The 72,089-nt window shown below is 36.5% G+C and overlaps 1 protein-coding gene and 1 pseudogene across 1 annotated transcript; one reads left to right on the forward strand and one right to left on the reverse strand.

Annotated features, from left to right (window-relative positions):
- LOC127170219 (olfactory receptor 24-like) overlaps window positions 1–268 on the forward strand; it is a 1,241-nt pseudogene extending 973 nt beyond the window's left edge.
- Window positions 269–12,941: 12,673 nt separating this feature from the next.
- npy8br (neuropeptide Y receptor Y8b) lies at window positions 12,942–37,085 on the reverse strand. Its single transcript, XM_051117883.1, has 2 exons — window positions 36,971–37,085; window positions 12,942–19,524 (listed from the first exon to the last, which is right to left on the reverse strand). The coding sequence occupies exon 2, from the start codon at window positions 19,338–19,340 to the stop codon at window positions 18,207–18,209; it is 1,134 nt and encodes a 377-aa protein (XP_050973840.1). The 5' UTR covers window positions 19,341–19,524; window positions 36,971–37,085; the 3' UTR covers window positions 12,942–18,206.
- Between the last annotated feature and the right edge of the window lie 35,004 nt (window positions 37,086–72,089).

The raw sequence follows: 72,089 nt of genomic DNA on the forward strand, positions 1-72,089 counted from the left end.
GAGTCGTTATAAAGCACTGGCCACATGCTCTGAACACCTCATATTAGTGGCCCTTTTCTTCATTCCAATTTTTGTTATCTTCAATCTTGGATTTTTTGGAATCGTTATAAATCCAAATGTAAGAACAGTGTTCTTGTCTCTGTCATCCCTCCTTCCCCCCTGCGTGAATCCCATCCTCTACTCGCTAAAAACTAAAGAGATTCGAAGCCGCATTCATTCTTTGTTAATCCAGAGACTGTCTGTTCATCCTCTAAATAATAAACATTAATGTAGAAGTGCTGTGCAAAGTGCTGAGACTATTTCTAATGTTAACTTAAAAAAATAATAATAATTCTTTCATTGTGCATCTTTATACAGCCTTTGTTTGCTGGTTGCTTCCAAACCTACTTTAAATAATGTAAATCTCCATGTTAGTCCTTTCCCCAGAAGCTTTATTTTATGATTTATTATCACACTAACTGCACTTCTTTTCTCCTGTATCTGTCTCTGATGAAAATCAATAGCCACTTGGTCTCCAAAGTGCATATGTAAGTGTGTGTGTGTGTGTGTACAGTGACAAGAAAAAAAAAAGCCAAACAGAAGCTTTTTCACTTGTCTCTTTAGCAATAGAATGCATGGATATAATATATGTGAGAAAAACATATATAAGTGTGAGCCAAATGTAATGTTTTTATACACTTTGAACAATGTATTAAATACATTTATATTAAACGCATTTAGTAAAACTGAAGATTGCGTTTTCAATGTCAAATTTTAACTTTAAATATAATACCAAATACATACTACAGTTATACATTATTATCAAGTACTTTACATGTGCTTTAATATGTTAGTCAGCACACCAAAATAAGTTAACTTCTTTAAAGCAAAACAAATGATTAAAAAGGGTACCTAAAAGGATAGTTCAACCAAAAATAAAAATGAATAAATCATGGGGTAACTTTCATTAAACTATCCCTTTAGGTGTGTTTGGAAACATAAAAGTGTTGTTTCTTTATTTAATTAACATCATATGCAAGTACATTTTTTACAGTCAACAGAATTAAGCACACTTCTTTTTTTTTTTAACAAGGATGATCTTGTGGATCAACATCTATAGACGTCAGTGCAGCATCTAATAAGGTACAGTAAGAACACACTGCACTTTGTTTGATGTTCTTGTTTGTTGTTCTTGTTATATCTTTGTTTTTGCGTCTGGGGATTTTACCAAGGCCATTGGTTTGCGTCTCCATGCTGCTCGACTCTCCCCAGTCCTCAGTGCTGTTCGAACTCTACCCTCTAGTCATTGCTGCCTTTCTGTGGGGAAAAATTGGATGGCAAGCATCATCTTAGTTTACTGCAATAACAAAGCAACCGTCCACTGCATAAATAAAGGCCGTTCTCATTCCCTCTATCTCATGCCACTACTGAAATCCCTAATTTGGATTTCAGCATGTGATCAATTTATTATAACCATTAAACACATTCCTGAATCCAAAAGTCAAATCACTGATTCTCTCTTTTGTTTTATGTTTCAGAAATTCAGAGCGCTGGTTCTAAAGGCGGACACATCGCCAACCCCAGTACCTCACTATTCGCAACTCATATTCCCATAATTCATCCCTTAAAACCCCTCCTTGATGCATCACTCAATTCTATCCTTCAAGCAGTGTCACCCAGAACCATCTATTCTTACCTAACAGCTTGGAGATGTTTCAAAGCATTCCTCCTTTCTTATAACCATTTCCTAATTTTTCTCTCCTGTCAATCGCTTCATTCATTTTCTACATTATTTTTAGGAACCTCCAAGCTGGGTCTATTAAAGGTTATTTAAGCAGCATTCAATTTTTTCACAACTTTATTTCCGTCTCCCCATCCTCCAAAATAAATAATTCTCAAACCTCTCTCCTGATTAAAAGAATTCAGTGTTCTCAACCATCAAGACCGGATGCCAGACAGCCTATAACTTTGGACATTCTTACAAACTGCATCCACAGCCTCCACACAGGGTACCATTCACTCCATACCACTTATACCCTTGATGCTATGTTTATATTACCTTTTTTCATTTTTTTGAGATTCTCAAAACTCACAATAACCTCCAAATTCAACCACTCCATCCAGCCATCTCCGATTTATCAGTGCTCGACAGCGAAACTCCTATTTTATTAAACAAAGTAAGACAGACCAAGAAAGAAAAGGCCACTACATCTATATTTTCAACCTCCCGTTTTCAGTTCAACAATACCAAGCTCTATTCTCTTACTTCCAGTTCAGGAGCTCTCAATCTAAATCCCCTCTCGACCCTCTATTCATTGATGACTCTAACAACCCCTTACACATTTTTGGTTTCAAAACACTTAAAAATAATCCTTGCTCAATCAGGCTTACCCACAGAAAAAAAATTCCAGCCACTCCTTTCACATCAAGGCAGCAATTACAGCAGCTCAAAAAGGCCTCTCACAGCAGCAGATCCAAGCCCTCAGTCAATGGTCATCGGATGCCTTCAAAAGCTATATCAGGTCCAGTCATTTCCACATAAAGGAAGCCCATCTAACCCTGATCAGTTAAAATAATATTATTGTTATCATATTAAATAATAATAATATTATAATAATAACAATAATAATTTAATAAATAAATAAAATAAAAAATAAATCGATCCTCTGCCTGACGTTTCAAGACGAGGCACTTGTTCAGCGGCAGATCATGGGCTCTCCCTTCCGAAGCAATGAACTGCAGCAGCAGCGAGCTGCAGCTCCCTTTGGTCGCAGTGTGAGCCTTTAACCTGTCGTTTTGTGTCACGTTGCATACTCTGTGACGGACGAGGCTCTTCCTCTCGTTGCAGTGAGCCACTGCTCCCTTCGGTTGCAGTGAGATTTCCCCATTTGATGTCTTCCATTGTGCTCCACATTCAGCAACAGGTAGGGCTCGACGTCCAACACTGCAACTTCGACTCTTGCAGCATCTGGCCAGGACCTGGAGGTGGTCTGAGGAGGCCTGAACTCAGTTGCTGACAGCACAGGCACTGGAGGCATACCTCGCATTGATAAGGAACAGGCAGAAGTATATGCTGATTTAAAGGAAGCACTGCTGGAGAAATCTAACATCTCACCAGAAACTTACCGCCTGCGCTTCAGAGCAACCACTGTTCAAGCTGGAGAATTGCCAACAGAGTCCTACCATCTTTTAAGGAATCTGTATCGAGATTGGGTACAACCTGAGGACACTTTAAAGAGAAGATCAGTGAGGCCATTATCCTTGAGCAGCTTCTTTGTGTGCTTCCATATGATACCCTCATAGAGGTGTGAGAGCATGAGCTGACAAATGGGCCGGAGGCAGTAGGGTTCACGCATTCAGCCATTTAGAGCTTCTGTATACACTGTTTCAGAACATACAGACAGTGCGCAAGGTCCAGTGTTAACAGTTGACAAAGGGTTGCTTTGCTTTTATTGTCAACAACCAAGGCACAAGCATCGAGCAACAAGTGTCCTGTGCACAAAGCAAAGCTGACTGGATTTTGTTATGTTCCCAGAGAGGAAGACAGTGGAAAAGAGAGCAGAATGATGTATACTGTAACTGTTAATGGACATTCTTTGCAACCTCTTTTGGACACTGGAAGTTCTCTCTCATTACTGAAACCACGTTTTGTGTCAAATGCCAATTATGTGAACACCACTTTTGTTCAGTGTGCACTTGGGAATGTAAATTAGTATCACTGAGCTGAAGTAAATGTGTGGGCACATGCACAATTGTACTTCATTGTACAATGTTGACAGCCTACCAGCAGACATGATTTTAGGACTAGACTGTGTGAACTGTTACAAACCACCAAAGACTCCGAAACAGTTTCTGCCACTGTAAATCTATATTGCCCTGCTGTAACTTAGGCACAAGCCAAGACAGGTCTGCAGCCACTGCCAGAATTGGACAGTAGCCTGTTGCAAGGCAGGACCAAGGGTCCTAGAAAGTGTCTGGAGGATTCCAGAGAATATTTCAAAACTGGAAAGAGAAGATGAGTCTTTAAAACCACTCTTTGAGAAGGCTGAGTGTGAAAATTATTCCAAATTGTTGTTGCCATATTGTCTTACATGTAGCACAGACTGTCCCCTGGGCTGGCCACCTGGGCCAAAACTTATGCAAATATTAGCTCATGCTTTCACTGGCCCACATATATTCTGATGTACAGACGTATTGCACCACATGCACCATCTGTCAAAAGACCAGTGTTGTGTCCCAGCAGGGCAGAGTGTGCAATCTTTTCCTTTCATCTCTGTTCCTATCAGACCCATCGCCAAGGTCATTTTGGGGCCACTGGAGAGAAGTAGTGCAGGACATCAGTACATCCTGGTGGTCAGTGATTATGCTATGAGATATCCAGAAGCCTTCCCATTTTGATCCATCGCCACACCAAAAATCTCTTTTCCAGAGTAGGCATGCCAGAGGAGATCCTGATGGACCAGGGAACCAACTTCACCTTTTGGCTAATGGGGCAACTAAATTGGCAGTTGGGCATCACCGCCATCAGAATGAGTCCTTACCATCCACAGACAGATGGCCTGGTAGAAAGGTTCAGTTAAACCCTGAAAAATATGCTACAGAAGTTTGTTGCAGACACAGCGTGGATTAGGACAAATGGCTAACGTTTGTTCTCTTCACATATAGGGAAGTACCTCAGGCCTAAACTGGTTTCTCACCATTCAAGCTCCTCTATGGCTGGCAGGTACAAGGACAGCTAGACATTCTGAGAAAGAGCTCGGAGGACCCTGCATCCAGAACGAAAAAGAAAGGTGCTAAAGATGAGGGACCGGCTCAAGCAGTATCGGGAACAGGTGAGGGAAAACCTGCAATCAATGGTCGACCAGGGCAAGAAGTATTACTCTTGTTACTGACATTATCAAACAAACTCCTTGCCAAAGGGCCAAGGACTATACACAGTGATCCAGAAGATGAGGCCAATGACCTACAAGGTCCACCATCGAGGGGAAAGCCAAACAGACTTACCACGTAAACATACTAAAGGAGTGAAAGGATCTACCCAGTAAAGCAACCAAAACATCACTTATGGTATGGAGGGTGGGGAACATGGAGGATGAAGGTTTGAGGGCAAGAGCACAGAGACAGCCGTCAATGGTGACCCTAAATTACCTAGATGACTTTAAAAGAGAAGAACTGCAACACTCCTAAATCTCAAACAAAGCGAATGAGTGGCTACAAGTTATGACATCACTGACTGTGCCGTGTATTTATTTGTGGATTAGTACTTGGGAAGTACTTGGAAGTACTTGGGTGTATACTGTATACTGTGGATAGGACCAAGTTGTTTACATGCCTGTAACTTACATTTAGCAAATTTACACTGATGTATTTTTTATTTTGTTTATTATCGAAAGACCACACTTAATACCTTATGGTCATGAAGCTGTGCAATATCCAGTCAAACTGGATCAATGTTGTGCCACCAGTTGCTGTAAACTGACTGTAAAGACTTAATTTTGGAGACTTTTTAATATACCTACCTAAACTACAGTCCATGACAGTAACTATATAGTTTATACCAATATGCTACAACAAACAAACAAACAAAAACTATATGCATTTGACAAATGCTTTTATTATAGAAATGTACATTTTAGCAGTCCATGAGAATTAAACTATTATCATTGCCAGTACCATGCTCTACCAGTACAAAAATAGCTTTAACACTAGCATTTTGGTTGGTATTGTAATACTCTACCATGGTTCTTTTTTTGCAGTGAAGTCTTTGTGTTTGAAAAAAGACACAAAAGTCAAAGCTCAGACATGGTGCAAGCTCCCATTATAAATTTAGTGCTTCTGCAGAACATTTCACAACACAGAGAGAAAATTTCACTTCTCTCTGAGCACAGCAGTCTCATCTTCCATAATCGCTTGCCTTTATTTGTATTTATGCAACTGCCATTCAGTGTAATTGCTTTAGGTGAGAGCAGGTGCTGGATCTCAGCTGTAATTAAATACATTTGAGTGCATTTCAGGGAATCCATTTAGTATTCTATTTATTATTGTGGTGTAATACTTCTATAACAGATACAAGTACACAAAACGACAGATGTGATATAATTACCCAGATGGGTCATGGAACGAAGCGGTTGCGAGGATTGGTGATAGTTAAATGCATGATGTTTCCAGTACTGTTTCCTTCCTCCCAGCAAAGGTGTTCAAAACAGAACAATGATTAAACATCTCAAAAGATCCAGACTATTTATGTGAGGTTATCCAGGATTCTTGTAAAGTCTACACATTCAAGTCTTGCACTAAAAATATTTAATGTCGGTGATAAAAATGTATACACAGTGTGCTTGTCTGTGTTATTTTATCCTGCATTAACCCCAGAACGCCTGTTCTGGTGCTGTATAACAATACCAATACACCATACATGGATACAAAACTCTCTCATTTGACATCCTATGAATAAGGCATGAATTTCTCAGTGCAGGTTTGCTCATTTAAGACAGGTGAGAAATGAATCCTAAGGCAAAAAGGGAGACTGGAACATAAGAAGGGCAGCAGAAGAAGAGAAAAAGCATGAGGTGGGAAAAACAGATCTTATTATAGGTATGGGCTGGTGGATAGACAGGGAAAATTAAAGTGACAGTGGCTCATTAATAGAGCTCATTCTTTGTCTGTGTCCTGTCAAGTCTCTTTCTTCATTTTTCCATGAAGCTGTCGGATTATTTGTCTGAATCATAGCAGGAAATAGCCATGGTTCCATTCACCATTAGAAGTGAAGTTAGACTGCTGTGGCATGACATGCTACATCCTGATTAGACTTATTATGTGTCTGCGAGAGGTAATTACCATTTTATTTAAAGCAAAGTACACATGGACAACAAAGATATGTTGTGTGTGAGCCATTTCTGTTCATTTCTCTCTCTCCTGCCTGAGGTATGCATGACCCGATGTAGACGCTGCCCAAAAAGCACAATTATGCCTCAGCTGATGTCTCATTTGAGTCCCCATGCTCTTCTTTTAGTAAATGTAATGCTTTAATGCAATGGTAGACACTGCACTGCAAACTAGCAGCATGGATCTGCATGAATGCCCTTGTGAAAAACAAGTGTGCTTAACTGTATTGAATGTGCATATATATAGTGTACAAAAAAAAAAAAAAAAACTTCTTGCAGATAATATAATATTATCTGAATAATAGTCCACTTACAGTAGAGCGTTCACTTTCATGACCGTTTCTTAACACTTTTACAGTAACACTTACAAGTGCATAAACAATGACCATAAATATGGTCATAAATGCAGCAGTACACATTTCAGAGACAACAGAAATAATTTTGAAATTACATATAAAGATACTTATGTGGGTCAAAAACACTCTTAAAGGAGAAGTCCACTTCCAAAAAAAAAGATGCACATATAATGTACTCACCCCCTTGTCATCCAAGATGTTCATGTCTTTCTTTCATCAGTCGTAACAAAATTATGTTTTTTGAGGAAAACATTTCAGCATTTTTCTCCATATAACGGACTGATATGGTGCCCCGAGTTTGAACTTCCAAAATGCAGTTTAAATGCAGCTTCAAATGATCCCAAATGTGGTTGTAAACGATCCCAGCCCAGGAAAAAGGGTCTTATTTAGTGAAACAATCGGTTATTTTCATAAAAATAATACAATTTATGTACTTTTAAATCTCAAACGCTCATCTTGCCTTTCTCTCCCTGAACTCTGTGTCTTCTGACTAAGACAGTTAGGGTATGTCGAAAAACTCCAATCGTAAATTGTCCCTCAACTTCAAAAATCATTTCAAAATCATCCATCGCTTCAGAAGTACTGACCCAGTCTTTGCAAAGTGAACATGCAAAGATCAAACACCCTTAACAAAAATGGTAAAACAGATATATAGGGCGATTTTGAAGTTGAGGGAGAACATGAGATGGGAGTTTTTCGACATACTACAACTGTCATGAACTGGAACAAAAACAGTCCAGGCAGAATAAGACAAGACGAGCGTTTGGCATTAAAAATGATCCCAGCCGGCATTTCAACGTTGATTCACCGTTGAAACAACGTCGGGTACCATGGTTAGATTATGTTTCGATTTTGTAAATTGGATCAACGTTGATATTGTGACGTCATTTCACCTTGAAATTACAATGTTGTTTCACCGTTGAAATCGCGATGTTGTTTCACCATCTTACCTTCAACATGGGAGCAGCAGCTCATTTGCATTTAAAGAGACATGCAGCGTGTTTCTGCTTCCACTCAAAATAGGCATTTTCAAAATTATATAATAAATTATCTGTGGGGTATTTTGAGCTGAAACTTTAGAGACACATTCTGGACATACCTGAGACCTTTATTATATATTGTAAAAAGGGGCATAATAGGTACCCTATAAGTATATTCAGGGCCTAAAATTAACTTTTTGCCACACTTTTTTTTAACTTCTGCAGGTTACATGTCCTTTATCCATTTGTAAACTCTTGTATTATTTTTGAAAGGTAATAATAAATGTTTATTTTCTTACCTGATTTAGCAAGTACTGTATGTTTGCAGGATCACATCTACTTCCTCTGTGTTGCGGTTTTTGTTCTCCGCGTTGACATTTCACAACTCAAATCCGCTCAAAATAAAAATTTAACATGCAAATATAAAATAGTTCGACGGACCAAATAATTTCAGTGAGCAGCAGCTCCAATACTGTCTATGAGCAGCTCACAGCCTCACTCACAAAGACGACGTAACGGTTGTATTTTCAAACTTAAAAAGGCGCGCACAGTTTCACTGGCCAGTGTCCTGGATGACAGCCACATTAACCAATCATGATCAAAGCAGTAAGGTAAAACAACCAATAGAAATTGTTTCAGCATGGCAGCGAAATGTATTTAGTTTTATTGTTGTTAATGATAATAATTATATTTTAACATGTACATTTATATTTTAAAATAGGTCTCATGAAATAATAATGATCATAATAATAATTTACAAGGGAGAAATTTTGAAGACATGATTTAACATACAGATCTTATAGCAGCATAGCAGATCATTTAGCATTAAACATTATTTCATTATTATTGTATTATTCATTTATTATTATTATTATTGTTTTACACAAGTTAAACACTTGTTTTTGAAGGTATACAAGTTCATTTCAGCATAGATTTATAAGTGATTTTTAAACCTTTTTTTACCTTTTTTATTTCAACCATTTTACATTTTAAGGTATTGTTTCACTAAAACATCAACTGATGTTACTTCAACCATATTTTAGTGCTGAATTTCGGTCTTGTGTTGACTGGGCTTCAACCGTTTACCATTCAACGTAATATCAACATTGTTTCAATGTTGAAACAACAACTGACCTTATTTCAACCAAATTTCAATGTTGAAGGTCAGTCATGTGCCAGCTAGGATATAAATAGTATTATTTCTATTAAATTATCCGATCGTTATGCTAGATAAGACCCTTCTTCCTCAGCTGGGATCATTTACAACCGCATTTGGGATCGTTTGAAGCCGCATTTAAACTGCATTTTGGAAGTTCAGAATCGTGGCACCATACCAGTCCATTATATGGAAAAAAATGCTGAAATGTTTTCCTCAAAAAGCATAATTTTTTTACAACTGAAGAAAAAAAGACATGAACATCTTGGATGACAAGGGGATGAGTACATTATATGTGAATCTTTGTTTTGGAAGTGGACTTCTCCTTTAAGTTTAAATGCATTTAAAATAAGTTTAAACTATAACACATTTTCACTAATTGCAAATAACATGTATTAAAGGTGACATACAGCATCATAAAAATCAGATTTTTTCCATGTTTAAGTGCTATAATCGAGTCCCCAGTACATCCACAAAACTTGAAAAAGAACAACCCAGTACTGTTTCTCTGCAACCTTGTGAAAAATTTTGTTTTCACAAGTGACAACAGTGTACCAGTTTTAATGTTGAAGTTTGAGCAAAGCATGCTGAGAGCAGTGGATTTATTGATTTATTTACTATATATTACACTGTTGCCACACAGATCTAATATAAACGTGCAATTTCTTTACCAGCTGTTTACCTTCACAGACATAACCAACTTTTTTTGTAACTTGTGTGTTTTTAGTATAAATTTGTGTGTATTTGACAGTTTAAGCACAATAAGACATAAAACAGAACTTAGTTACTCACGTGCCATGTGACAGCCACTTTCTGTGCACGTGCTTCAGATGTGTGCGCTCAGAAAACCTTATCAGAAGACAGAACACAAGATTGCAGAGGTCTAGACATGATAATCAAAACCAAACGGATGTTTTTAGTAGAGTATCTGAGTTACGAGCTGTAAAGGCACAGCCCTATTCTGGACAAGGGTTCAGGGAGCAGCAGCTCATTTGCATTTAAAGAGACATGCACGAAAACAGCGTGTTTCCACTCAAAATAGGCATTTTCAAAATTATATAATAAATTATCTGTGGGGTATTTTGAGCTGAAACTTTAGAGACACATTCTGGACATACCTGAGACCTTTATTATATATTGTAAAAAGGGGCATAGTAGGTGCCCTATAAGTATATTCAGGGCCTAAAATTAACTTTTTGCCACACTTTTTTTACTGGCCATGAAACACTTTTTTGCAAAAACAAGCAGTTATTACTACTACAATGACTAAACATTTTTACAATGTTTTTAAATGTCCTGCTAGTGGTGTCTCCATTAAATGCATTTTCCCTCAATTTGACTTTGACCTATTAATTGTAGCCATTCAACATTACAGTATAACTGAAAGCTATTATTTCTTATTTTTAGGCTTTTAGGGTTCCATTTTTCTTTGACAGAACAGTGGAGATGAGACAGGAAGTGAGTGGGATCGGGAACCTGAGTCGCAACTGCACATGTCAGCACACTGTCCACAAGGCAATTGGTGCTGACAGTATATAGCTTTTAATTTAAGTGATTTTAAAAGAATCTTCAACTATAAATTATATATGCATAAACTATACAGATTAATCTTTATTCAAGCTACAAGTTAATCAGCGACTAGAGCAGTCCAGTGATGATTTCTCTTTTTCTTTTGTTCTTTGATTTACATCAATGACAAACTTCAGCAGGTTAGGTTTCATTTTAAAGTGCCCCCTCCCACCCACCTCCCCCAATACTCCATCCACACCTTTTTTATTTGCAGAATTTCATATTAATAAACTTATCTGATAACAGAGGGCTACATCAACAGAAGTCATTTTAAGATCAAGTAGAAATCTTTACAAAATCAGGTTAACACTTTTTACAGTGTTCTAAGATTAGATCAAATTCAAACATGTTTTAACTAGTGAAACCAACTGTTACAGGTATAATAATAATCCAATCCAATCTGCTCATCTCATCAGACTCCACTGCAAACAAAGAAAGTGTGGCTAGTGTTTTTAGAGTCGTTATTGTCCTCAGTTCATTTTTCATTTATTTACTAAATAATTTGAGTGTTTTACTCCCTTCAAAGAAAGGTGTAAAACGGGTGTTTTCAGAAATGTGACAATAAGTGCATTGTCTTGCTGCAGGGATGGGCAGTATTTCAAATACATGTATTTAAAATACTATTTTGAATCTTTGTATTTAAATACCTTTGGAAAAAGTCAAATGTATTTTGTATTTAAATACATTTGATCTTAGTATTTTTGTATTTAGTATTTTGTATACTTGTTGATATAGGAAATCAGCAGTCTAATAAAGAGGTTGATTGGCAAAAAGCATTTTATGTATTTTGAAAATACAAAAATGCTAAGATTAAATGTATTTAAATACAAAATACATGTTTTTGAAATACTGCCCATCCCTGACTGTGCTTAACAAATTTATTGGACCACGACCCAATGTACCGCGTGGCTTCCGTTATGAGCACGGCTGCCAAGCGTCTACATTTGAAATAACGAACTTGAGCACGCAAAAGACGTGATATGTGAACGGCCCAGAAACAGCGAATTTCTTTAAAAACTGGCTGTTGTTTTCATTACATTCCATTGTTATATTTCGTAAAAGTTTTACCTGCCAACTGGCGACTGATACTGTTACATATATATTTGCCAACGCCAATTTTTACTCACATTTGGCACTTGGAGAGTGTTAATTTTAGGCCCTGAGTATATTCTTTTAACAAAATACATTATTTCTGGAATCAGCTTAAGCGTAATTATTTTTCACAAGGGAATCCTAATAATTTTACAGTAATGCACAGCTTTCCATATACTTTCAAAAATACAAACAGAATAGGAGTTCAGTGACCTGAAAATATATGATGTCAAAATATACTTTTTACTGAACATTGATTTTAATGTAAAATTTAAGAACATGCTTTAGCAAGTCAGTGCTCTATCGTTCAATCACTTTTTATTTGTATTTTGTGAGAACTCCAGCATCATTATGCTTTTAGTAAAGTGTTTAATGACTTCTATCTAGTCTAGTTGGATTGATCCAGTCATAATTATGCATTTCCTTGACTTAATAAAACCAGTATTTTTAAATTTAAACGTTTCTACCTGAAAAATTTGCCTCAGACTGACAATAGCTTTAACATTGTGTATTCAGTCAAAATGTCAGAAAAATTCAATATTATCTCTAGACTATGATCTCTGGACTCTGCCCTGAGCTTCAGTCATCCAATTTATTGTGTGTGATAAAACTGAATTTGGCTTAAGATCAGTTAACATGACCTCCACTAATAACATCATACAGGAAAAAAATATAATAAAAAGAGAAGAGACTGTTGGGCATGCAGATATAATGGTGATTCATTCTTTCTCTCAGCTGTCTATTTGTGTGCCTTTCTATTAGAGGCAAATGTTCACCACTTTCTGTACAAAACAACCCTAAACTGCACAAATCAAAACTAAAAGCATGTTTAAAGTTTATTTAAACATAAGCCGTATCCTAAAACCCTTATAAATATGTCAGAATTAATTAACATGTACTAAGAAACACAAACACATGCAACAGATAGACATTAAAAGTTTTAATATACATGAAAGTACATTCAAGGAAATGTAATTGAGGAAAAACACCAACATAACTTCAATATAAACTTTGGTCCATTTTATATGTACATCATTACCAGATATCCAATGACATGAATAATGTACAAATGACTACACAGTTAAGGAGATTTCTGCTGATCTTTCATTAGACGGCCATCTGAATTCTCCACAAACCAAAGCAATTAATGCAAATGACAGCATTTTAATTACTCATAATACTCATAATTCTTGGTTCGTCTTAGGAAATGAGGCCATAATGAGTCAAATAATAGTCTTTTGTTGATTCTGGATCATGTAGAAACTACTTGTAAGACAATAAATCAAGGTGAATATGTTAAATAGTTCTGAGCTGTAAATTAATTATGATTATAATTTCTGTAAGCTGTGTATGGCACATTCATTTATCCTGAACAGCATTATAAATATCCACATGTGAATGCTCAGGAGATTTTCAGATACTTAACTGGGTTTGTAAACAGTATTTTTATACTGTATTTTTCAGCTTCATGAATGGAAATTTGTAGTATGTGACTTATGTGTAATTATGGCAGGTCTATTGTAAATGCTTTATTGCGAGCAGGCCAGATATCAGCTTTATGCTAAACAGAAAACTGACCTCAGGCACACTCCACTCACTGTGGCCAGCAAAATAAAAAGAAAATGAGAAAAAAGTATTGATTCACATTAATACCTCAAAGCAATTTTCTAAAGGTGTATTGCTGGAATATAGGTTTTCCACACTGCAGGCTGTCCAGTCAATAACTGACCCTCCAATATGTGAAAAACAGAGAGAGGAAAATTACTGACGCTTCTGAAATATACTGTATCACACCATAAATATCTTTGTAAATGGTGGCTGAATGTTTAACTTTTCCAGGTGAATGGTTACAAAGTTTTTATGGCAACACATTTATGCCTTTCACTCTTTAGAAACTCAATGCAACCCTGCGTTTGAGAACCTCAAGCTTGTATAGTTAAAACATAAATCAGTCAGTCAGGCCTTAAAACCAACATGGAACATTTTAGCAAAACACAATCAATAAGAATAAACTTATAGAACTACACAGTATGTGTTAGAAGTGACCAAACGCTATAGTCAATGTGCTATCAGTGCTATATTTTGACGAGTGCTTACTAAATGATAAGAGCAGTGTGTCTCTGAGGACTCAACTGTAACAGAAATAAGCGGTGAGGAAATAATAGATTAATATCAAGCTAGATATCACCAGTGGGAACTCAGGCCCTGTCTCAAATGATGACATGTGACCACATAGCCTGTCATGTTCATCATGTCTATGGCTGTGTTTACACTGGCAGAAACAATCCGATTTTTGCCCACATCTGACACAAATCGGAATTTGATGCACAGGTGTAAACACAAAAATCTGTACGAGATACCATTTTTTTCGCATCCGATCTGAGCCGTTTCCAAATGTAGTTTTAAATCAGATACATATCCGATATCTGGACATCCGACCTACGTCTAAACACGCACATCCGATTCTCTGTGTCAGTTAAGTCATTTGTTCCACAGCGGATTGCGTTGAAAGTCATAATCTGCATTTGCGAGACAGGCCTCGGCAAAAGTACACCAGACAGCAAATAATTAAACAAAGAAAGCGAAAGCGCTCGCATAGAAACTCAAAGCTAGCCTTGTTTAAGCAAAAATGTTGTACGGTTTCCTTCTCGTCAGAGGAGTCAACTTAGTTTCACCACTCCTGCCTGTCCTGCCTGGTTATCCTATGCGCGCTATTATTTCTGATTTTTGCTTTCTTTGTTTAATTATTTGCTGCCGGGTATACTTTTGCAGACTTTGGAAAATAAGAATATGCAAAAGTCCATCCAGAATTGGAGGGTCAGTCGTTGCGCTCATGGTCGTGAAAGCCAGTGGAATAATTTTATGCGGGCGATTAGTGTACACACGGATATCGGATATGAGGCGTATTAAGTGAATGTAAACAGGCGGGCCAAAAAATAGGATATGGTGAAAAGATCGGATCTATGCATTAAGACTTGCATGTGTACACGCAGCCTATGTGTCCTTTTGCAAAACCTTCACAGCAGACTACTTTTTAGCAGCTTATGTGGCATTATGTCATGAAAAAATATACAAATTATGAGGAGAACTGCAAGAACGAGGTTGATAACCCGGTGCATTGTTTTAACTAATGTGCCACCAGTATTTCAAAAGAAAAAGTATAGAAACCTTAGGATGGCAAGATATTTATGTATATATTGATAGATGTAAAGTATACCCTTGTTTAAAAGAAGTACACTTTGGGATACTGTTACAGTGTGAACTTAATGCAATGTTTTCAGACACTTGATTGTATGTTAACTGCAATAAAATGAACATTTTCAAAAAATATTATACTTTACATTTATATTAAATGCAATTAATTGAACCTAAGAGTACTTTTTTGACCCACTGAAGTAGGACTTAAATATATCTTTATATGTAATTTCATAATTACTCCTGATGTCTTAGTTGAAATACAGTAATGAACTGACAAGAATTTATGATAAACTTAAATTTACTTTAATGTCATTTCTATTTAAATATATTTGAAGTTGCAATTTAGAATGTTTAAAACAAATTAATTTTTATTGCAATATTCATAACACTTTATTTTAAGGTGTCCTTGTTACACGTTACATAATAACAATTAATTCTGCATTACTAACATGCAAGTAACCCAAAGCCAAACCCTAATCCTAACCCTAACCGTATAGTAAATACATGCAGTTAATTACTCAGTACTTAAATGTATAATTACACTGTAACAAGGACACCTTAAAGTAAAGTGTAACCATAATATTTAATAACACACTGCAGTTAAAATTATAGTCAAGTACTTGAACAAGTAAAATGCACTTTTTAAAAGGGTACTAAAGTGTGTTGAGAAACATTCATGAAAGTTAACTATTTTAAAGTACACCTAACTTGGCTTTTATTTCATTAATATTATATTACTGTATCTGCAAATACAATTTGATATACTTTGAAGGTTTTAAGAACACTGCAAGCTCACATTCAACACAAGCACACTTCTTTTTCACAAGGGTGTACTAAACCACTTAATCTTGGTTAAATAACCTAATACTAAATCATGATGGGAATACTAGATCAGAAAGTTCAAATAAGGTTGATTGATACTTTATACATGTTACTAGACATTTGCAGATTGTTTCAAAGTGTTATTATTTTAATAAATCGATAATGTTTTGGCCACCCACAGTATACATGTATATATATATAAATATATATGTTTTTACAAATGCTACTTACCACATGCACAATGTTTAGGTTAGATCCACAGTCCAGTGATAGTGCAAATGAACAACTGAATCTGTAATTCACATGGATAGCTTTGGCAAATAAAGCCATTCCGCGAAGGACACAGTGTGTTTATACTGACTAACACTTACACCTGCCACACAGAGCAACAAAATGTGTAAATTATTGTACATACCTGTTTGAAAAGGCAGACATTCTACTCCTAATCAACGACAGAATGTGCTTATATAGTCATAATAAGTAATATATATAACTATTATATCTGTTTGTAAATGTACACTTTATACACATATTGCTAGTTCTGTACCTTCCTTTAAAGAAATAGTTAAAAATGATTTACTCACCATCACGTCATTCCAAATTCATGACTTTCTTTCCTTGGTGAAACACAAAGGTAAGTCTTTTCAATGCAATTTCAACAAATAGCGACTTAAGCGTTCAAGGACAACAAAATACTATAAAAGTAGCCCATATGAGTCATGTGCTCTCTTTCATGTTTTTTTGAAGCCATATGATAGCTTTGGAGTATGGTTGCAAGTTCCATCGTTACCAACATAGTTCAGCGATTCTGTGTTTCCCGAAATCATAGTTCAAACAAACATTCGCAAACCGCGTCACAGCTTTATGTGGTTGGAACTACAATTCTCGACCTGTGGTTCAAAGCATAGTTCCTTTTTAATAAGACATATAGGTTCAATAAGTTATGCTCTAGGGTACAGTAAGCAAGCTAGCACGCAGTGCAATGTATATCTTCCATTCTATCTAAATATAAATATAAATGCATGTATCTATGTATTTTTGCATGTCCACTGTAGGTGGCGTTTTTGAATAGTGCGCATGTGCATGCATGTCTAAGGGAAACCTGGAGTATGAAATAAGACGGAACCCGCAATGAATCAAACATTAAACAAAAAGTAGTAAATTAGTCATCAGGTGCCATGTTCAAAATAGCTACATTTTAGAGATCTCTAATCAGTTAAATAGCATAAGTTATTACTAGGTGACATCATTAACAATGGCCCTACATTGTTGAACTAATGTGGTTCAAACGACGGAGATGCGACCATGTTTGGGAAACAGTGGTGACAAGCTAGTTTGTTCCCACAACAATGTATCGTACTATGGAGGTTAGTCAGCGAGTCATGTCGTTGTACGGGAAACGTACCCCTGATCTGGATCAGTTCACTAATTCATATCAAGTCATTAAAAGCTCACTGTGGGAAGAATTTCAGTTAAAGATGACAGAAATACCATGTCAAAACTGTTGTGTGATTTCAGAATAAAGCACACAAGTCATACGCACTAGTTTTATGATACATTTATGGTGCTTTTTGTGCTCCACAGCAGAAAGAAAGTCACAGCGTTGGAACAACATGAGTAATGATGACAGAATGTTTATTTTTAGGTGAACTATCACTTTAATAGTGAAAAGAACCAAAATAGTTCATTTCTTTTGCTGTAACCAAGACACACGCTCCTTCCACAGGCATAACTTAGACAAAAACAATGAGAAGAAAGGCCTCCTCCACTCAGTATTTCATTATAACGTCTCTCAGACAGAACCTTGCTCTAATTGGGAAAAACTGCTTTCTGTGCCATTGCGAACTCACCATTTAATGGCCACAAAACCAGCATGTTTAATTGGCCATAGTCATTTGAGCAGTGGTTAAAACATCAAGACAATTTGCGATGATATTTCTCAGTACTTGGTCTTCCTCTGCAGAGCCCAGCTATAAGCCTTGCCTTAATATGCTTCAGACCATTTCTGCGTTTTAAGAAGACAAGTGGACAAATAGCAACAAGTTCTTTTTCTCTGTCCAAACCTCAAATTCAGTCACAAAACTTGCACAGATTGACTGGCAGTGTTCTCAAGCCAACGAATGCTTGAAATGTACATAGGTACATTGCCTTGTACTACATTGGACACCATTTAAATAGTGTCTTTCTGTTCCAGACTGTTTTTCTTGTGTGGTTGATAAGTGCTAGTAGAGCCATTGCTCAGGATAGACCCTTTGGTAATGCCCGTACTAACAGTGGACAAAGGGAAACTCTCGTAACTCTCGGGTGGCCCCCAGCAGCGGCATCTGGAAAGCAGCAATTTCAGTTCCTTCTGGAAGTTATTGTTCAGAAATCCATAAATCACTGGGTTCACACAAGTCGATGCCATGGCGGTGAGGTGACATGCTGAGAAAATGGCGTCGTGCTGGCAAACGGGAATTGCTTCATGGTTCCAGTCAAAAATCGTGTTGAAAACATTTAGTGGCAACCAACAGAGGGCGAACGCTGCTACAATTGAGGCTAGCATGGCATTGACTCGCTTTGAGCCTTTGGCCTTCTTCTGCCGCCCACCCCGAGCTCTTTCGACAATGTCTTTACGCCGACTCAGACGTAGGAATATGCGGAAATAACAGACGAGAATGAGCGCCAGTGGTAAGCAGTATTGGCACAGAAGCAGCGTCGTTGTGTAAGTCAACCGATTGCCCTCAGATGGCCATTGTTCAATGCAGATGAAGTGATCGCTGAACGGGTTGAAGGGGAGACTGAGGTTGTGGAAGGGCGAGTTTGTGAGGATGTTGAATGAAAGGAACGGAAGGGAGATAAAACAAGCTATGATCCAGATAACCGCGACGGCCAGGTAGGAGTGTCTGACGACTGGTTTCCAACCAGTGGGATGGATAATGAGCTGGTGCCTTTCCAAGGCAATGAGAACCATGGAGAAAATCGAAACCGTTACGGACATACACTGGACGAATGGCGTCACCTTACACAAAGCCTCGCCCAAAATCCATCGATCCATAAGCGTGTAGATAATGGTGACTGGCAAACACACTAAGCAAACAAGGATATCAGAGCATGAGAGGTTGACGATGAAGATGTTGGTCACGTTTCGCATCTCTTTCTGTCGTGCGATGACTAAAACCAGGCAAGTGTTGCCCACCAGGCCCACGGCTAACATGGTGCTGTATGCTACAATGAGGAAAGTGGTGCTGCTGAGGGAGGTCGGACAGACGGGATCCTCTAATAACCAAGAGCTGGAGCTGTTGTTCAGATGAGACGGCTCCATTGCCGTCAGTTGCTGTAGTATCTCTTGAAATGAACGATGACCTGGCTTGTTCTCCAGGGATGCGAGGAAATGAAGCGGAATTGTCCAGTGTGAGGCCGCGCCTTCCCAACACCAATTTTCTTTTAGTTCCCAAGTTGTCTCATCTTGTTTTCTTGCATAGCGCAGAACTGCTGATCTGGGAAACCTGAGGACAGAACAATAAAAAAGCTCTCAGGATCAGAGGAAAAAAACAAAGCTGCAAAACATGACAACAATATGAAATCCTGCCGCTCAGAAGCATCATTCAAACTAGGGCATATGCTCCCATAAGACATTTTGAATGCAGCTTCCGAAAAAAATATAATGATTCTTGTAAGGAAAATAAATAAATAAAACTCACACAAACACTGGTTTCCATTTTTTTGTGTGGAAATTCCACTGACATAATGGTTTTTATACTGTAAAAACTGTATTTTCTATCCCCTTACCTTAACCCTACCCCTCGCACAAAACTTTCTGCCGTTTTAGATTTTCAAAACACTTCATTCTGTATGATTTACAAGCTTGTTTTCTCATGGAGACTTAAAAAATAACTTCACAAGGTCAAAATGTACTGGTTTTACTATCCTTGGGGGACATTTGGTCCTCATAATGTAGCGAATACCAGGTACATCCACTTACACACAAATAACTTCTTCAAAAACACATAAAGCTGTAACATTTGCATAAAAGTGTAATAAAATATGTAATGGAAAAAAAAAAAAAGTATGACCAAATTAAAGAGACATGTATAAATTAATACTTAATTAAACTTGAAAAACATGAATAATCTGTGAAATATAACATTAATGGAAAAACTAGACAAATTAGTAACAATACAGAAAACTTCACAAAAGAAGAAAGAAAGAAAGTAAAAAAAAGAAAGAAAAAATCAACAAAATACCTGCAGCCCTCAGGCTACACTTCTCACTGCAGTAACAAACACAAACCAACTCCATTAAACAAAGACAAGCACATTTATACTGCCGGCCAGCACCACTACCCCATTATGAGTGGCAAATTCATATACAACTTTTAAAGGGCACTTATTATGCCCCTTTTGTACTTGATGTATTATAAGTTTTAGGCGTCCCCAAAAGTTGTCTGTAAAGTTTCAGCTCAACATGCACACAGATCATTTATTATATCATTTTGAAAATCTCTATTTTGGGTGGAAGCAGAAACACGCTGTTTTCGTGCATGTCTCTTTAAATGCAAATGAGCTGCTGCTCCCCGCCCCCTTATCAGTTTAAACTTCTGATGTGTCTCTGCTTATATTGAAGTGTGTCAACAGTCGTAAGCAGGGCCTGTAAAATGTGATATTTTACAGATTCTGCAGATGGCTTGTACTGAGACACTGCTTGTAACCAACACACATTTATGTTCAAACAACATATAAAAGTTTTTTTTGCATAATAGGTGCCCTACAACATTTTCGCACAAATCTCAAGAAGAAACATTTAACAATATTTAAATGACAGTATTTTACAATGCAGTAAACAGGAAGTTTAACAGGCGCAATCAGCCACATTGTCCCTGAAACACCCATTCTTCATTAAACATTGGTACTCTTCTGAACTTAGCAGAACAAAGAATTCCCACCACTGCTTTTTCAGGCTATTGAACCTTTGCTACTGCACAAAGACAACTGGTGCTTCATTCATTTCACTGTACAACTGATACACTATAAAGAAATTACAACTTCAAACTCTTCTCAGTAAAACGGTCTGTGTATATGAGAAGGGATTCATAGAAACTCCAGACCAAGTTAAATGTGCGGTCATTTTGTGACCATTACACTACATTTAATCCCATTTCTGCCATTTTATCCCACAAATCTGACCTTATTTTTCTCACAATTCTGACTTTTTTCTGAGAATTGTGTGATATAAACACGCAACTGCAAGTTACAAAGTCAGAATTGCAAGATGTAAACTTACAATTGTGACAAATAAAATAAGAATTGCAAGATGTAAACTTGCAATTGCGAGTTACATAGTCAGAATTGTGTGAAATAACTCACAATTCTGAGAAATAAATTCAGAAATGCAAGATATATACTTGCAATTCTGAGGAATAGTCAAAATTGCAAGATATAAACTTTATTTATACGATTGTAAAAAAAAAAAAAAAGAAATCAGTCTTTTTTCCCTCACAACTGGACTCGCAACTGCAAATTTTCTCACAATTCTGAGAAAAAACTTGCAAAAAAAAGTTATAATTAAAGTTCTTACTTTGTAACATGCAATTGCAGCTTTATACCCAGCAATTCTAAATGTATAACTTGAAATTGAGGGTTTTTTTTTTTTTTTTTGAGGAACAACAAATTTCAGTCAAACATGTAATAAAACATTATATCAAAATGTTTAATGACGCTTATACATTCTACACAATGCACGTCTCATGCAGTCACATAAAAATAGGTTATAAATAGTTATAAACCAGAACAAAACACAGACCATTTCAAGTGATCTACGTTAAAAGTAAAGCGAAGCGTATCTCTTTTATTCCTAAAAATAGCCTTATTAGAAAAACAGGACAGTGACAGACTGAAGTATCTCTTCTGTTCTTTGATGTTTCTTTTGTTCTGCTCTTTTGGATTCTAGTCGTTTCATTACTTGAAAACATTCTCTTCATCTCCCTCTTTGTATTCAGCACATCCAACACCACAGTAGTGAATTATGAAACACTCTCTGGTAAATCTCTTTTTTTTTGGACAATCTAACTAACACCCCAAAAAAATACATCAAACAGGCAACAAATGCATCATACATTTTAACTTTGATTGCAGCTTGCGTCATGAATTTTTAATGCGGCAACAGTGATGAGTGTGTGTGTGTGTACCTGGTATTTATCACGTTATGGGGACCAAATGTCCCCACAAGGATAGTAATACCAGTAAATTTTGACCTTGTGGGGACATTTGTGAGGTCCCCGTGAGGAAACAGGCTTATAAATCATGCAGAATGAGTTTTTTTGAGAAAGTAAAAGTGTGCACAGTCTCCTGTGAGGGCTAGGTTTAGGTGTAGGGCGATAGAAAATACGGTTTGTACAGTATAAAAACCATTACGCCCATGGAATGTTCCCATAAAACATTGAAACACAACGTGTGTGTGTGTGTGTGTGTGTGTGTGTGCATGGTAATAAACATTGTAATAATAGTAGATACTGAGTATCTTTATAGAGAGGAATCCCATCCAGACAACACAATGCAGATAACAACATGATTATGCTCGAGTGAATATGTTTGTACTAGCAATGCTTGACTTCACAAATGATGTAACCTGCCCACTTAGCGGCCGCTGTTGCTTTAGTGTTTGCATCTTTGTTTTGCTCTTTGATGATGTTACATACTTTTGGAAGTGTTTATGATAAGACATGAGCTACAGTTCCCCAGGGAAATGTTATAGTGGAAATGTAACTCAGTGTTAATTTTCAGCATTTACAGCATGAATCCAAACACCATAATGTTTTTTTCAATTTTTGGTTTACTATCCTGCTGTCAAGGCAACAGCAACTAGTGTACCATCTGTATTACAATCAATTTAGTCAATGCAGGAGGCACAAATGCTTTAGACCAACTTAAAAATAATCTAATTTGTTAAAGTCAAATTTACTCACCTCCAGTGGGCATTTACAGCTAAATTTGCTATAATGTGAATTTTCACTAAAATCATTTTGCTAGTCAGTGTAAAATGTAGTTGTTTATGTGTAACAACTTTTAAAGACTTTAATGTTTATTGTGATGTCATTTTAAAAAATAGTTTTATATTTTCTATTATGTAATTAAAAAAACACTCAAAACTGATTAAAACCCACAGTAATTTCTGCAGTCCTACTGTCAGTAAAGCTCTTCTCTGATGACTAGCTATAATAATAATAATAATAATAATAATAATATTTCTATTAGTTTTGGTTAAAGCAAGTGTTACTTGCCTTTAGACAAACTGGATAAAACAGCTTTTGCAAACCATAATTTTCTATTAGACCAATATAAAAATGCACTTTAAATAAATTATGCAGTTGTTTCACTTCAGTGCATCCAATTGCGAATATAAATGTGTATATATAATATATTGTAACACTTTACTCCTTTATTCCTTAAAGACCAATTCTCCCTATTAAAGGGACAGTTCACCCAAAAAATTTAAATTACCCCATGATATACACACCCTCAAGCCCAAATAGGTAAATATGACTTTCTTCTTTCAGACGAATACAATCTGAGTTATTTATGTCGTGCCTTTTCCAAGTTTATAGTGGCAGTGAATGGGTGTTGAGATTTTGAAGTCCACTACAGTGCATCCATCCATCATAAAAAGTACTTCACTCAGCTCCAGGGGTTTAATAAAGGCATTCTGAAGTGAATCAATGCATTTGTGTAAGAAAATTATCCATATTTAAAACTTTATAAACCATAATCTCTAGCTTCCGCTAGTTGCCGTAACGCTACACATTACACAAACACATCAGTTCACTTCAGAAGGCCTTTAGTAACCCACGGATCTGAGTGGAGTACTTCTTATAATGGATGGACGCACTTTATTCTGCTTCTAAATTTCAACACCCATTCAGTGCCATTATAAAGCTTGGAAAAGCCAGGACATTTTTTAATATGAACTCAGATTGTATTCGTCTGAAAGTAGAAAGTCATACACACCTAGGTTGGCTTGATGGTGAGTAAGTCACTGGGTTTTTTTCATTTTTTGGGTGAACTATACCTTTAATTAGATGCATATTACTAGCATACTGAGTGTTTATTATTACTTATGAAGCACAGTCTTAAGCAGCACAGGTATATCTGCATTTTATTGGTCAAAATTATCCATTTTTCTTTTATGCCAAAAATCATTAGAATATTAAGTAAAGATCATGTTCCATGAAGATATTTTGTAAACTTTCTACCATAAATATATCAAAACTTAATTTCTGATTAGTAATATGCATTGCTAAGAACTTCATTTGGACAACTTTAAAGGCGATTTTCGCAATATTTTCATTTTTTTGCACACTCAGATTCCAGATTTTCAAATAGTTGTATCTCGGCCAGATATTGTGCTATCCTAACAAAATTCATTCAGCATTCTGTTTAAAAATAAAAATAAAAAAATAATAATAATAAATGTATAATATCAGCCCTAACATATTTGCCAGAATAAATAATAATAACTGGTACTGTATAAAATATCTTTAATCCATTAACTGACACAGAACTGTAACAGATTTACATGATGTTATACAATGCTGTTATGAAACTGTTATGAAACTGCAAGGACGGTGTAGTGGCTAAAGCTCAGTGCTGTTGGTACCTTGAAGGTTTCTGGTTTGAGCCCCACAGCATCATTGTGCCACTGAGCAACACACTTGTTGCACCAAAGCGCATAAAAAGGCATATATCCAACACTGGGAAACTCATACTTCTCTGTCAAACAATTTGAGCAGAGAACCTGATAATTAAAGCAGCACTCGCTCGCCCTCCTTCTCTCCATCTGTCTCACAAATTTTCTCCATCCACTGATGCTTCTTGATTTCTTAAAGGGCTCTGGCTTTGCAGTAATAGCTACTGAGCCTGCATGTAAGCACACTGGCAGGTGATGAATAACCCAGTAAGGTTTAACAATGGGTGAAAATCTAATTATGAGCAGAATCCTGCTGCTTTAAACCCATCTCATTTCCTCAGACCTGCATGAGACTTACAGCTAAAGTACATTCAGCAACATTTAAGAAAAAATCCTTTCACTTTGGCCTCTGCCTGTCTCTCACTTGACTGAGAAAATAATGAGCCAATCATAGTAAATACATTGCAGTTCATAATTCCTTATGCACTATGTATATTCAAAGCACTTGATAATCAAAAAGTAAAGTGTGCAATTTCTGTGTCAAATGCAGTTGTAAAAATAATGGCTCTGTCGCAAATGTTTCACAATCTACACGGCATGGGCTGCTGGGAAAAAGGTCACACTCGTTAACACTCTTTAAAACTTGAAATTACAAATGAGACACCTTCTGGAGAAAGTATTTTAATCAGGGAAACATCCCTGATTGAAACGAATGGGCCTCCCAAGGCTTCAATTCGACAGGAGAGGAATAAGGAATGTAGAATGTAATTCTGCATTCAAACAGCCAAATGACATTTAACAGCAGACGCCAGATGCAATTATTGCATAAAGCCTGAGAGATTACATAATCACCATGACAATAATGGCTGTGATTGCCATTAATGAATAATTCATTAGATTACGTGCATTTAAATTTATTTATGATTGTAAACCATGTCATTTTGTAAATGTTGGAGCTTTTCTTTTTTTCATTTAATCCACATGAGTAAGGCCGGTGTTGTGCAAGATTCCCCTCTATCTGCCGAGTCGTATCCATTTAGACCCCAAAGCAACTTTTTTATTGGCTGAGACTTTTTATGTGTCCTCTATTCAGTGCCTTACTAGAAATGATACAAGATCACTTTACAGTGTGCTTATTCTTTATCACAAAATATACTATTGAATTATTGTGTTTTACATTATATATCACAAAATAAGACAGAACCTAAAATACATTTAAAAAGAGTACTTATGGAAATAATTTACCTTAAATGAATCTACTTGTCATGTTTTCAGACACTTGATTACATGTTATTTGCAATTAAAATGTATTACAGTTTAAACTGATGTTAAATTCAGTTGGTTTATATTTGGAGTGCTTTTTTCACCCGCTTAAGTAGGACTTAGCCACATCTTTAGATGTAATTTCATAATTATTTGTATTTTCTTTGAAATATGATAAAAGTCTACTGCTGAATGCACTGACAAGCATTTATGATAAACTAAAATATACTTTAATAACATTTCTATTTTCAATTCTTTCTGCAAAAAAACAATTTGTTGAGTCAACTTAAAATAATTTGTTACCTGGCTGCCTTTAAAATTTTAAGTTCAGTCAATTCAACAAATTTTAGTCAAGGTGAAATGTTAAGTTGTACTAAGTGACAACTTATATATTTGAGTTGATTCAATTTAAAATTTGAAGGCAGCTGGGTAACAAGCCCAGCTTTTAAGTTTAACAAACCACTTTAGTGAACTCAAATATCTGAGTTAACATTTTAAGTTGACTAAAGGCAGCAGAGTAACAAATTATTTCACGTTGACTCAACAAATTATGTTTTTGTTGTTGTTGTTGTTTACAGTGTGGTACATTAAACATTATATTAAAATATTAAATAAAACTCTACAGTTAAAATTATAATCAAGAACATTGCATGTGGTTTAGTAGGTTTGTCAACGCCAAAATAAGTGCACTTCTTTAAAACATGCCAAAGATGAAGCATCATCTGTGTTAAGCATCAAGTGTGTTATGAAACATAAACTCCCTTTAAATACACTTAAGTGGCCTATTATTTAAGAAATATTATATTATCTGCAAGCACAGTTAGAAAATATACGTTTAAAGGGATGCCTATTGATTAGCTAGAACAGGATATTCCCTTTAAGAAAAACACCATCAGGCCCTTTATGGAGACATCCATCTAAATAGAAATAACTAGCTTCAGTGTAATTAATATGGATCCCAGAGGGGTACTGCAGTTAACTTAAAAGTGACAGTAAATCAATCACAAAGTCTCAGCCCAGATGTGCCTCACATACGGCTGATAAGCGGTAATAAAGCTCATTATTGCCTCCTCAATCCCACATCTCTAACCGTCCCTCTCTAAAGGACACTGATTGTTTTCAATTAGGACGCTAGACTCTGCCAATGAATCTCCTCCTGGGTGAGAGTGTGTTGCAATGAAGCAGAGATGCTCTGTTCAATACCTGAGACAAAGAGGTCATGATGCACCACTGGCTGCTCACAAAGGTTAAAATCTCAAAAACATCTTCCCCACAGAGCTCTCAATTCAGTCTCCATGACTCCTCCATTCTCACATAGACAACATGGAGGCACAAAAAGATCTGACCCACCCAGATGTGCTGATGCCTTAATCCAAGCACTACTGACATGGAAGTAATGTCAGCTTAAAATGTTAGCTGGTGCTAGGTCTAGCTGTTTTTTGTTTTGTTTTGTTTTGTTTTGTTTTGTTTTTTGCACTAAAGAAATGCACTAACCCCTTAGCATTCCTGTAAAATTTAACCCACCACGGGGTGGTACAGTGGAACGCAGATTAAAAAACAATAATTAAAAAATACAATGAAAATAAATAAATATATAAAAATTTAAAGGGGTCATAAACAGAAATCAAAATTGATTTTTGATTTTTTGACAAAAAAGAGGTCATTTGTACTATAAAAACTTCCTGTAAGTTTTAGAACTCAAAACTTTCTCGTTAAACTTTCTCTTTCTCTGTTTTTTGAGGAAAACATTTCAGCATTTTTCTTCATATAGTGGACTGATATGGTGCCCTGATTTGGAACTTCCAAAATGCAGTTTAAATACGGCTTCAAACAATCATAAAATGCGGTTGTAGACTATCCCAGCAAAGGAAGAAGGGTCTTATCAAGCGAAACAATCAGTTATTATCATTTAAAAAAAATGCAATTTATATACTTTTAAATGCCAAACACTCGTCTTGTCTTACTCTGCCTAGACTGCTTTTTTCCGGTTCATGACAGTTAGGGTATGTCAAAAAACTCCCATCTCTCGTTCTCCCCCAACTTTGAAATCGTCTTATATCACTGTTTTACCTTCTTTGTTAAGGGTGTTTGATCTTCTTTGCATGTTCACATTTAAACTACATTTTGGAAGATCAATATCGGGGCACCATATCAGTCCATTATATGGAGAAAAATGCAGAAATGTTTCCTCAAAAAACATAATTTCTTTACGACTGAATAAAGAAAGACATAAACATCTATGTTTTAGAAGTGGACTTCTCCTTTAAGCTGGTCTCACGCTACAAGATTTTTAGCCCGATTTTGCCCTGATTTTTTCCCTCCTGAGAATCGGAGCAAAAATCTTGTCGAGCACCTCACTGATTATCTGGTAATGTGAGGCGATCACAGATCGAATCTTGCACCTCCCGATCTGCTCGCACACAAATCGGGGCCACCCCGATTAATATAAAAAATGTCTGATATTTAGGATTTTAAATCGGGATGATGACGGCTATATGATTACATCAGTACTTTCACAACAGCCAATGCGCCACTGCAAAACAGCTGCTGTATGGGTCCGTTGGATAGTGGAGATGGAGGAAATTGCTTCTTCAGTTTTTGTAGTAACACTGCCTGTATAATGTGTCGAAAATGTACCACAACCGTAAGGAATAAAAGAAGGTGAAATCATCTCAGTTTTGAATATACCGGGTGAGTGCAGAAAGCTGCTAACACGCTAGCTAGCATATGTAAACATGGCGATCTGATCACGTGAGGCGATAATCTTAATAATATTTTGTAATGTGTGATGCGCCACGATTTTCAAATCTTGTAGTGTGTGCATGTTTAAGATTTCAACGAAGATGATCTGCAAAGATTCTCCTTGTGTGTGCACTCCAACCAGATTTCATAATCGCTTAGGATTTTAAAAATCCTGTAGTGTGAGCCCAGCATTATATTGAAGCCAGACACAGCCTTTGCATTCCCTACCTTCTGATCCAAACATTAGGAAAGAGTGAGTGAATTTTTTTTTTAATGAATTTCCAGACCGCTTCTGTAAGAACCAGAGATGGAAACACGAGTCTGCGACTTGGACTCATACTGCTATGATTGACTAACTGCGTATGTTCATTCCTCATAGATGGACACCGCTGTGATTTAGGTTTAAAACACATAAATAACTCAGTATATATCAAGTGATCTGTATGAAGAGACAAATCAATAGTGACTACGAAATGAAAAAAGTTAAGCCCCGGTCAGACTACAAAATTTTAGCCCGATTTTGCCTTGATCTGCTTGTCGTAGTCTCATGGGGATTCGTATACAACAATGGGACGCAAGATTTGATCGTTTCATCTCATGTAGTGTGTCATAGAGCACGACACGTCTGGGATGCTCCACAACATCAGCACAGAAAGACTAGCATGTTTAATTTTTTTAAATTGTACACGACAACTTCTGTCCCATCTGTGACACTGGCCAATAGGAGCACAGATATGGCTCCATACAAGCTTTCAAACATCACGAAACACACAGTGCTGTTGAGCTTATGAATGCATTGACCAATCAGAGCCATTCAGATGAGTTAACGCTAAAATGCCGGTGTTTCTTTACTCGCTTGCTGATTGAATACCACTTTATGGTGAATTCAGAAAACAACAAAGTGCAGATGTGTGTACAAATCTGTAAGTAAAATTCACAGTGTAAACAGTTTCAGTGATTTTAATGGGAGTTTTTGAGAGTGCCTGAACTCTACATTGTCAGTAAAAATGCTATTTGATAATGTAAATGTTCTTTACTACAATGAAAGTGTTATGATTAGTAGCCTGACTTACATTTTTTTATTCACATTAACTTTAATTGTTAAATTCGCTTTAAATATAAAGTCAGTCATATTAAAAACCCTAACTGTAATGCCCACATTGAACCGGAAAAAACAGAGTTCACGCAGACCTAGACAAGATGAGCGGTTGAGGTTAAAAAGTATATAAATTGTCAGTTTGTTTCGAAAATGACTGATCGTTTTGGTAGATAAGACCCTTCTTCCTCGGCTGGGATCGTTTAGAGCCATTTAAAGCTGCATTTAAACTGCATTTTGGAAGTTCGAACTTGGAGGCACCATTGTCCAAGTCCACTATATGAAGATAAATCCTGACCTGACAAGTAGTCCATGTTAGTTTCCACAAAATATGAAGTACAACTGTTTTCAACACTGGTAATAATAAAGAATGTTTCTTGAGCAGCAAATCAGCATATTAGAATGATTTCTGAAGGATCACGTGACACTCAATACTGGAGTAATGATGCTGAAAATTCAGCTTTGCATCACAGAAATAAATTACATATTGCAAAATATATTCAAATACAGTTGCAATAATATTTTACAATTGTTCTGTATTTTCGATTAAATAAATGCAGCCTTGGTGAGCTTAAAAAGTTCTGAAAAATAAGTCAGATTTCTTTGTTCGTACTGTTCCAGTCAGACACCCACCCTTTGAATGAAAGGGAATGCTAATGGATCTCTCCAGGTATTATAGAGCTCATTGTTAGAAACGAACTGTCATACTCCAAAAAACTACCTGAAGATGAATTTTCCAGCAGGGCTCTGAGCTCATTTGGACTTTGCTGGCGCAGTAGCTGAGACCAGCTGAAACTGCAGGTCCCTGTTGACTTGAGACTTCTGTTTTGCCAGAAGTGCAGGTATGAATTTTTAAGTGGTGCTTTGTGAATTCATGGCTGTGAAAGCAAAATGAAGTAATGCTGAAGCTCAGTGTACTTTTAAGTTACCACAAGTCACTTTTCTTTCTGAAATGTGATAGTTTAGTATCTGGTGTGTGTTTGGACAGAAAAGTGACATTGCCTGTTATTTCAGCATTGGTAAACATGCCACAACGTGCAGGTTTTGCCATCACTCTGTGACACTTGAGCTTCAGAAACTTGTGCATTAGCATGCATAACGCAAAATGCGCCTATATTTATAACAGAGCTCGCCACGGGCGAACACTCCCTGTGATGGCGGGGGTTTCAAGATGAGCTTTTGCTTTAATAGCTGTCAGATGTGGCACATCCCACACAAGCTACAGTCAAATGAAGATGTCCCATAAACATGCATGTTTTATTAAAGTTAATGAACAGAGGCGTGGTGTGGAGTGTGGACAGACATTCATTAGCGCTTCTATAATCTAAGGGGAAAATCATGATTTGCATTAAAATACAGCAAGTGTTAAACATATGTCTCTGTGCATGCTGAGCATTTATGGAGAAGAAAAACAGCATGAGCTTTACTAAACAGTGGGGCCCGAAAATCTGACACCGCTTTGAACATCTGGGATTTTGTCCTTTAGATGCTGGAGAGGCTTAGGATCAATTTAACACAAATACAAGTGAAAATAAAGAAGAGATATTTTAAAAAGTATAGTAAATAGAAAATAAATAATTCCAATAAATACTTAAGTTACATAAGTAAAATGAATCATATACAAAATATATGTATTAAAGTAAAGGATCTTGCTTTATGTTCTTGCTTCTCTTAAGGCAGGTGTTTTCAATGTTTTTCCACAGACTTCATATGAGGGCCCCCCATCCTAAAATGTAAAAGGCTGCTATATACTTTTGTATAAAAACCTACTTAATACCGTGGAAATATGTTTATAACATTATAAAAAATAAATGTATAAAATATTTAGTTTTGATTGTTACATTGCATTTTTTCTATTAAGTGTACAGTACTGTACTGTTAGATATACAAAATGTACAATAGTACTGTATTGTTAAATATATTTATTTGAATAGTAGTATTTATTTATTTTAATCAGTTTCTTTAATTATTTACTTATTTAGCATGTATTTATTTAATTAATAAAATAATATTTAATGTTATTTATTTATTTATTTATTCATTCATTATTCTAATCTATTATTTTTATTTAGATTTGTAATCAATTTTTATTTATTTTAATCAATTTGTTTATTTTAAATAAAAGTTTTTGTTCATTTATTAGAAATAAGTAAATACTTATTTGCTTTCATCAGTTTACTTATTTTAATCAAATTTAGTTTATTTATTTAATTTAATCAAATGTTTTTGTTCCTTCATTTATTTACTTTTAGCGATTTTTGTCAAATTCATTTCAATGTTATTTATTTATTCAATTGTTTTATTTAGATTTTGCAATGATTTTTTTTTTTTATTATTATTTTAATCAATTTATCTATTTTGAACAAAAGTTTTTGTTTTTTCATTTATTAGAAATAAGTAAATACTTATTTGCTTTTAGCAATTTATTTATTTTAATCAAATTTGTTTAACTTAAATGTTATTCATTTATTTTAATGAAATGTGTTTGTTTGTTTACTTATTTATTATTTATATAGTAAATGAGTAAATATTTATTTACTTTACAAATGTTGTGTATTTTTATTTATATATTTATTTATTTGTTTATTTATTTATTTATTTTAATCAGTTGTTTTTATTTAGATTTTGTAATCAGTTTTTATTTAACTATTTTATTTTAACTAAAGCTTTTGTTTGTTTTTTTTTTTTAACATTTATTTAGTAAATAATAATTAAATTAAATTAAATTAAATTAAATGTAATTAATTAATTTATTTTTACTTTTGGGGGTCGGGGGGGGGGGGGGTATTCTTAAACCAGGGACATGGCAAATACTAAAAGATTATGAAATTTATGTCACTTTTTCAATTCAACCTAATTTACTTCGCTTGTCATACTGGTAATAGTTTACAACAAAAAGCACACAAATTACAAGCAAAGGTTATATAAGTGATACATATCAAAATCTCACTTCATCTTTTTTCTTAAAGACACTGTCTCTCCCAAAGGTAGTTCATGTACTTCGTGTTCTCAAATCTTCCTTCGCCATTATAAAGCCAAGAGAAACAAACTAGTTTTAGATCAGAGAGGCAGCCCTCAGCTCAATGTGTCAAAGATGAAAGGCGGCTCATGCTGCACCTGCACTCTACCAGCCATCTCACTTTCAGACTTTTACACCATTTTTTACAATTTTTTTTTACAGAGACTAGTAGCAAGAAGGCTAACAGACCTTATTTTGATAGTAAAACCCTATGTGACAGCTAATACTGCCTCTCAATACAACCAACACTTATCTTGTCAATCTTCATGCAATTAAGTTCAACCATCAAGCCAAATTGAACTGTATCATGTCAAGTCAGACGAACCACAAACAGGGAACAAAGCTTGAGTTAAACCATTCCACACCAACTCAAATACAGGTTTTCAAATGATTCATTTGAAGTCAAAAGGGATCAGAACGAAAATCTGGCATCAAATACAGAAATCAAACATGAAAGAATTCTTCTAGCACACAAAGTATGCGATCAAGGACACACACAAATGCTATTTTTAGCAATGCTGAGATGACTTATGAATCTGACTGCATATGCTTATTTTTAAGACTATATCAGATCACAGTAACAGAGGTACAACATAAAATATGAAGACATATGTCGGCATCTGCTTTACTGAAACATTTTTTTATCTGTGAAGGCCCCTAAAACTCTTACTAGCATCTGTATAAATAAGCAAACTATAAAAAATGTTCGCTGTGAAACCTTGCTGAAGATGATCTGATCTGCATTCAAAACATCACAAGACATATATAGCTTACATTTGTACCTTTCCTGCACCTGATTGTGCACCTGTGGTGCTCATGCACTATTTATAACTTTCATGCCTCTTATGTAACAGGTATCTTTAGTTTTCATGTCTTTGGTGGGTGATAATGAGTAGAATCGAGTGTGAAAAAGCAGCGCTTGCCCATTTCTCCAGCGAGTGTGAAGACAGCGCATGAGAATCAAAGCTTTTGATTCCTCAGTGTTTGTGTCTGTCTTTGATACCTTGGGTTGTTAGAGATTTATGAAGTTAGAAACAGCTCTGAAGGGAAACACAGCCCAATTATAATGAGCACAGAAATCCAGTTATGAACATCTAGCACTCATAATATTCACATGGTGGAAATGACTTTGAGTATTCACTCGTTGAGGTGTTTTTTTCAGAGCCGAGCACTTGTGTTAAGAGGCTGGCTCTTACTGAAAGAGCCATTAGCTTGAGATGAAAAGATATTTACATATTTCCATCGTAAAAAATGCGAAAGCATGAATAATAGCTATGTGACTGTAGCGCATCCTGGCGTTCGGAGATTTCAGGTTTTCTTTGCTATCTTGAATGAGAATGAGGTGACATAGTAATTCAGTAAATCAAATTATTTTAATCAGCAAACTTTGTTAATATCACTGATAAGTATATCTGATCTATGATGAACAAGCATGCACAAGCAAGCAAGTTTCAGATTACATGTACTGGTAGCCCTAAAAACAACTTTATCTGTCTTTCAACACACACACACTCACACACACTAAGAAATGTCATTAAGAAGAGAAAACAGAAGAACAGAATAGATGGAATAGAATAAAATAGAATACCAAAAGAACAGGACAACAGCATAGCATAGCGGCATCTGTGACTATAGAAAAGAACAGAATAAACCAAAAGAACAGAATAGAACAGAATAGAATAGAATAGAATAGAACAGAATAGAATAGAACAGCAAAAGAACAGGACAACAGTATAACAGCATTGTTGACTATAGAAAAGAACAGAATAAACCAACACAATAGAATAGAATAGAATAGAATAGAATAGAATAGAATAGAACAGAACAGAATAGAATAGAATAGAATAGAATAGAATAGAATAGAATAGAACAGAATAGAATAGAATAGAATAGAATAGAACAGAATAGAATAGAACAGCAAAAGAACAGGACAACAGTATAACAGCATTGTTGACTATAGAAAAGAACAGAATAAACCAACACAATAGAATAGAATAGAATAGAATAGAATAGAATAGAATAGAATAGAATAGAACACAATAGAATAGAATAGAATAGAATAGAATAGAATAGAATAGAATAGAACAGAATAGAATAGAATAGAATAGAACAGAATAGAATAGAACAGCAAAAGAACAGGACAACAGTATAACAGCATTGTTGACTATAGAAAAGAACAGAATAAACCAACACAATAGAATAGAATAGAATAGAATAGAATAGAATAGAATAGAACAGAACAGAACACAATAGAATAGAATAGAATAGAACAGAATAGAATAGAATAGAATAGAACAGGACCCCTGATAAAAGGAGCAAGCTGAAGAAGAGAGAATAGAATAGAATAGAATAGAATAGAATAGAATAGAATAGAACAGAACACAATAGAATAGAACGGCAAAAGAACAGGACAACAGTATAACAGCATTGTTGACTATAGAAAAGAACAGAATAAACCAACACAATAGAATAGAATAGAATAGAATAGAATAGAATAGAATAGAATAGAACAGAACACAATAGAATAGAATAGAATAGAATAGAACAGAATAGAATAGAACAGCAAAAGAACAGGACAACAGTATAACAGCATTGTTGACTATAGAAAAGAACAGAATAAACCAACACAATAGAATAGAATAGAATAGAATAGAATAGAATAGAATAGAACAGAACACAGTAGAATAGAATAGAATAGAATAGAACAGCAAAAGAACAGGACAACAGTATAACAGCATTGTTGACTATAGAAAAGAACAGAATAAACCAACACAATAGAATAGAATAGAATAGAATAGAATAGAATAGAACAGAACACAATAGAATAGAATAGAATAGAATAGAATAGAATAGAATAGAACAGAACAGAATAGAATGAATAAAAGGAGCAGGACCCCTGATAAAAGGAGCAAGCTGAAGAAGAGAGAATAGAATAGAATAGAATAGAATAGAATAGAATAGAATAGAATAGAACAGAACACAATAGAATAGAACAGCAAAAGAACAGGACAACAGTATAACAGCATTGTTGACTATAGAAAAGAACAGAATAAACCAACACAATAGAATAGAATAGAATAGAATAGAATAGAATAGAACAGAACACAATAGAATAGAATAGAATACAATAGAATAGGACCCCTGATAAAAGGAGCAAGCTGAAGAAGAGAGAATAGAATAGAATAGAATAGAATAGAATAGAATAGAATAGAATAGAATAGGACCCCTGATAAAAGGAGCAAGCTGAAGAAGAGAGAATAGAATAGAATAGAATAGAATAGAATAGAATAGAATAGAATAGAATAGAATAGGACCCCTGATAAAAGGAGCAAGCTGGAGAAGAGAGAATAGAATAGAATAGAATAGAACAGAACAGAACAGAACAGAATAGAATAGAATAGAATAGAATAGAATGTGACAACAAAATAACAGGACACCAATATTACATACTACAATTTGCTAATATAAAAAGTACAGAATAAACAACACAAAATAATATAATAGAATAGTGTCAAGCACAGAAGAATAGAATAGAATAGAACAGAACAGAACAGAACAGAATAGAATAGAATAGAATGTGACAACAAAATAACAGGACACCAACATTACATACAATTTGCTAATATAAAAAGTACAGTATAAACCAACACAAAAGAATATAACAGAATAGTGTCAAGCACAGAAGAATAGAATAGAATAGAACAGAACAGAACAGAACAGAATAGAACAGAATAGAATAGAATAGAAGAATATGACAACAAAAGAACAGACACCAACATTACATACTACAATGTGTCAATATCGAAATAAACAGAGTAACAAACACAGAAAAATATAATAGCTAGAATACTGTCAAGCACAGAATAGAATAGAATAGAATGCAACAACGATGATTTTACCCTTAAGATCGCTGCCAGGACTGAACAGTGAACAAATGATCCGATCTGAACATCATCGGAGTCTCCAACGTCATGTACGACTTAGAAAAGTATGTAACACCTTTCAGAGCCTCTGCATCCAGAAATGAGCGAGGCAAAAAATTCATAATGCCAGAATATAAAGACCATTTCGCCTTGAAACGAAGACGCTAAATGTTTCGGTAAGTTCCCTTCATTAACAGGCATTTGTAAAACTCTGCTCAGGCGCATCTTACCGTGTGTGACAGGCGCAAATCCCGTCTCCGTGACTGTAGCTCGATACGGCTCTCTCAGATGTACTGTTCGCTCCTGTGCAGGAGTAACTGGTGGTTTGAGGAGCTGAGGTTTATCAACCAAACCTGAGGCGCAAGAAGGAGGTGCCTTCAGATACCGAGACTCGCTCACACATGGACTCGCGTAGGTCTATCTGTTGGCATTGACTTCACTTCTTTAATGTTTGGGCTTCCAGAGACCGGTGTACTATAAATAATAATAATCACTGAAAAATAACCCTATTATAAAACCCACGCAGCCCTCAATTACATACTGTATCACACAGTATTGATTGTTACCAAAATAATTTTCGTGTGTAATCCCATTAAGGACGCATTTTTGAAAAATACAGTAAAATAAATATTTACTTATTGCATATATTCTTAACATATTTTTCAAAATAATGTCAAGCATGACAATGGCATATAGCTTGTTTTGGGATGTGGTCAATAATTAGGCTGTTTGATATGAATTAAATGTTTTAAAAAGTATATATGTTGTTTGAGTGGTATAATCAAACTGACAATTGTGTAATAGATATCAATAATGGATTCAGTGAAGTGTACACTTTAAAAACACTGTGTGCAAACATAATTAGTTTTTTTAATGGATGGCTTTAATGGTTGATTTTATGACAGCTAGTCATTTATACTAAGAATAATGGACGGCTTCGTAGCTAGTGAAGTTTTACATTTTTCACAACTCATACTGTGTGCTGTACAAATGAAAAGCTTAGAGATAAAAATAGTTGTAATAAATTTCACAACAAGCATACCTCAATATATTGCTGCTCATCTACTTCAGTGTATAAAAGTCTTCATTCTGGTAAGATACTAAAATACACAACCACATTAAGACACGATTAATCTTAAGACATCAAGGAAATGTAACACTTATAGAGCCGGTGGCACACTCCCATTACAGCGGTGTCATTAAACACACACTGTGTTTCTGGAACAATCCATATTACTCTTATAGTGCCTCTTCTTGTTCAAATGTTTAATCTGTTCTGCAGGTTTTATCTGGACCAACCTGGGCTTCCTGGTGCTCTTGTAATTGACATTTCCAAGTGATGTTGTTTTTCCATTCACAGACCACTACTCAGACTGCTCTCTTCAAACCTTTAAATTTGCGATTTCCGGCCTACAAATGTGAGGGACAGTGACGTTGGTTTGAATGAGTTTGAGGCTGCTGTGTTGATTTATAGCTTGAAGTTGTTACATGGTGGTAATGCCCCTCTGGGTCACAGGACAAAGGTTTATTTTGCCAAGAATATGATCCTAGATTAGCATCTTTTGTGAGTCAAAGAAAAATAGTCCTAGCCCCAGTTTTAACTATCCAAATCAAAGGAAATGATGGCTGATAAGAATGTTGTTCAAGCCCCTATATAACACTAGTTCTGACATTTTCCCAGTATATAACCTTTTCCCTATTCCTACATTCTGGATGTATAACAGGTATGTTGTGAAATCAAGGATTCTCTGTTCTGGTATCAGGTAGTTTCATCAATAAAGCTGCTGTTGCAGAAAACAAGGTTCACAAGGCGAAGCAGAATTTTCTTGTAAAATATATTTGAGTAATCTGTTTAAATTACAATTCAAAAAAAAAAAAAAAAGAATTAAAATTACTGGGTTTTGGCCCTGAAAATTCAGCGAACAAAGGTAAATGACTGCATCGTAAACCAGTATTTAAATTTTTATGTTCAGTGCTTATGAACCCGTCGAGAGCAGCCTCACCTCGGCCATATCTTCTGGAATTTACTGCCTTTGTACTTTTGACTAAATTGCGTAGCAACTTTTATGATGGCTGTTATTGTTTATTCAATATTATTATTCAATAAATAATATTTCATATAAATAATAGTAGTATTTAATACTAGTAATAATACTAGTTTAATACTTACTTGATCTAAAATTTGATGTTTTTAAAAATGTTGTAGATTTAAGTAGCAAGTGAGAATCGCTAAAATTATTAAATATATCTTGAGACAAATGTCTTCCCAATGATTTTCAGTTTTGTTTAAGATAATTAAAAGCAGTTTTTAAATAACGAAAAATATGTAAAAGTATGGTATTTGAGGTAAATAAAGTACCCCTGCTGTTGGGGCTAAAAGGCACAATAATTAACATTATCATATAATAAAATATCATTTGTTGTTACTACTGTAAATCTATATTAAATTATTATGGGATCTCCTGCAATGCTTTCAGAATCTTTACATTTTAAAATTATTTTGTTTCTGTATTTTAGAATATATGTTTTATATTAACATATTTTAATGACAATATATTTACTGAACAAAAATAATTATTTTATTTTAATACAAATAAGCAGTAAATAGTACAAACTTTGCTAAAGTGATTGTTTTGATACTTTTTTATACATTATTTAAAAAATATACCTCATGCATTTGAGCAATTTTTTAAAAAACTTGTATGGTTTATTTTCACACAAAATCTGTTGCTCCATAAATGTTCAATATAATATGTATGTATTTTTCTGCAATCAAACACTTGGGCACATGCACATGTTCTCTTCAGCATGCTCAGCAGACATTCCATCTAATATTTTATTATGAATATGAGACTGATCTGAAGAATGAAAACTGTATGACATGCATGTAATCACACTCACGCAGTCCATCTCTCTCACATAATACTCTGCATAATACAGTGAGCTTTTAATGCAGCAATACAATAAGCTTTCAATATGGAAACTTAATGTTCCTTTGTTACTAGTTCTAATGTGATGTTTTCGAATTAGTAACGGAGGCTTGGGATCAGCTGTTAAACTGTCAAACTTCGATTTGAATCTGAGAATGCCTATTTCTACTACTGTGATATCGCTCATTTAACATTTATTTTCTGTAAAAATTACTATTGATGGTATTTATGATTATGCATCATTTACCATCTGTTTATTCTGATGAAACTGACAGTTAAATCTTTAGAAAGTAGTGAAAAACCACATCAGTGTGAAATAAGTTCTTTCTGCTATAATATTAGAAATTTGATTCCACAGTCAAGGACTCTGTGTTCTTTTCTCTTGACAGGTTGTCATTAAGAAGGTGAGCAATTAATGAACTATTTCAGTAAGTATATTAACCTTGGCATCTGTTGCATTTGTCAAAATAGGTCATTTGAAGCAGTCCACACATGAACACTGCAAAATAACTTGCACATCTTTTCCTCAGCACACATTTGATGCTTCCTAAATTGGGCGCTGTGTATGAAATGAGGCTTATCCAGAGCCGTCTGTGTGGCACTGTGGGGGAGTGTTCACGTGGTCTCCACACTCATCCCACGAGAACGGGATGTTAACGTAGTGCAACACCTCACTCACATTCTCTGTGAGTCAGGCTAGAGTGATAGCAAAGAGCAGCTAGAATCTACCTCTCACATGATGCAGTGATTGCCAGGGCCAAAACCATCATAGAGACAATTATGAGAAAATTATGGCTGACTGATAATTGTTTTTAACGGATGAATCTTAAATTAATATATTTGGTCCCACTGATCTTAAATCTTTTCCACAAATTGATATGATTCTTTAGGGTCTTAATGAAAAGTTTCTAATATACTTTGGTTAAAATTTTCAATGGTAGTGTAAAACAACACCCTTTTTACCTTGTCAAAATGAGCTCTGCAAAAATGAACCCAATCTGATGGATTGTTCCTTTAAATGCAAATGAGCTCTGCTCGCCCCGCCCCTCTCTTCTCTCTGTGGAGTGACGAGCCCGTTTACTTTAGCCGCTTTTAGCACGTTTAGCCTTGCTAACTAGCACGTTATTAGGAAAGGTGATTGCAGAGATTCATTAAAAAAAACCTTATACTCACTTCTGCTGTAGGTGACGCTGGATCATGAATGATTTGCACGAACACAGCCGCATTTATGTAGATCGAGAGGTGCATTCCCTTCACAAACAAACGTAATCCACTGCATCTTCAGCGGCTCAGATGTCGGGAGTAAATGACGACCACTATGTTCATTATTACAGCCAGCATCACAACACATCAATTGCTCAATTGTGTGTGATGCCACACCAACAGGCATCTGAGAATGGCTCGATTTGAAAAAGGGGATATTATTTTTACAGATTAATTAAAACCACTGCATGGATTTTTATCATTATAGGGTAGATGTGTACATACACTGCCAACACACATTAATGCTCAAACAACATGTAAAAGTGAACTTTGCATCCGATGACCCCTTTAAAGGGAGAGTTCACCCAAAAATGAAAATTCTGTCATTAATTACTCACCCTCATGTTGTTCCAAACCTGTAAGACTTTTGTTCATCTTTGGAACACAAATTAAGATATTCATAGACATCATAGACAGCAACATAGCCACCACACTCAAGGTCCAGAAAGGTAGAAAGATATCACTAAACCAGTCCATGTGACATGGGTGGTTCAACCGTACTTTGACTTATTGTGCTCAAAGAAAACAAAACTAACTTTATTCAACAATTTCATCTCTTCTGAAGAGAAGAGAAGTGCAATAACACCCTGGCAACACTATGGCGTCAGTTTTTGCACAGACGGGCACCACATTTTCACCTGAAAAATATCCCAGAGGACAAAATAGAAGTATAAATTGTGACTGAAATTTTAGTTATAGTAATATATGGAATTATCTGTCTTTGCTTCTGTCAATTCTAAACTTGAAATGGGAGTTGCATTGGATTATTGGATGAGTTATTTCACCGTAGAGCTGTAATTGCAAGCTTCAATTCAATCTGCTCATTCTGCACATAATCAGACAGAGTGAAATGAGAAGAAGAGAGTGTGAGAATTTGATTCACAGTGTGTGTGTGGATGTGTGAACGAGTGCAAGTGTGTGTCACTGCGAGGTTTCCCGAAGGTGAGAGGCGTGATAGACAGTTTTGCAGAGGGTGAGCTGAGGCTGGATCAGATCTCATCAGAACATGAGAGGAAGGAATAAACAAGATTTATTTTTATTGTGCATGTGTGTGCTTCTGGTATAGACTATGTTATGGGGACAAAATGTCCCCACAAAGATGGCAATATCCAAAATCCTTGGGGACATTATGGGGACCAAGCTTATAAATCATAGAATGAGTTTTTTTGAAAATCTAAAACTGCAGAAAGTAAATAAATAGCAGTATTTTCTGCTATTTATACTACTTGTTGCAAACAGTGGCATTGATCTACACCTCAGTATTACATTATAAACCAGTACGCAATAATGACGTATTAAGTGTAAATTACCTGCTTTATTAAATTTACTAAAAGGATGCCGCCTTATTGGGACAATAAAGCCCTCTCTACACCTACCCCAACCCTACCCGATACTGTATTTTCAACTTTTCAATCATTCCTTAATTTTTATTTAAAAAATTATATGTGATATGAGACGTAAAAATGGACAAGAAAGAGTTTGGCAAACACAGCTCGAATGTGTCAAAAAGACTGCGCTACACACATTACCACCTGAAGCAGTTGTTTGGAGGCCGTCTTTTGTAATGTTGTCTATTCCAACCACACATTGGTGGGCGGAGTTAGTGTAAATAGCCTCTGCCAACAAGTTGCGCTGTTTGCACTTAAAATAGACATTCTTTTATTATAAAGCTTATATAGTGGCCCCAAAAAGTACAGTGAATGTAAATTTGTTAATATCCACTATATGATTCAACAAGCTCAGATAGATCAGAAACTGTTTTAGCGCATGGAGAGGTTGCATATTTAATAATCTAAAAGGCCATGTCAATGAAAGTGAATGAAAGATTTGGCAGCTGTTGTTCAATAAGGTGACAGTCCTATTAAAGGAGAAGTCCACTTCCAAAACAAAGATTCACATATAATGTACTCACCCCCTTGTCATCCAAGATGTTCATATCTTTCTTTCTTCAGTCGTAAAGAAATTATGCTTTTTGAGGAAAACATTTCAGCATTTTTCTCCATATAATGGACTTTTATGGTTCCCAACTTCCAAAATGTGGCTCACAAAAAATGATCCCAAATGTGGTTTTAACCAATCCCCGGCTAGGAAGAAGGGTCTTATCTAGTGAAATTATCTGTTGTTCCCATCTCATGTTCTCCAACTTCAAAATTGCCCTATATCGCTGTTTTACCATTTTTGTTAAGGGTGTTTGATCTTCTTTGCATGTTTACTTTGCAAAGAATGGGTCAGTACTTCTGCAGCGATGTAGGATGATTTTGAAATGACTTCAAAGTTGAGGGAGAAAATATGATTGGAGTTTTTCGACATACCCTAACTGTCTTAGAAGACACAGAGTTCAGGGGGAGCACGACAAGAAAAGCGTTTGAGATTAAAAAGTATTTAAATTGTATTTTTTTATGAAAATAACTGATCGTTTCACTAGATAAGACCCTTCGTCCTCGACTGGGATCGTTTACAACTGCATTTGGGATCGTTTGAAGCCGCATTTAAACTGCTTATTGGAAGTTCAAGCTCTGGGAATCATATCAGTCCATTATATGGAGAAAAATGTTTTCCTTAAAAAAAAATACAATTTCTTTAAGACAAAGAAAGACATGAGCATCTTGGATGACAAGGAGGTGAGTACATTATCTGTAAATTGTTATTCTGGAAGTGGACTTCTCCTTTAAGACACAGAGGCTGATGGACTGGCAGCGAGATGGGAATTAGTGACCATTAACTTGTTTTTGCTATGTTCTGTTTGGCACCAACCTAGTCATGGTTTGATTTCCATCTCATCTCATATGATATTCAGAGACAAAAGAGCATTTCTCCTGCACCGTGATCCTGTGAACACAAACACAGACACATGCATCTTAAAAACATAACACTCCCCTTTGGGCAATGAACTCTGTGTGTGATATTTTTTATAATAATAAATGATACCAGATGTACCCACAAAGGGTGTGGATTGTTTTGAAAATGTGAATTTTAGAGCCTTAAGATGCATTCATTTAATTTCAGTTGGGTGAATTCATTTAAAAATACACAGTGACTTACCTTAAAGTTTAATAAAGCACCTAAGCATGTCAGCAAAAAGTACATGCAGCCATATTTTGAGTACAGCTAAGATCAGTTTTGGTATAAAACTCAATATTTAAGCAAGTAATTGTAAAATCATAGCTGCCAATGCTCTCCTGTCTGCTATCCAGCGGTTTACGCTCCAGTCCAGTAGGTGGCAGAAATGCTCGCTTGATTCTTTGATGTACCGACATAAAAGCTTCATGTCTAGCGCTACCGTAAGTGTAAACTGTGTAGCACTGGATGCCAGACAAGAGAAGAATGGGGGCCACCATGGTTTTAAATCGTTTTCTCGCCTCTTAAAAAAAAAAATGTAACCAGTTACATTACTTTAATAAAGTAACTGAAATAGTTACATTACTTCTTACATTTTAAATAAGGTAACTTGTAATCTGTAACCTAATACATTTCCGAAAACAGCCTTCCCAGCACTGTTCATTTTGCTTACAATTATGCACTTTCAGTCTGTTCTAACTCAAACTGTCAGGGAATTTTTAAAAAACATATAGATTGAATGAGTTTAAGGCAGCTAAAGAAGAGGCACTTCTCATCCGGTGTGCGACCTCCTTTAATGACGTGATGTTGAAACAAAGTCCCCTTAAGTTAAGTCATTTTGGTGGCCATCTTTGAAACGTCTCTCTCTGTTTCAGTCATGCGAGTGCAGCTCCTCTGTTTAAATGGGAAAACATCAAATTCTCCAAAGCTGTTCAACAAGCTTACATTTAAATTTCATATTTCAAATCACCAATAAAATCTGACAATAACTGTCTCATAAATTTTGTTTCTTATGCTTAAAAATAGCATTGAAAGAGGTTATTTTTTCAGGGCAGACAAGCCAAAGTGCATGTGCGGTCCTAAACACGTGTCTCAGAACACTGACTGTTTCTATAGCAACTGGAGCTTCTAACTGCAGAGACGATTAGCGATTGGCTTTTTTATTTAGAAGGCGGGACTATTCCACCATATTACAGGGCAGCCCTGTAATATGGCAGAGTAGTCCTGCCTTAAATGTTCTCCCTTACTGTTCAGTAAAAAGATGTGCAATACTACTTTCATATGCTACATCTTATTTAATTCCTTGTTAATTTTATTCTATTCCATCTGTATACCACAACTGTTCATACAAATTTTGTCTATTTTTGTTTGTATATACAGTGCTGCTTGAAAGTTTGTGAACACTTTGGAATTTTCTGCATAAATGCGACCCGAAATATCATCAGATTTTCACACAAGTTCTGAAAGTAGACAAAGAGAAACCAATCAAACAAATGAGACTATATAATATTTTCCTTGTCATTTATTTATTGAGAAAAATTATGTTCGTCTCGGCCTCAGGCTCCACCTCCACTTGCTCCGCCACCGTCGGTCGGCCCCCTGGAATCATCAGCCCTTCCTCCACCATGGCTCCTCCCTTCGTTGGCTTCACCATCATGGCTGTGGCCAGGATCTCACCTGGCTCCTCCTACTCCAGATTCCTTCTGTCTCTACCCTAGCTCCTCCCTCCTTCTAATCCACCCTGGACCCTACATCTCCTCTTTGGCTCCTCCCTCCGTCGTCACCACCCTGGCCTTTGTTTGTTGTCCTCTATCTGGGAGTCTGTCTTCCACCAGAGCCTCATCCTGTTCCGACTTCCTATTGCCATCCCACGTCCACTCCTTTGCCCACCTCCTAAGTCCTCTCCATCCGTCCCTTTTTTTGTTTTTCTCTACGGTGTGAGGTCGCGCCATCTGGGAGGGGGAGTACTGTCACACCCCTGGACTATTTGTATTGTTTTTTTCCATTTCCATTTCAATTTCCATGTATTCATTTAACAGACGCTTTTATCCACAGCGACTTACAAGTGGTGTTGTGACAAGTTATTTTGTGCCTCTTTGTGATGGTACAACGAGGCATCGCTCACTAGTGGATCTCAGATTTCTGGAGGGAGTGTAGATTGGTAGCAGTGAGTGGAGGTAGAAAGGCGCTGAGCCTGTGGCTGTTCTATATGCAAGCACCAGTGTCTTGGATTTAATGCAAGCTGCAACCGGGAGCCAGTGCAGGGTGATGACATGGGCCATTTTGTGCTCGTTGAAGACCAGTCGTGCTGCTGCATTCTGAATCATTTGTAGAGGTTTGATTGCGCATGAAGGAAGACCGGCTAAAAGAGCGTTGCAGTAGTCCAGCCAAATGACCAGGTCCTGGACAAGAAGTTGTGTGGCCTGCTCTGTTAGAAAGTGCCTGATCTTTCTGATGTGCAATGCAAACCTGCAAGATCGAGCAGTTTTAGTTATATGGTCTTTGAAAGTTAGCTGGTCATTAAAGATTACACCAAGAATTCTGGCTGAACATGATGGGGTAATTGTTGATGAACCTAACTGGATGGTGAAGTCATGGTGTAGAGTCAGGGTAGCAGGGAAGACAAGGAGCTCAGTCTTTGCCAGGTTGAGCTGTAGGTGATGTTCTTTCATCCACGCCGAGATGTCCGCCAGGCAGCCTGAGATCCGTGCAGCTACCGTTGGATCATCTGGTTGAAATGAAAGATCTGTGTGTCATCAGCATAGCAATGGTAGGAGAAGCCATGTGCCTGTATGATGGGTCCCAGTGATGTAGTATATATGGAGAAGAGGAGGGGTCCAACAACTGATCCCTGAGGAACCCCAGTGACCAGATGATGTGCTTTGGATACCTCCAATGTGCCCTCATGTGCCCGTATATGGTTGTTCCTGTTACTGTCCTTGTTGAGTCATTATTAGTTAATCACCATCACCTGTTTGTGTGTTATTAGCCACCCTTTATAAGTTGTTTGAGTTCAATGCTTTGTGTCCGGTCTCGTCAATGAGTAAGTGTGTTCCTGTCTTCCTTTTGTGGATTTATCTGTGTGGATTACACTAAAGACTTTTCATTGCATTTCATCGTCATGTTGCACCTTCCTCCTCATGTGTTGTGACAGAATCATGAACAAAATGTGTAAATCACAAACTTTTGTTGATCACAGAGTTTATTTCCTGCAATAATGCAGCACAAATTTCTGCAGCACAATATAGGTAAATAACTAGAAGGTAAACTGTAAAATATTAGCACAATAAACCAATGTGTTTATCAGTTATTATAATACATTAAAATAAATAATTCCAGCTTGCAATATCAGATAGCATAACGAGAAGTAGCTAAAATAAAGACACAAGAAGCCATCACATTCAGTTTCAAATAGTCCCACCCACTCTTAGGTGCATAAGACAAAGACAAAATTACTTGCTTCACATCTACCCAGACAACAATCTCTCTAAACCTCTTTTTGGAATTAGGCCATTTAAAAGGGATTTTAACTGAACGTCTGAGCAAATAGCCAATATAACAAAATAATTAAAAACTGGAAGGGGGGCTTCACGATATGTGACTCAATTCTCTATATCTTGATTCTGCTGAATCAATCCCGTCACTGCGAGTACAACTCATTGCAGTGGGAATTAGAATGTCACATTGGGTCATGAACTAGAAAAAGAAGAGCTATGTGAGAAAAAGATTGTAGAAAAAGACTGCAGTGCCAATCCGTTAACCCAACCGTTACACAAGGATCAATACAGCCCGAATGAAAAGCTAAGGAAATCATTTGACACTTTCACACCTACCTTCCACACACATGTACGTGCAATGACACACATATATTCACACAGTATCACCTCTTACATCATTTTATTAGCAAATGCACCAGTTTTGAAGGAAGCTGAGAATCTACAGAGCACCATTTTAGACAAATAGAAAAGTAGAGGAATTGCAACCTGAAGCTTTTTTCAGTACAAGAGGGGAATGTCATTCTACACGTACTGACAAATTACATTGTTATTGTACTTGTAGAAACCCAGTAAGCCTAGTTTAAATACATTACACCTCATAGACCTCGGATCCTGGCATTCAGACTGTTGAACTGGCAACCCGTTCCCTGTCAGCAAATTAATTTTGACAAGAGCAAGCTGGCTGGTTTCAAAGCCTTCAGGTCACGACATTTCAAGATGTCACAAAGAACTGAAGGGTTTATTAAGATTTGTCACTGTGCCCCAGTGGAGGAGGTTTGGGTAATAATACGAAAGCATGTACCAACTAGCTTTCAAACCATGATTTCAGGCACATTAATGAGACGTACGTCGCACTTTACGAGAATGATATGTCAGCTTGACATTGGTGGCACTGACTGCCATAAATTAACACAGTAGCGCTGCTCCAAATCCTACAGAGCTTTATTGCGCCATTGCCCACACAGTTACCTTCAAATCTAAATTAAAAACATCTAGTTCTATGCTATGATATCCTAAAATACTAAGTAGACAGCTAACTAGATGTTGGAACAGAGCTAGGGTTTTTAATGTCTGTATAAAGGAAAGGTGAACACTGGACATTTGAAATCCATTCTCATAGATTTCCATGCTTTATGAGCAGCATGTGTCACTGAAATTTCGTTTTTTACACGTCCGGGTTATCTTTTCCATCTTCCTCTCATCTATAAAATAGGTTCAAAAATGGATCTGTTATCCAATTAGTATGGTACTTATACATAATGAGGTGTGGATCAGTGATGAGAGGTCAACAGCATGAATACTTCCCCTTTTAAACCCTATTCAGTTTCCTGAAACTACATTGTGAAGCTGTATTCCAGTGTTCCTCACTTACAAAAGAGATGAACCAGAGAGATAATTACAACTCTAGCTATTGCTCTTAACTATAGCCCAGCTAATGAACCTCTATGTTTAGCTTTTGTATAGACCTGAATAGATAGCATGGGTGACATTGATTTTATTGTGCACCTGCGACATAGTTAAAACCAGTAGCCTAGCAGCCATTAACCATTATGTTAAAAATACATGTGGTTTGCTACATGCTTCAAAAGTAATAGTTCGACCTTAGCATCACTATTAGCCTACTATTTAATTTCACTGTCTAATTCAGCCCACACCATGCAACATGCAAGCAGATGTGCAGCATTATTTTTCTAGGTGATTGGACGTCCAGTTTTCTGACAATGAAAAAATTTTGAAACATTGGCAAAGCAGAATCTACCAACCCAGGTTCATTGAAAATGCATGCTTGGAACAACATTTCTGCATTATTGTGAGATTTAGTGCAAGTTTCGAGGCAGTTTCAAAGTGAAAAGTGTTAACGTATGTAAAAGTGATATACAAACACACTTACTGCAGTGTGTGCCATGCTATTTTAACTTCTCTTCACGTCGGTTTGAGTTGTTTTGTTGAACAATGGTTTCAAAGGATTTACAACCTACTGAGTTAGAAAATATGTAGCTGTACCTGTATATAGCCCGCTAACGTTTAAAAAAAATTTCCAATCTTGCAGCATGTTAAAATTGTTTTAAGATCATAACATAAAATTGTGCAAGGAAATGTGTGAAAATTTGGCTTTTTTCCCAAAACTTCCCAAAACAGCTTTTTTGGAGGGGGAGTTTTATTCCCTCTAGTGTTCATTTCAACTGGAAACTGCAGCAATTCATACATATATTCAGGTTTTTTGAGTTTTGCAGAAACCTAGATAGAGGCACATATTTTCAATAAGCTTGGGTAGGAATCTACTGTCGTGTTTCAAGAATTATGCAATACCGATGATTTGTTCTTGAACAAATCAGTGTTAATTCAGGTCCACACTGTATGATTTTGGCCACAATTTGGCCAGTCCTAAAAGATTGCTCCATTCCTGGGCCAAAATCTCCTCCAATTAAATTTTGAGATAGAATCCTGTTTGCAACTGTTTTTGTTTGCTAATAACCATTTCATTTTTGCACGTAAATGTAGCTCACTGTCATTGAACATGTCACAAATTGATAATGTAAAACTCTAGATGGGTGTTCTCACGTTTGTCTCTTCTTAACAAATCTTAACTGTCCTACAGTCCGACATTAAAGACAACTGAGATCTCACAGTGTGACGTGGCTTATACCTGGGATCGTTTTCATACAGTCTGACAAGCAAAAATTGTAAAGGGACTATTAGAAATCATACAGTGTGGTCCCAGCTTTATTGAACAAATTGGTTAAGTGAATAATTCAATAACTCACTCATAAAGACACTGGCTGCATTCAACATTGGATACTTGGATACTTCCCTACTATACAGTAGGCAAAAACAGTATGAGAAAAGAATGCCATAGAGTTCCAAGAGTAACATAACCTACCCAGGCTAATTGGAAATACATGCATCTACCTACATTTCTGCAAAACTCAAAAAAAAAACGTACCTATATGTACAAATCGCTGCAGTTTCCAGTTGAAATGAACACTACAGGCAGTAAAGCACACAAAGTATGACTTACAAGGCCAGAGTTTTGATCAAGGAATAATTTTCACTTAAGAAAGGGACATCGGTATTAGTCATGAAACTTATGGAAGCCCGTTTCCACTACTGAATAAAACATAAAAAAAAGGTAATTGCAAGTTTTTTATCTCACAATTCTGACTTTATAACACACAAATTGCGAGTGCAATTTTGAGGGGAAAAAGAATTCTCAGAGTTCTCAGAATTAAGTTTATACCTCACAATTCTGAGAAAAAAAAAGTCAGAATTGCAAGAAAAAACTCAGAATTGCAAGATATAAAATCGAGAAAAAAGTCAGAATTGCGGGTTTATATTCTGAGAAAAATAGTCGCAATAACTTTTTTTTTAGTGGCGGAAATGGGCTTCCATACAAAAAGCTTAAACTTCCATATAAAGATTTTAAAATAGCATGGTTGCATCAGCAAATGCATTTTTTATGGGTCACAGAATACTTACTTAAAAGAGACATCAGATGCAAAATTCATGCACCGAAACTGGTCAATGTGAACAGAGCTTTTAAGGTAATAGGTGTTGTTTTACACAACCATTGAGGAATTTTAATCAAAGTATGTTACAAACATTTCATGAAGACCCTAAGGAATCATACCAACTTGTGAAAAATAGGAATCCAATGTCCCCTAGGGAAGTACCTACTTTGAGAGTATGTGATTTCAAACACAGCCTATCACTTGTGTTCAAGTGTGTCCTTCAAAAAACGTCATTGGAAAATTTCTGAAGACAGAAGCAGATCGATAAAAAACAGTGAAAAGTCTCAGTGATTGTGATTGTAACAAATCCACATCATTCAGCAGTCAGGCTTTGTATATTGTTAGAGGTTAGCAGCTTTTATGTTCAAAGCCCAAGTTAATATCCTTATTTATCCTAAATAAATTTCCTTTAAAAAGAAATTTGTACAACGTATTTACAGATCCTTTCAGAATAATTGAAGATATGGTTGAGCAGCAGACATTTCTATGAGTACAGATAATCCCACCTCTGTGAGCTGAGACCAGTCCTGCTAATATATTTCAAGTGAAGGTTGAGATAATAAAATCACGCTGACTTTTTGCAGAGAATCTCATGCTGGTTCACAGTTATCGTTAGATATGCAAAGGAGACTCCTCATACATAAACAACATTCTGTTCTGTGCAGCGCAGAGACTTGTGTTTGTGTCAGCAGCAGTGTAAATCAAAGGAAATCTCTGGCTCATAAGCTGCACAGACCTCAGTATGAAGGCCTGGGACGCCCATCATTCGCTTGGCCCTCCGGGGAACTGCAAGTCAGGAGCTAATGTGAATGTACGATGTCAGTTTCCACTGTACGCATTTTTTCTCCTAACAAGCCCAACTGGGAAGAATTTCCACTTGTTTTCTCTCCTACTCTTTACCTCATTGTTCTTATATTCTCATCTGACCCTCATAAAAGACATTTCTTCTGTCTCTTATACCTACAGACTTTGTAAAGTGCTGTGTTTAGATATGTTGTTCCAAACCCGTAAGACCTTTGTTCATCTTCGAAACACAAATTAAGATAGTTTTAATGAAATCTGAGAGCTTTCTTACCCTGCATAGACAGCAATGCAACTGACATATTCAAGGCCCAGAATGGCAGTAAGGACATCATTATAATAGTCCATGTGACATCAGTGGATCAACCGTAATTTTATGAAGCTACGAGAATATTTTTTGCGCAAAGAAAACAAAAATAACAGCTTTATTCAACAATTTCTTCCTTTAGCAACTGTGAATAATCAATCAAGTCATCAATGAATGCTTGTGGTGTTGTTCAGTGTTTTGCATCGTGCACAGGTGTTTGAGGTTGTGTGTTTCCTGCAGTTATGTTCAGATGAGTGAAAGAGACTGATATAACTTGAGTAAGTGTTTGAGTCTGATTGGCGTCTGCCTAAGGCAGCAGATGTTGGGTGGATGCCAATGCAGAAAACTCATTACACCATGGGAAATGGAGAATATTGTCATTTCCTAACATTTAACCATCTGCAATTACTTACTACATGACTTGTGAGTTTTGTGACTTTTAAATGACACACTGTCAAGCCATGTGTCTTCCGAAAGGCTGTCATTTTGACTGGCCAAGCGTAAATTAATATAATTGCCATCGCTGTTGGTTTTGTACCTGGTTATAAGTGGAATGTCTAATGTAATTTAAAAAAGGGCCTTTTTCCCAAATCCCTCAGCTGAAGTTCCACCGAACACCCTAAACTAGACCAGAGTGGTTTCTGTCACAGTGAATCAGTGGTCATTCTAATAGCAAGCTACCAAAGGCAGAAAAAGGTAAAGAGAGTATGATGAGCACATTTATCCTTGTTTTGGTCAAAATGAGAGGTCAGGACAGAGGTGACTTCTTACATCAGTTGCTGGCGTCATGCACATCTGTTTTTTTTTTTTTTTTTTTTTGTTTTTGTTTTTTTATGTGTTCACTTAAATACAGAACATTCTGGAACTCCTCTAATGACTTGAGCCTGACTTTAGTAGAGAACAGGCCTTGACTCCTCCACACATCAGTACCCTGAGAGCCTGAATCACCGCGGGACATAAAGGCCACGGCACATTCAGACATGATGGATTCTCCCTCTCATCAGAGGGACAAATGGAGCCAAAAATGCCTAATGATTCCGTAGAGAATTGCATAAAAAAAAAACTATTTTGTAAGGCATACAAAATTATGTGTGGTTGGGGTTCATTTGTCAGTTTTTGTTTTCTTTGTCAACTCTTATTAATTATCAGTTGCTAAACTACTTAGATAAACAAAGTACATGTAGCATGAAAATGCATATCTGTAAGGTATTTAAAATAGTGCTGTCAAAATGTGCATGTTAACACAAACAATTAAAGGAGAAGTCCACTTCCAAAACAAAGATTCACATATAATATACTCACCCCCTTGTCATCCAAGATGAGTGGAAGTCTTTCTTTCTTCAGTCGTAAAGAAATTATGTTTTTTGAGGAAAACATCTCAGCATTTTTCTCCATATAATGGACTAATTAAACTGCATTTTTGAAGTTCAACATCGGGGCACCATACCAGTCCATTATATGGAGAAAAATGCTGAAATGATTTGCACAAGGGGGTGAGTACAATATATGTGAATCTTTGTTTTGGATGTGGACTTCACCTTTAATTTTTCCAGTTTAAAAATATTTAACACAGGGGTGGAGCTAGGGTTGGCCACCACACTCAGAACTGCTGCTTCTCTTTTTTTTCTTGAAAGAAGTGTGTTTATTTTGTCGAAGAATGTCTTTACGACCACATCAAATGGGAGACTTTTCAGACGCAAACTCCAACTACAACAAATGAGCACGGTTAAGGTACAGATGATGAGGGAGCTTCAGTAAAACGACAGTGAACTGCGGTCAGATGAAATTGTCAGGTCATACACTGACCAAAATTCTAAACACAACACTTTTGTTTTTGCCCCCATTTTTCATGAGCTGAACTCAAAGATCTCCTTTGCCGAGATAATCCATCCACCTCACAGATGTGGCATAACAAGATGCTGATTAGACAGCATGATTATTGCACAGATGTGCCTTAGGCTGGCCACAATAAAAGGCCACTCTAAAATGTGCAGTTTTATCACACAGCACAATGCCACAGATGTTGCAAGTTTTGAGGGAGTGTGCACTTGGCATGCTGACTGCAGCAATGTCCACCAGAGCTGTTGCCTGTGAATTGAATGTTCATTTCTCTACCGCAAGCCGTCTCCAAAGGCGTTTCAGAGAATTGGGCAGTACATCCAACCAGCCTCACAACCACAGACTACGTGTAACCACACCAGCATCTTTACCTCCTAGATCATTTGAGACCAGCCACCCGGACAGCTGCTGCAACACTCGGTTTGCATAACCAAAGAATTTCTGCACAAACTGTCAGAAACCGTCTCAGGGAAGCTCATCTGTATGTTCATCATCCTCATTGGGGTCTTGACCTGACTGCAGTTCGTCATCATAACCGACTTGAGTGGGCAAATGCTCACATTTGATGCCATATAGCACTTTGAAGAGGTGTTCTCTTCATGGATGAATACTGGTTTTCACTGTACAGGGCAGATGGCAGGCAGCGTGTATGGCGTCGTGTGGGTGAGCGGTTTGCTGATGTCAACATTGTGGATCGAGTGGCCCATGGTGGCGGTGGAGTTATGGTATGGGCAGGCGTATGTTATGGACAGCGAACACAGGTGCATTTTATTGATGGCATTTTGAATGCACAGAGATACCGTAATGAGATCCTGAGGCCCATTGTTGTGCCATTCATCCACGACCATCACCTCATGTTGCAGCATGATCATGCACGGCCTCATGTTGCAAGGATATATTCATTTGTTAAAAAAAAACAGCCAAATTTTTTTTATTATTATTTTATTATTATTATTATTGTTGTTGTTGTTGTTGTTGTTGTTGTTGTATTTTTCTATAATGAAACCAATGGAGAGATCAATAATATCACATTATGCAATGTGTACATCCATTTAATAATAATAATAATAATAATAATAATTAAATGCATTTCTATAACATTTATTTATCCAACTTAAAGTGTGTACACAGATTATTTAGGGGGAAATATATACTTTTTATATTAATATGCTATGTTATGTAAATTAAATATATTTAATGACTTATTAAAGTTCTAAAGTTTTACCAAAGAAACAGGCTGGAACTTTTTTCTTAGCATAAAATAAATTGACTTATTATGCTCATGACACATAACTAATATTATAAATAATTGTTTAATAACCAGCTGATTTAGCAAAAAAAAAAAAAAGGTAAAACACAGCTAAAACCATTTATATTTACTATATATGTGACCTATACTATTTATATAACCTCTCAAGTATGTGTATCATTTTTCAAAGTGTGTACTTACATAAAAATAAAAAGCCACATAAACAAAATTCTGTCCCAAAAGCACGATCCTCACTTTGTTTGCTCTGAATAAAACTGCATCTACTCTGATGAATGGGTATGCTCCAAAACCACGAGAGCAAGACCTGCACGGGCTAAGAGAGAATAATGCTTTATCGAGATTACATTTCATTAGGAGTGAAAAGTAAATGCAACTCTCCCAGGATTAGATCTCTCTCTCTCTCTCTCTCTCTCTCTCTCTCTCTCTCTCCATTTCCTCCTGTATTAATCTTTATTCTTCCTCTCAGAGTCATTTAGTAAAGTATGTACGTTTGTTAAATATTAAATAATCTTTGTCCTTCATCAAATTCATACATCTCTAATGCCCAGACCACCTCCATGTGAGCACATCAGTGCTGGAGCCAAAGTCATTATAGACATAAATTGATTTACAGCTTCAATGGATAAAATAAATATTTGCTCAACCTCACGTCGTTCCAAACATGTACTTGTATTGTATGGAAAAAGCAGCATGAAGATTCTGCTAAATTTCTTTTCCGCAGAAGAAAGTAAGTCATACAGGTTTGGAACATATGAATGTGAGTAAATGATGATAGAACTGCATTTTCTGAAGAACTTTTCCTTTGTTGAGTGTCTTGCAGATGTGTGTAGACTGAGAATGAGCTTTCGCTCTAAGAACAAAAGCCACAAGAGATTAGGGTGAATAAGTCCATAGGGAATCACTTAGCTGTTCTCTTATCAGCCCTGTTTTGTGCTTAATATTTATCTTCAATTGTGTGTGTGTGTGTGTGTGTGTGTGTGTGTGTAATCAATATACTTTGTTACCTAGAAAGTGGACTGTGGACCTTTTAAGCAGCCACAACAAAATGTACAATATGTTTTTTTTAAAAAAGCACAATCGTCTATTAAAGCACAGTTTAATAACTGATGTCTTCTTGACCACTGTTAAAAGCAATCATTTGTAAATACATCTCAGTGGCTTGACTAATTCAGTTGCCCCAAATTAGTTGAATCAGTAATTAATGCAAATTAATGAAATTATGAATTAAAGGAGAACAAAAATGTACAGATAATTTACTTACCCTGTTGTTATCCAAGATGTTCATGTCTTTCTTTCTTCAGTCGATAAGAAATTATGTTTCTTGAGGATAAAAATTCAGGAATTATCTCCATATAATGGACTTTAATTGGTGCCCCCAAGTTTGAACTTCCAAAATGCAGTTTAAATGAGGCTTCAAATGGCTCTAAACGATCCCAGCCGAAGATAATGGGGTTTTAGCTAATGAAACGATCAAGACTATTTATATACTTTTTAACCTCAAACACTCGTCTTGTCTACACTGTAAAAAACAAAAACGCAATTTGTTGAGTCAACTTAAAATAATTTAAACTAAACTTTTTTGGAGTTGACTGAAGGTTGAAGTAACAAGTTATTTTAAGTTGACTCAACAAATAGTTAATTTACAGTGTATTCTCTGTGATGCGCATGCAAACTCTGTGTACTTCAGTTAGGTTATGTCGAAAAACTCCCATCTCATTTTCAAATCCATCTTCAAAATTGTCATACATTGTTTTACCATTTTTTTTTGTAAACACTGGGTCAGTACTTCTGCAGCGATGTAGGACGATTTTGAAGTTGGAGAAGAAAACGAGATGGGAGTTTTTCTACATACCCTAACTGTATTGACCCGGATTACACAGACTACACATGCGTTTCACAGAAAATAGACAAGACAAGTGTTTGAGGTTAAAAAGTATATAAATTGTCAATTTGTTTCCCTTGATAAGACCCTTCTTCCTCGGCTGGGATCGCTTTGAAGCTGCATTTAAATTGCATTTTAAAAATTCAAACTTGGGGGCACCATTGAAGTCCACTATACTGAGATAATTCCTGAAATGTTTTCCTCAAGAAACATAATTTCTTAGCGACTGAAGAAAGAAAGACAGACAGACATGAACATCTTGGATGACAATGGGGTCAGTACATTATCTGTAAATTTTTGTTCTGGAAGTGGACTACTCCTTTAAAGGGCACCTATTATGCCCTTTTTTACAAGATGTAATAATGTTCTTGGGTGTCCCCAGAATGTATCTGGGAAGTTTCAGCTCAAAATACCACACAGATCATTTATAATAACATCTGGAAAATGTCATTTTTGGGACATGTCTAAAAAAAAGCTGTTTTAGTGTGTATCACTTTAAATGCAAATGAGCTGCATATTCCCGCCCTGTCTTCAGAGAGGACATGGCGTATACGTCTCTGATTTGCATACCTACAGCAATAAACAGTAGAAGAATGGAAACTATGGAAATGCAGGACTGTCAGTCAGCGGTCGTGGGCGGGGCCTAAACAATGTGATGTCACATTGCTTAGAGAATCAAAACGGCATGCCTACTGAGACTGATTTGTGTTCACACACTGCCAATACACATTTATGTCCAAACACCATGTAAAAGTGAATTTTTCATAATAGGTTCCCTTTAAATATCCACTCTATAAAGATAATACAGATATATAATAGACTCAAATCCACTTTTGTAATACACTGAACATACACATCCATACATATAAATAAATTCAGTTCCACCCCATCATGTAATCATTTCTAGCTTTCAAGTTGCCATTGTACTGTACTGTACAGTGAAATAAAGGTTCTAAAAGGGGGGGTTTTTCAAGTATATTGTATGTATGCAGAGAAAGTTGGACATAGTTATATATTCAACTTTATATAAAAGGTCTAGGCAATAATGTAGTTACATTTTAAAAGTTTAATATTTTATCCAGTATGTTAAAGGTTCATTATTGACAGCTAGCGACTGAAATGTGTACTTTAGTCAAAATTCAAAATATTGGAGAGAGTTGTTTCTCCCGCACCCTGCTCCTCAGACTTCACACTCAGGCGGGTTGCCAGATTGAAGAATGGGAATGAGCAACATGAATGAGTGCAAATGACAATGGAAGGCGATGAGCCTTACAATGTAAGGTGATGAGTTTGTTTTTCTGTGTTTTCATATGCCTCTGGTCATAGAGCTTTTTTAGCTGGATGCCGAGGCTTTTTAGGTCGAGTAGAATCATCTGTGATCTTTGACCCAGTTTGTTTGCTGGCTTCCATGGCTGCAACACACTGTGTTTTCCAACAACTGGCAACTCGGGATGTTGAAACACTATTGGGTAAATTGGCAGTGGGCGGAGTCACACAGACCAAAATAAAAACAAGCATTCCGATACGGAACACACATTTCACAGCAGAATGACTGGCTGTAGCACTGTTTTTTGGAGAAACAAGTATGTGAACTCAGCATGTTTTTTTAAATATCTGAAAACATGGTATATTTTTGCTTTAGTACAGTCAAAAAATTACATACAGCACCTTTAAGCCATCCCAGATAGAACACACAAGTCTTCAAGATGTCTGTTAAAGATCTCTTGATCTGGAAAGCATCTGCTGTGTACAAACATCTGACAGATGTCTGTAAGATGTCAGTTTTACATACATTACAAATCATAAACATCTTAAAGACATCTAATAGACATCTATTTGACATCTTATAGGGTCCTATAGACGTATTGCAGATGAGCAAACACTCTAAAAAATACGTCTCCCAGACGTATGCAGACGTCAAACAAACATCTCCATGATGTTCGTGTGCTATCAGGGATATATGATGGAGAAATGTACAGTTGAGGTCAAAAGTTTACATACGCCTTGCAGAATCTGCAAAATGTTAATTTTACCAAAATAAGAGGGATCACACAAAATGCATGTTATTTTTTATTTAGTACTAACCTGAGCAAGATATTTCATATAAAAGATGTTTACATATAGTCCACAAGATAAACTAATAATTTAATAATTTATAAAAATGACCCAGTTCAAAATAATTGATTCTTAATACTGTGTTGTTACCTGAATGATCCACAGCTGTGCTTTTTTGTTTAGTGAGAGTTGTTCATGAGTCCCTTGTTTGTCCTGAACAGTTAAACTGCCTACTGTTCTTCAGAAAATCCTTTAGGTCCCACAAATTGTTTTTCAGCATTTTTGTGTATTTGAAACACAATGCATTAAGACTCCAAGAAAACTTTTTGAATTTTAAGATAAGGGTACATTTTGAAACATTTAGGTATCTCCTGTGGCTTCTGAAGGGCAGTACTAAATGAAAAAATATATATATATTTTTAGGCAAAATAAGAAAAATGTACACATCTTCATTCCATTTAAAAATTTTCACCCCCCAGATCTTAATGAATTGTGTTTCCTTCTGGAGCATCAGTGAGTGTTTGAACCTTTTGTAATAGTTGCATATGAGTCCCTCATTTGTGAAAAGTGGATCTGTGTCAATGTCATTTATGTGAAATGTCTTATTCAGGTCAGTACTAAATAAAAAATAACATGCATTTTGTATGATCCATTTTATTTTGGTCAAATAATTAACATTTTGCAGATTCTGCAAGGTGTATGTAAACTTTTTACATTAACTGTGTGTGTATAGCACAGTAAGAAAGACCCATAGAATCAGTTCAGCTCACCTTCCCATCTTCACTTCAGCCGAGGCAAAACCATTTGCCCCTGACCTCACTGTTGAACAGGTCACCCCTGAACTCCATTACTGTGTTTCACAGAAAAGCCTCCAACAACTCACACAATTACCAACAGCTGATCAAGGTCATCAGGCGGAATGGACAAAGGACACAACAGCTACAACAAATTAAAGTAAACGACAGTGGAGCAAGAACAGCACTGAGTAATGGCCTGAGAAGCAGCTGAGTTGGTACGTTGTCAGCTACTGACCACGTCTTTTCACCAACACCTCACCTCATGAAAGAGCATATCTCAAATGTTAAACAACTCTTTTGAGTCTTGCTCACACACCAGGTCCACTGTACAGGGTTGAGAAACAGATGCTTTCTTTGCTGTGAGCCAAATTAATAATGACTGGCATGTACCCCTGCCCTTCAGCCTACCCTGTCTTTCCTAATATAGCTTCTGAAATGCCCTGGCATTTTCTGGAAAAGAACCACAAAACGTTCCACCTACCCTCCAGTTCAAACTTTCAGCTGAGTGGGACAGATTGAGAGAGACTGAAAAGACCTCAGATGACAGGACATGACCGACGAAACAAAGCCAAAACCGCCAGCGCTGGAAGATTGTGTTGCATAAACATGTAACAACAGGTGAATGCTCACGTCTTATTCAGAAGATCCCACATACTCACACTCATTGCATTACAGCTAACAGTTAAACACAGTTCACAGTCACACTGTTTCAGTGTTTGTCCTTTTATCTACACTTACACTTACCTTCTTCGGCCATTAATGTGACAATATTTGTTTTTATTATATGTTTAATTATATAGTAGGGCTGTCAAATGATTAATCACGATTAATCGCATACAAAATAAAACTTTGAGTTCACCTAATATATGTGTGTGTACTGTGTGTAATTATTGTGTATATATAAATACACACAAATTGATGTATATATTTAAGAGAAATATGTTATTTATGCACAAAATATTTATATATATATATAATATAAATTATATAAAAATTTCAATAAATACATATACTTGTAAATATTTCTTAAATATACACATGAATGTGTTTGTATTTATATATAGATAATAATTACACACAGTACACATACATGTATTAGGCATACTCAAACTTTTATTTAGTATGCGATTAATTGCGATTAATCATTTAACAGCACTATTATACAGAATTCCAAACACCACAAAACCGCTCGTCCCCACAGCCATATACAGAGGGATAGTTCTTTATTTTGAGGTCAAAAACAGGTTTATCAACCATATAAAATGCAATAATGTATTCATAACTATCAAATATATGATGTAAATGGCATTAAAAAACTAAATGCTGAATAAATATTATAAAATATATGAATAAAGTGGTCCCCTGAAGTTGTCACTGGTGTTATCGTTTACCAAAATTGTTTATTTTGAAAAAAATCTCACAATGATGACATGACTTCACTTCCTTCTTTCTATTTCCTAAAGATCTACGAAAAAAGGCCCATGTTAAGTCCACTGTCTCTTTTCAGTTATCAGAAATTTTATCATTTATCTCATGATTTCATATGAAGCGTTTAGTTGAAGTCACTGGTGCGACCTACTTTATTGTTAGGGAATTGTAAAAAACTAATGTTATTAGTGGATTAAACTACTTAATGTAGTGAGTATACCATGACTGACAAAATGTGTAGCAGCCATTTTTTAAAATGCATTTTTATGAAAACTGTCACAGGTGTTACAGTTACTGGTGTTACCTTCCTTATGGATAACAACAGTGAAGATCAGTATATCAGGTCTTATGTATGTCACTGGTGATTCATTGTGCCGTGTCACTGGTGTTACTGTGTTTTTTTTTTTGTCACATTAAATAAATAAACATAATCTCCTTATTTCTTGCATTTTCATAAGATATTTTTTTTAAAAATCATTAAGCTGTCATTTATATGTATGCATTAAGTCAAAAGGTAATCTAATAATGTGGTCTTAGTTTCAAATTTAATTTTAAGACATCTTGCCATACCAAAAGTGGACATTTTCTGTAGAATAACCCACTTATAAATGAGGAATTTGTGGAGACAGATTATTATAGATTTGTATGGTAAAGAAAATAGAAAAAGAAGAAAGAAATAGAAATCGAAAAAAAAGACCCACGGTAGGATGTTGTTTTTAATACTTATATTACATTATAATACATTATTTAAATAATTATTATAGTTTAGTATTTTTATATAATAATTCTATTAATTTGTTAATTCATCATAACCTATAGACCATGACTGGAATCATCTTCTGGTTTCTAGTTTATTATCATTATTACAGTAATTTTTAAATTGATCAAAATTGATCAGCTTTTAAATGATCAAAATCCATATATTGACACTGAATATTTGATTCAGTATTTAACATTTAGTGACATTTTAAACACATTAAAAATAGCAAATAATCAATAAATCTTTTCATTTGACATAATGAAAAAGTTCACTTCTTAAAAGTGTACTTAAAAGGATAGTTTACCCAAAAATGAAAATTACCCCATGATTTATTCACCTTCAAGCCATCCTAGGTGTATATGACTTTATTCTTATAAATACAACCAAAATTATATTCAAAAATATTCTGGCTCTTCCAAGCTTTATAATGGCAGAGATTCACTTCAGAAAGCCTGGAGCAGTGTGGAGCACTTTTTATGATGGATGGCATTTTTTTGGGCTTTAAAATTTCAACACCCATTCACTGCCATTATAAAGCTTGGAAGAGCCAGGACATGGACATTTAACTCAGATTGTATTCGTCTGAAAGAAGAAAGTCAGGGTCAACTATAGGTCAGCTGCAGAGTCGAGATCCCTTGATAATGTTTCAATTTATCCTTTGATAGCGTTTCAGTCCTGATTCCATATCAAAGCTCAATCTTGAAAGCTGACAACGCTCCTTGTTCAGAAGTAGCTCTTCCTGCAAGCAGAGACAAGTGGAAAATGGCAATCCAGTCCTGTAATATACACAGCCAGTGACTTCGGCAAAAATAATTTATCACAGCAGTTTTTGTGTTCGGCACAACTGTCTCTTTATGACTGATTTAGAAGGTCGTGGGGAAGGAGAAAAAGAGCATAACGTCTTCGATTTATTATTGTGAAGGGTGAGAGTTATGCGTCTCTATGAAAGTGCCCGAGGAGACAGAGCGTCGAGCTCTGACAAGCGTTGGTTGTAGCCTTATAGGATTTTTCTCTGTAGCTGAGAATTGATCACGCAGGAGTGCTGGGTGAGAGGCAAAGACAAAATTGCTCTTGTCAGGGTCAGCCAGCTGTCAAGACACCATCCAGATCTGATTAATAGAGTCCAACGGTAAGCCGGCCTGCAGGAGTACTCAGAGAACCAGGACCAGGCACTTACACTGCTACAGCTAAATTCGATAGCATCTAAACCACAGGTAAATTGGATCTGCCAACATTTCTGAGCAGTTACAACATAATTAAATGCTTTTCAGTGAGAACACAATCTATAGCTTCCCAGCGAAATATCTGATCAGACGAGCTAATGTAGGGCACAGGCTAATTCAGTTCTCAGAGGTGCGAACTCAAGCAGATCAATAGAAAGGTTAATGATTTTGAACACACTAAGAGCTGAAGATAAGGTTATGATGACACGCTATGAGATAAAAAGATCTGGTGGACTTGAAGAGCTTCAGACAGAATTGTTCCCAAAGCTGAATAGCTTATTCTGAATGGCATGAATAGTAGATTCTACAAAATAATAGAAAAAGTATTCATCAGATTATTTTCCATCAAAAACAATGTGACATTTTCAATACATATTTACAATTACGACACGGTGAGTTTGTAAAGCCAATGTGATTGACTGTGATTTAAATGATGAAGTGTGAAGTTCACACAGTGTGATTTTAAGTTTAAAACAGATTGTTGTGTTGTGATTTTTACTGGCCGCAATCAAAAATGTTTCAGATATCTATGGCTGAGCTTATATATATACAGTCATGGCCAAAAATATCAGCACCCTTGCAATTCTGTGAGAAAATGCACCACTTCTCTCAGAAAATTGTTCCAATTGCAAATGTTTTGGTATTCACATGCTTATTGTTTTTGTTTGCACTGCAACACAAAAAAAAAAAGTAAAACTTGATAAACTTTCACACAGAACTCAAAAATGGACTGGACAAAATGATTGGCACCTTGTCAAAATTGTAAGAAATAATTGCTTTTTAAGCATGTGATCCTCCTGTAATTTGTATTTAGACACACCTGTGGCAAGTAACAGGTGTGGGCAATATAGTAATCACACTTACGACCAGTTAAAATGAAGAAAAGCTGACTCAACCTTTGTGTTGTGTGTCACACTGAGCATGGAGAAAAGAAAGAAGTGTAAGGAGTTGCCTGTGGATTTGAGAGAAAAAAATGTGGAAAAACATGGACAATCTCAAGGCTACAAGTCCATCTCCAGAGATCTTAATGTTCCTGTGTCCACTGTGCGCAATATCATCAAGAGGTTTACAGCCCATGGCACTGTAGCTAACCTCCCTGGACGTGAACGGAAGAGCAAAATTAATTAGAAAATTACAACAAAGGATTGTTTGAATGGTGGATAAAGAACCCAGATTAACTTCCAAACAAATTTAAGCTGATCTGCAGACACAGGGTACAACAGTGTCAGCTCACACTATCTGTCGCCATCTGAATGAAAAGGGACGCTATGGTATTAGACCCAGGAGGACACCACTGCTGACACAAAGGCATAAAAAAGGCAAGACTGGAGTTTGCCTAAATGACCTGAAACACACTTCAAAAAGCACTCAGAAATGGTTACAAACGGTGCTACTAAATATTAAGTTAAGGGGGCCAATAATTTTGTCCAGTACATTTTTTTTGGGTTCTCTGTGGAACTTTATCAGATTTTGTCTTTTCTTCTCTTTTTTTTTTTTTTTTTCAAAAAAATAAATATGTGAGCACCAAAACATCTGCAACTGCAATAATTTTCTGAAAGAAGGGTTGCATTTTCTGACATAATTGCAATGGTGGTGATATTTTTGGCCATGACTATATATATATGCTATACTAGGAAAGGAAAAGAAATACATCTAGAATGGGTTTTTCAATTAGTTTTACTTCACTTCCACACCCATTTCAGGTACTATTTACATAATATTGTCATTGCAACAGATACTTACACATACTGTATATAGATAATGGCTTTACTTCACACTAGCAATTCTAAAACACTTATTAGTATTCACCAGCATGGACACAAAATTATCCACATAATGGTTTGTCTCTCTGGATCTGTCCTACTTCTCCTCAACAACATAGTCACCCTTCTTCTTTGTACAAACAGTACTTTCTAATGCAACTAAACTGGTAAAAAAATAGACTTAAAAAATAACAGCTGTGTCTTAAGGGTGGTTTGTACCTTGCAGAGAAGAGAGATAATGTTGGGATGCTGTCATTTGTTGGCACATTTAAGGAACATTGGGATCCTCAACTCTCAGGAAAGTGATTGCAATTTAATGAAAGATTTTGAAGATTGGATAGGGCCAAAAACATGTATTAAGGGAGTAATTTACCCAAAATGAAAATGTGATGAAATTTACTCACCCTCAGGTCATCCAAGATGTAGATGAGTTTGTTTCTTCAGCAGAACAGATTTGGAGAATCTTGCTCACCAATAGATCCTCTGCAGTGAATGGGTGCTATCAGAATGAGAGTCCAAACAGCTTATAAAAACATCACAATAATCCACAAGTAATCCACACCACTCCAGTGCATCAATTAACAACTTGTGAAGCTGAAAAGCTGCATGTTTGTAAAAAACAAAGTCATCAATCAGGTGTTTTAATGTTAAGCCATTGCTTTTTACCAAAATATGAACCCATAAACAATAATTACGCTTCCTTTGTCACACACCACTCTGTTTGGACCCTGTTTGCACCATTTTCAATGTCTTGTTAGTTGTCATGGTTATTGATTTGATTTCCTTATTCTGTTCAGGTGTGTAGTCTGTGTATTTACATTGCTCTCTTTCAGTTCTTTATTGTCCGGTCTTTGTGTGATTATTACCATTGTGTGGATTTATTGAAGACTGTTAACCTTCATTTTCATCTTTCTGTCTGTTTATCGTCACGTCACAGTAGAGTGACAGTCATTCCCCTGTCAGAGGCACTTCCTTTAATGGGAGTCGCCATATTGTGTGTCTGGGCCACGCACATCACCACTGCCTCTCCACAGAAGTTGTGACCAAACTGTCTGTCCTGAATTGTCTGCCTTTCCTGGACTACCTGTTTATCCCGTCACAACCATGGGGGTCAGTTTTGAACTGTCTTTCCACCCTGAACTGTCTGTCACCCATGTCACTCCCAGTGTTGGGAGTCGCAATTTGGTGTGTGTGGGCGGCATACACCTTTCCCGGGGGACCCCCTTGTCACAAGCTCCCACCCGGCTTCCTGCTCCCACTTCCTTTCCGGGGTCCCCCATCATTGTCTGTCCCACTGCCGCTGCATCCTGCCAGTCCCTCAGCTCATCCTCAGCTCTCTATCTGTGGAGTGGATTCACAGTGGGCCATCTCCAGCCCCATCGAGGTCAGAGGATCCCCAGTCTCCACCTCCAACCTCTGAGAGCTAGATTCCGCCTCGGCCTGTTGACGCATTGGCTTCACCATGGCTCACAGCTCCACCGTCTCCACCATGGCCGTCAGCCCACCTGCTCCATCAGGCTACCTTGTCCCTCCGGCTCCGCCTTGGTCAGTTGTCCCCCGCCTTGGGACTATGCTTCTCTGGCTTTGCCTCGTCCCTCCATCCCTCTGGCTCTGTTGGGCTCCTCCCTCTCTCCAGCTCCACCTTGGTCCTCTGTCACTTCGGCTCCACCGTGGCCTTCTGGATCCCCACCTGCTTCACCTTGGCCTTTGGGATCCTGTGCGTCACTCTGGCTCTGCAGCTCTTCGTCTCCACCCTGGGCTCCTCTCCCACCTGCTCCGCTCCTGTCTGCCCCCTGGAGTTGTCAGTCCAACCAAGTATCCTCCCTTCGTCGGGCCATCCCCACTATGGGCCGTCTTTCTGCTTGGGTTCTGGAGCATCTTCCCTTTCCTCCTGCTCCAAGCTCCTCCCTGGGTCATCCCTCCATCATCACCATCCTGGACTCTGTCTCCAGAACCTCCTCCTGCCTGTCTCTGCCAGCCCTATGCCAGCCCTTTTCACCATCCTTCCGCCGTTTCCTGACCATTCCTTCTCTGTGGCACGAGGTTGCGCCTTCCAGAAGGGGCGATCTGTCACATCATCACTCTGTTTGGACTCTGTTTGCACCATTTTCACCATCTTGTTAGCTGTCAGGGTTACTGATTTGAATTCCTCATTCTGTTCAGGTGTGTCTAGTTCAGTTTGTATATTTAAGTTGCTCTCTTTCGGTTCAAAATTGTCCAGTCTTAAATGTCGATGTTACGTGTGCCTCCAACCTTCCTTTGTGTGATTATTACCCTTGTGTACATTAATTAAAGACTGTTAAGCCTTCATCTTTGTCTTTGTGCGTGTTTATCGACACAGAAGTGTGACATCCTCTAGTGAAAGAAGTTCATCTTCTGTTGTCTTCTCACATCAAAATCTACCAACATATTTGTTTAGAATTGTTTTGGACTGTTTTTTCTTGTAATCTGTGCATATTTATCTAATTCAGACAAGACTACTTTTTCACTCCAGGAAGCAATATTATGGACAGAGGATTCATATTTAAAAATGTCTCAATTATGGATTGTTTTTCTTGTAATTGATGGACTGTTGTGAATTACTTATGGATTATTGTGATGTTTTTATCAGCTGTTTGGACTCTCATTCTGACAGCACCCATTCACTGCATAGGATCCATTGGTGAGCAAGTGATGTTATGCTACATTTCCTCAAATCTGCTCAGTTAAAAAAAAAAAAACGCATCTACATCTTGGATGGCCTGAGAGTGAGTACATCTTCAAATAAAATTTCTTTTTTGGCTTCATTACAGGTTATTCCTATTTAACAGTTACTGTGCCATGATGATTACCAGAAAAATTCATTTTGATTTCTCACTCCTTTAAACAATAATAATAATAGAAAAAAAAAAAAAAAACAGAAAAGGTACACCATCTGGGATCCTATGACATAATATTTCACACACTGTGATATGGGATGGACTAATGAGCACAGATAGTATTTGAATTAGGATGCAACCAGAGAAAACACATTATCTGGTTCCTTCCTGAGTGGATCTCAGGCTGACCTCTGCCAGACCAACCAGTCGGCATGGAAACCAACCACCTCAGCTGTGCACTAATTAGAGTCATCGTGTGCAGATCAGCCACTCCCTGGCACAAGCTTCCGCTCCAGAGAACACTGCATGACATTGCTCTCCGTTCGTACACCTGCTGGACATATTAGCAAAAGCAAAATATTTACTGAGTGAATATCTCATACTCACGTTCACAGCAATAAAACACCAAACACCCGGGAGAGCAGGAGTGAGACACTCGGTGGCTCTGTAAATGCAGTCATTGAATGTGTGTGCAAAGTCAAATTGTTTTTTTCTCTCTGGAGCAAAAATCAAGCTTTCCATATACGTCCAATTAAAGAGGCATTCAAAAGCTGTTCCAGAATTTTGGAACAATGCTCTGTGTTGTGGACCGACTCCATCAGAAACAAATTACACCTCACAATGTGATGTATTACTCTGGCAGGCGACTCAAGGGACGGAGAGCAATGAACCGACAACAATCTGAAAAAGACATTTATCACACGATGGGTGACAGGGAGGAACTATTCTTTAGACGCCTTTTCTTGGGCTTCATTCCAAGTCACATACTTCTACAACACAACAAAACTTTGTAATTAGTGGTGAGAAAGCACTTACTTTTAAGTATGTATAGTAGTACAACAGCATGTTTCATGTTTGTATTCCTATAATAAAACTGCTTTGGAAATCCAAACCTGCAAGACCATGGTTCATCTTCGGAACACAAATTAGGATATTTTTGATGAAATCTGAGAGCTTTCTGACCCTGCATAGACAGCAACGCTGCTGACAATTTAAAGACCCAGAAAGGTAGGAAGAACATAATTAAAATAGTCCATGTGACATCAGTGGTTCAACCGTAACTTTACAAAGCTATAAATACACTTTTTGTGCAGGCAGCAATTACCAGGGTTCAAGCGCTTTAAGGTATTTAAGCACATATGAAAATAGACATTATGTAACAAGCCTGTAACCACCTAAATTAATTATTTTAAAATGCTTTTTTCGACAAATCCATGTAATTTACCATAGAAAATTAGTTTTTTAACGGTTATGGCTTTTATAGCACCAGCTGTAGTCCGATCTCCTTAAAATTTTGCATGCTTGTTTAGAATCGCATGTCACGTGCTCAGCAGGTTTTATGAAATTTTGAGTTTTCATTTAGGCCTTATAGGATATAGGATTTGGGGTAAATTTGGACAGGCTTCTTTTCTAAATGACCCTGTTATAGCTTCCCAAAGGGTAAATTTCAACCTTTTTTTCAGAATTATTGACCTAGAGAGTCTAGAGAATTGTACTGCAGTGTTTTTTCCCAGATTGATTGAAAAATCTAGGACTAGTTTGCGAAAGTAGGTTTTTTACATCTTATCAATCATTTAACAAATGATTCGATTGACAGCAGTGGCTCTAGAGGCAAAGTTGTCCAGAAATGTCCTTATAGACCAGGGGTCACCAAACTTGTTCCTGGAGGGCCGGTGTCCTGCAGAGTTTACCTCCACGTTTCCTCAACACACCTGCCTGGAAGTTGTAAGTATACCTAGTAGTGATTAGCTGGTTCAGGTGTGTTTGATTAGGGTTGGAGCTAAACTCTGCAGGGACACCGGCCCTCCAGGACGGGGTCTGGTGACCCCTGTTATAGACACTTGTGGCACTTTGGACCAAGACCGTGCTCAGCAGTTTTCATGTTGATAGGACAAATGTTTGCATAGGTATAGCCATTTTTTTCCCTTCTTATAGCGCCACTAAGTGGCCAAGCCCCACAATTTTTTTATATTTATTTATGGGCATTTTTATGCCTTTATTTGGACAGGACAGTGTACAGTAGACAGAAAACCATCGGGTAAAGAGAGAGGAGAGCAGCAAAGGACTACAAGCCGGGATTCGAACTTGGGTCGCCAAGAGCACTGTTGCACTGTATGTCAGCGCACTAAGGCTATTGGCATCGACAGCTCCATGATTTTTTTTTTCTGTGACCTCAGATTGATCTCTTACATAAGTGTTTTGAGTTTGGCGGAGATATGTCATTTCGGTTTCGGTTTGGCGTCCCTCTGCAATGGTGAGTCAAAAGTTCAACTTTCTTTGATAATTATTGATATTCACTCTCCAGAGAATCTTTCTGCACTGGTTTGGTTCCGATCAGACCTGAAAATGACTAACAGTTTAGGAGTTATGAGCGATTTCATACTATTGATCACTGTAGCGCCCCCGTCAGGCCAATTGGGGTTAGCCTTAGTGACGTTGTCGGTGGTGTGAATACTACCATCCCTCCAAGTTTCAAGTCTCCTACGACTTACGGTTTGGTCTGCACAATCAGTTTTACATGGAGATTGCTGATCCTTGGCCATTCTAACAATTACGCGCTTGAACCCCTAACTACTTTACTCAACAGTTTCTTCTCTTCCATGTCAGTCTTTGATGCCCATTCATTAAAAATTGTTGTTGAATTAAGTCATTATTTTTGTTTTCTTTGCACACAAAAAAGTATTCTTGTAGCTTTATAACATTACGGTTAAACCACTGATGTCACATGAACTATTATTCTGGGCCTTGAACATGTCCGTTCTGTTAGTGTCTATGCAGGCTCAGAAAGCTCTCAGATTTCATCAGAAATATCTTAATTTGTGTTCTGAAGATGAACGAAGGTCTTACGGGTTTGGAACGACATGAGGGTGAGTAATTCATGACAGAATGAACTATACCTTTAATGTTAAAATTAACATTGAATCAATGTTCAATCATCTTTGCACTCTGAAATAATGTTATTTCAACAATGAAAAATGGATCAAGATAGACATAAAATCAATATTTGTTGTACGTAAAGCAAAAGTAATACTGTTTGATTCAATGTAAAATAAATGGTTTAATTTAAGTCGAACAAATATTGATTTTGAGTTCGTCTTGATCTTTTTCATCATTGAATAACATTATTTCATGGTGCAAACATGATGAAAAATCAATGGTAAATTTCAACATTGATTCAGTGTTGGTCTGCTATCTTTGCATGTGCTTTAGTATGATAGTCAAAAAATCTAAATAAGTGTACTTCTTTAAATCCTGACAAATGATTATTAAAACATATTTAAAATCTGCTTTAAAGTAAAACTTTTAATTATGTCATTAATACTATTATACGATCTGCAAGTATAGTTTGTTATTACACTTTTAAGATTTGAAGTACACTACAAGCACATTCAATACAATTAAACACTTATTTTTCACATGGGACGAGGACAGACGGATACCTATAAAATCGTTCAGAAACAGTGTACCATCTGGCCACTTTTGATTTTTTAAAGCGTTATGACATCAACAATTATGTCAATAACCCTAAGATATCATTTTGTATTGGGAAATGTGTCCAAATGTAAAGTCTGGCAGGCACATTGATGTATGTAATTGCTGTGGAAATCTATTAGTGCACCTGCCGTTATGTAACATGTTTGTCCCTTAATCACTTCCCATAAAGTGCCCTTGGGAAATCCTGTGTCTGCCAGAAGCAGACATATTCTACACAGCAATGTCCTGAGCAAATCTGTATATCAAGACGACATTGATCCAGTGCCAGTCACTTTAATTGAATATTCGCTGGCGACAGCAGCCATGACACTCATATCAAATATATACTACAGCTGCTTTCTGACATGTACTATAGTTCATGTCACAGCAAGGGGAGAATCGGCTTTGACGTTTGCAACCTCCATGATCTGGCTGAATGAAAATGTATTTTTTATTCAGAAAGAAAATTGGCGAATGAGATGATTTTAATATCTCAACTGTTTCTCAGACAGCCATGAGATTAAATGAAGAGACACAATAATATCATCACATCAGTATCTTCTGCATTCAGATTTGCCAATATAATCTTGTAATTAAAAGTCAAAATTTTAATTTCTAACCATAAGTAACCAATGCACAATGAGCATAAATAAACAGCTACTAGATTTCCTCATCCTGTGTTTGCTTGACTAGATCTTACGATTCTAAAAAGCATGTTACATTTAGTGCTTTTTTTAATGCATAAGCAATGCTGTTTCTCTTAAGGGACAGTGGAACTGAACTTGGCATGTTGGGACATTTGACTGTCTGCATCTCGATCTTTTCCTGCCCTATACCAGACAGTGACGTAACTAC

This window comes from Labeo rohita, chromosome 8 (assembly GCF_022985175.1).
Source record: "Labeo rohita strain BAU-BD-2019 chromosome 8, IGBB_LRoh.1.0, whole genome shotgun sequence".
Lineage (NCBI taxonomy): Eukaryota > Metazoa > Chordata > Actinopteri > Cypriniformes > Cyprinidae > Labeo > Labeo rohita.

Bases quoted from the DNA above. Each gene is read 5' to 3' on its own strand.
- npy8br (XM_051117883.1), bottom strand. From the start codon at position 19,340: ATGGAGCCGTCTCATCTGAACAACAGCTCCAGCTCTTGGTTATTAGAG.